General features: G+C 40.2%; 2 protein-coding genes across 4 annotated transcripts; both read right to left on the minus strand.

Moving 5' to 3' along the window:
- Positions 1 to 5,387: 5,387 nt before the first annotated feature.
- Positions 5,388 to 16,345, minus strand: SLC25A31 (solute carrier family 25 member 31). The gene is made up of 6 exons (XM_083755989.1): positions 16,002 to 16,345; positions 12,312 to 12,439; positions 8,823 to 8,940; positions 8,255 to 8,409; positions 7,076 to 7,201; positions 5,388 to 5,758 (listed from the first exon to the last, which is right to left on the minus strand). The coding sequence occupies exons 1-6, from the start codon at positions 16,216 to 16,218 to the stop codon at positions 5,558 to 5,560; spliced, it is 945 nt and encodes a 314-aa protein (XP_083612115.1). The 5' UTR covers positions 16,219 to 16,345; the 3' UTR covers positions 5,388 to 5,557.
- Positions 16,346 to 17,362: 1,017 nt separating this feature from the next.
- Positions 17,363 to 51,488, minus strand: INTU (inturned planar cell polarity protein). 3 transcript variants are annotated; one of them, XM_083755536.1, is made up of 16 exons: positions 51,052 to 51,488; positions 39,886 to 40,472; positions 34,689 to 34,774; positions 33,546 to 33,749; positions 31,659 to 31,777; positions 31,142 to 31,231; positions 30,773 to 30,850; positions 29,032 to 29,221; positions 26,950 to 27,003; positions 25,350 to 25,412; positions 24,708 to 24,926; positions 23,811 to 24,266; positions 22,722 to 22,819; positions 20,534 to 20,723; positions 18,673 to 18,827; positions 17,363 to 18,319 (listed from the first exon to the last, which is right to left on the minus strand). In XM_083755536.1, exons 1-16 carry the CDS (start codon positions 51,138 to 51,140, stop codon positions 18,208 to 18,210), a joined length of 2,790 nt encoding a protein of 929 aa, XP_083611662.1. In that variant the 5' UTR covers positions 51,141 to 51,488; the 3' UTR covers positions 17,363 to 18,207. The 3 variants fall into 3 exon arrangements, 2 of the variants coding, with proteins under 2 accessions (XP_083611662.1, XP_083611661.1); XM_083755535.1 differs by lacking the exon at positions 51,052 to 51,488 and adding an exon at positions 46,703 to 46,905; XR_014568057.1 differs by lacking the exons at positions 17,363 to 18,319; positions 51,052 to 51,488 and adding an exon at positions 46,703 to 46,907 and having other exon boundaries at positions 18,688 to 18,827; positions 20,534 to 20,676.
- Positions 51,489 to 57,245: the final 5,757 nt, after the last annotated feature.

The raw sequence follows: 57,245 nt of genomic DNA on the forward strand, positions 1-57,245 counted from the left end.
ACGGGCAGGGGTACCTTTACCTTTACCTATTGGGCAATCTAGCCCAGCTCTGCCAACTCTGACTAAAAATAACGGTGTTTTTTGGAGGTCTGAGCAAATGCACTCTCTTACGCTGGTGGGCCATCTCAAGCTCACTTGGGAATGGTCATAGGCGCCATCTATGTGGGGCTGTTGGGGCCCAGGCACCCACAAATTTTCAGTGAAGGGGCTGCCCCCCCAAGTTCTACTCAGCAGCATATGCATGCCTTGGGAGGGGTGTGTGTGATGTCAGCACACCCCAGGCACCCTTTGTCACGGGGGCAAGGTGGTGCACCTGGCAGTGGTGGTGCAGCAACACTCAAAGAGGGACCTGGAAGTGGAGCTGCCATTTTAATTTACTATTATGCTCAAAGAGTGCCTAGAGTAGTGACACTCTAGCACTTGAAGAGTCTTAAAGACCCAGAAATCCAATGTGGTCTCAGAACAATCTGCATTACTCAAATGTTTTTGTGTCATCCAGAGTATGTTTCAAGTAACTATGTCATAGAAATCTATTGTGAAGAAAGCAATTAAAAATGTAAATTAGGGAGAGAGAGAGAGAGAGAGAGAGAGAGAGAGAGAGAGAGAAAAGAAATTTCCACACCCAGTCATCTAGCAAAGCAGAGATTACTAGTCAGGGCATGTGTCAGAGGGATTTCTGTAAAACATGCCCTCTGCATCAAAGGAACAGGTTTTTAATTCCAGTACTATATTGTAGCAGTTACCTGCACTGCATTGCAAACCGAATACTGAATGATCAGGCCTGAAATCAAGAGGTGATTAAAGGAGTAGTCACTAGATTTTCATCATTAAATCATTATTTTCCCTTTTCTGATACATATGTCAATGAACTAAAGTGGCCTCTAAGTGTTGCTGCACTGAATAAAATTAAAATGCAGTGTTTACAGATTTATAGATGTGTATGAGAAGTGCCAGGAAGGGACTAAGGAGGCTAAATTCACCACAAAATGTCATGTTGGGAGGGGCAGCTACATGATGCTGATAGTTTTCCCCAAAAGTATTGCTTTAGGGACCATCATAGGTAGCTGGGTATCTTACTTGTATTTGTCATTTTCTAGATACATTTTTGGTGATAATATTTGTTGCACCAGGTTGCTCACAGACCAGAACTCTTTTTACAACAGTTGAGGCATTGCTTCTTCATAATCAGGTGGAAACTGAATGAAAATAGAGGTTCAATGCAGCACTTAATGCTCTTATCCATGACAAAGGTATTTTTGTCATGTTTATTCACAAGTCTTATTTTAGCAAATGTCCTTTCCAGTGCTAATTGGAAGTGTACTGGTAAGCGGGTCCTGTCTGCTTGAGAGTTTCTAGTTGACCTCAATGGGAAGAGTCATGAAGAATTATCCAAGTATCAGTTTTTCTTCCTATTGGTTTCCTTGATCCAACCCCCTCTTTTTATAGTCTATAGTGAAATACCACTGTTTCACTACAGACATAGTCGCCGCACCCTGAGAATGGCTTAGATTGGCTGGCTAATCTAAACCAAGGGAGGGTAGCCGATGGGTCTCAAACCCTGGATAAATTAGGAACTTCCCTCTGCATGCGGCAGATTGAGCAGATGAGACCAAAAGTGGGTCCAATGACAAAGACAGTATCTGCCTGTGCTGCAGAGAGAAGTGAGGGACGGATGGGGTTGATTAACCTGGGAGGGGAGCCCATCTAAGAGAAGGAAATCAATGATCCTAAACTTCCGCTGCCTTGCAGAATATCTCCAGGAGAAGAAAACGCTGAATTGGAGACAAATCCCTAAGACTGTTGGATGGCGCCTTCTATGTCATCTTCTGGCAACTCCTGCAGCCCAGCTGGTGCCAAATGTATTGCTCTGCTTTCCTTTAAACCACATCAGTGAGGCCAAGATGGGGGTCTTATTGTCTTGGCATCCCAGGGCCTCCATACACACTGCCCAGGCTTGCACCTCAAGGTCACTTTGGTACTGCTAACACAGAGGTTTGATTTCACGGCTGGAGGTGCACTCCATTGTCTCTTGAGACATACAGATGCCAACAAGACTGACACTTATACCTGCACTTTTTAAAAAGTTCCAGTATAATGTTATAAATGCACAAGCAAATGAAATTGCATTCTCCTCTTCTAAAGTAGGAAAATCTACAGTTAATGAGAAAGTGCCTTTAAAGGCTGCCCTAGAACTGCATAGAAAAACAAATGTTCTTATCTCTTGACAAATACAGCTTATTATGTGAGAAAAGCTGCCTTTCTGAGGGCTTCACTAGGGAAGACTATAGATATAACGTGCCTTGCAACCTCATCCCTGTGCAGCAGGCTGTAAATCATTTTACCAGCATATTCAGTTCCAAACATTATGCCTCCCTTAAGAGCCACAACTGAGTAGCAGTGCTTATGAAAAACAAACCACTGAACATAACACCTTGTAGGCTCATATACAATTCATTCCCAAGGAAAACAAGTAGGCTTTTGGTGTGTTGCCATGGTAACCATCCTGTTGAATTTCTGGACCTTTTGCCCTTAATGGTGGTCATGCTATTGCATCAACGTATTACTGCTGCTTTCATATTTTGTGGTTCCTTCTCTCCTCCAACGTCCTATAAAGGTTGCCACTGAACTGTAATGGTTTACATGAGATTTTTTAAAAAATAAGAAATACTTTCCAAGGTCCACAAAGGTGGGCGGGGGGCTTTTTCAGAGGTGATAGAGGGAAAGGGAATCTGGGCATCCAGATTCTTAAATGGTGGACCAGGGCCCACAACTGATCCTCATGCCATAGTCTACCTAGTTCCTCCTCACACACTCAACCAGCCCTCTGGCCATGCCATAGTTTTGGATTGAACTGAAGCCAGCACCAGCAACTCCCCACACACTGAACAAAGGTTGTTGGTGAATTTGGGAGGGGTGAAGGCAGGTGCTTCCTTCCTCTGAAGGGAAAGGGCCATAGGATGTGCTAAAGGAAATAGTGAGTGCGTACAATTGTTAATAGTGTAAAGCTGCTATTGGAGGAAGGACAGAGAGATTAAAGGAGTTGACAATCTGGGTATGGAGAAATAAGGTACAAATTGAGAGTGAAAAGAAAAAGGGGAAAGAAATTATAGATGAGTAAAAATACTTTTGAAAGCCATAGGGGACACAGAATAAAAAACTCTGTCCAGATAGAGACATTAGATGAGTAAGGTGTCCCTAAAATGAGCATGTCACACTATAATCAGGGCTAAGGCCCATTCTCGGCCTGAGGAAAAATTAGTTATGAAACTTTGCCAAAATTAGCAATTTACAAAGAGGGATTAATAATCAACAGAATTTGATGTTCATAACGGCTGCTTATGCCAAACTACTCCTCTACCCAACACGATTTGGTTCCACCCTTTTTCCTTGCCATTTCACGACTTAGTGGGTTCCAGCAATTTCCACGCCTCTCAAGTGTGTCCTGGAGGGTAGAAACCTTGAGAACCTCTGCTCTGCTAGATTCTTTTGCAGATCTACCACCTTTCATGTCAAAGAACCTTATGGCTTTCTAAACGATGGAACAGGAAATGACCCATTATTTCCAGGAGGAACAAGAGTGCCATCACCTAAACCCCATCTTCCAAGGCCTCTTTTGGGCTTCCTCTGAAAGTAGGCATATGGAAACGTGGCATACTGAAACGACTGTGGTTTTGTCCTCTCTGAAACACGCTTTCAGGGTGCTGCCAACTGAGCATCTGTTATCACCACAGGTTTATTCTGCAAGCGTGAAAGGAATACACAAGGGGAAAGGATTCTCCTGCAAGCTTGTTGGCTAGTAGTATAAGAATTAACACACTCCCACCATCTGTTGAATGAGAAGCAGATATTTTTTTCTTCCTTAATTTTCTATTTCAAGGTGGTGGAAGTCAGCCATTCAGCTGGCAACCCTGAGTGCTTTTTTACATTTGATTTGGTGAAGGAGTGGGAACCCAGCCAGCCTCGATTTCACATTGACTTAATGGTCAAATGTTGTTTTGTAGATTCCCAAGGTCTGTCAGGGTTACATATCAAGCTGGGCAAATCAATGTTGTTTTCTTGGGCGTGACTAAATGATAGTAGCTTTCAACTCTTTCTCAAATTCTTCAAGGCATGTTCTCTAAGGTATTCTCTGGCCTGTCCTTCTCAGACTGGTAACACCCAGGTTACAATACTGTAACGCACCACTTGTAAAGCTGCCTCTGAAAAGCACCATGGAAGCTTCAACTGGTGCAGAATGCCATCTCTAGACTATTTACTGAAGCTAACCGCTAAGGATACATCACTTCAGTATGAATAGATTTTTCACTGGCTCCCATTTTGCTTCTTTATGGGCTCAATTCAAAGTGCTGTTTTTGCTCTTTATACTCCGTGGCAGGGATATCTAAAGGACGGTCTTCTTCCATATGAACCAGACAGATCTTTTTCTCACGCCCTTCTTTTGGGGGCCCAACCACAGTAGGCATGTGGCTACTGGAGAGAAGGGCAACTCCCTTCTCAGGCATATCTTCCTGGCACCTTCTTTGTAATCTTTTAAGTGTCAGATGAAATTTGTCATGTTCTTTGTGCCTTTAATGACTCATAGTTTCTTCTCACTTCTGTTTATGTTGTCTTTATCTGAGTTTCTAATTACCCTCTCTATTGTTTTATCTGCTGTTTTAGTTAGCTATCTCTTGTTGTTATGTTTATTGCATTTTACTACTTCACATTGTTAGCCGCCTTAAGGCTATTTGGCAAAAGGCCGGATAGAAGTGCTATAAATACGTATGCAAGCAAGCTGTCTAGTAAGTACCATAAGCTACCTCTATTCATAGCCATTTGCTTTCCTCCACATATCTGTAATTTACACCAGAGCAATTCTATTAACTTGGAAGGGATTAGTGTGGAGTTAAAGATTTGAAAATTACAACTTTTGCAAGAGCTCTGCTACCTTGATGGCTGTGGATATTAAACTGCCTCATAAAAACAGACGGATGTGTGTCTTGTCAGGAAAAGCACCTCATTTCTGACTGCACTAATTTAAAAAAATCTAAAATCTGGTGCATGGATAGGGAATCTGTGGCCCTCCAGATGTTGTGGGACTACAACTCCTATTATCTCTGATCATTGGCCATGCTGGTTTGGGCTGAAGAAAATTTGGACATCTGGAGGGCTGCATGTTCCCCAATGCTCTCTAGTGACTGGTGCTGACCTTGCCTCATGGAAATCTAGGTTCCAACCTCAGCTCATTCATGAACTCAAAGGGTTTTATCACTATAAGTTGCCCAATTGTTAGATGAAAATAGCAGCAACCTTGGTTTTGACTTGGTAGTGAAAATGAGTGACACAACAATACAAGTGAAAAAACAAAAGCCAGGCATTTGAAAGGAATGCACACACAAAAAAACAAGTAAACGCAACTCTTTATGAAAGGAAACAAATCACGCTTTAGCTGCCTTCAAATCATTAGTGTAAATGATTAGCAGACCCATGCAAAACTTTTGATTGTTCTTACAGTACTCATCATATAATAATGAATGACATTTTTAACAGTAGGGACAGGTGACTATTATCAGTGACTTTAGTCAGATGATCGGCCTATTGATGGATCAATATTAAGAAACTCCTTAATTTTGTCATATAGGACCAACACCAAGGCACCGCCTGTCCCACGAAGTACATTTGAAAAGGCTCCCCGAAAAAAGGCATTTAATCCTTCCTGGTTGTATATCTTGAAAAAGCAGTCAATGGTTCCTTTGTACTGACGTTCAGCCTCGCCACTCTGTGTTAAAATAATTTTAAACAAAGACAGATGATTGGAAAATGTACATGCTTACTATGTGGCAAGGGACTAATCTGGCATTTGGTATTTTTATAATTTTCAGTCTAGGGTCTGATATATAGTATTAGGCATTTTTGTAATTATAAGTCTAGAAACACCTCTCACTAATTTTATCTCTTTTTCAATATAAGAACCTTAATGAGTAAATGCTTCCCTGATGTAGTTCTCTGCAGCTAAATTTAGCAAGTCTGTGATCTTCTTGTGATGTTTCTTTTAAGCTTCAGAGTTAAACAAGGTCATGTCATTCCTCAGGGTGTTTTGAAGCATGCTGATTCTTGGATAATGTCTGAAGCATATTTTTGGAACATTGTTCTTCACTGCCTTTTCGCTGAACTTCACATGGTTCTTCACCCCCATCACCAACATCGACAAGTACCAATCTAGAAGTGTTTAGATTTCCCCAAAGTTGGTAGTATGGTTTTTTTGATAGATATTTTAAAAAATGTGTTTGCATCAAAATATTTACACCGGAGAATTTTCTTAATCTATTTTTTAAGATAGATATTTATATTGAGATAGTCAAATAGTATTCCATATAAATCTGTAAGATATAAAAAATTAATTTCTCTTGCTTTCAAATTGGCATACTGTACTTCCTTTTCAAAAGTCTCTAATGTTGAAAAAAAAATCCAGAAGGAAGATTACATAAAATTACATAAGTTGTTTCTCTTTTTGTAAATAAAACAGCTGTCAGGCAGACAGACCCATTGCTGAAATAAACAGCAGACCTTAAAGAAAGCACACGACAGAGCTTGCGTTCTTTGCACCACAGGGCGACAACAGGATGGTTACTGCCCCCTTACCCCCAACAGGAAAAGAATAAAAATAAATGTATTTCTCTTAACACAGAGACACACACTGCTGCTTTGAAATTAAACATGAAACAGGAAAATCACCTGGTTTGCTCAGCACATCAACAGGCAAATACATGTTTCTGACTAGCCAGCTGGGCAACCACACAAATATGTGGTCAAAATGTAGGGTCCACATACCCAGGTAAATGCTTCCTCTCCACACCTGAGAGAGTCCTGGTGATAGCACTTGTTATATGTGATATGCTATGTTGTGCAATTAGCTGATTGATAAAAATGGCTGCAGGAGCCTCTGCAAATGCAAATTGAAGGATGTCAGTGGGGGACAGGAGAAGAGGGTAGCTTTGAAATTTGTTAATATTTCCCCTCCTAGAATTCCCCCCAGGACTCTACCCTTCTAGATAGGCCTCCTGTGCTTAGACACCAGCAAGTATATGTTGTTTACCTGCATCATCATGCGTCTTCTGACAGTGTCAAAGGGGTATGACAGTATGCCAGAAAATACAGTCACAGCTTGAGCTATTGCAAAAGATACGACAAATGGTGTTTCTTTTGGATTTGGCAACATTCCCTAAGAAGAGAAAAGAGAAATAAGAATTCACTGGGGTAACTTGAGAATCTAAATGGAAAAACAGATGCTGTCAAATCATTATATTGCTTCAGAATTTCCTAAGTGCATTGTATTTTGAATGGATTATTTTACATGGTCAGTGTAGTTGGAAACATATTCTTTTCTCCTTTTGTTTTACGCTTTACACATGGCAAACAAGCCAAATGATTTTTTGGGGGAGGGGGCAAATAACATATATTAAGATTGCAACTTAAGCACATTTAACTTGTGCGATTGCAGCTTTACACGCTTTGCAGCTGGCCAGCTGATATCACACAAATTAAAGACACACAAGACAGAGCTTTTAGGCTCTCAGGCTTGCTTACTGGCCTTTGGGAAAGTCTCAAGTGGGCTCTGGGAGGCTCCTGCAAGATCTTTCGCAGTCCGAACGAGACTGTCCAGGAGCCTGGTTAGCATCCCTTAGAGCTTAAAAGCCATTTCTGTAGCAGGAAATCACAAGAGATTTACTTCTAAATAGAAATGCACAGGATTCATCTGTGAGGCACATTAATTAACTAAATAGTATAAATGTTTTATCTATACATATGAGCATCCCCATGTCCAATGAATACACTGAGATCTTGATCGTAAGCGCTGCCCAATTTAACAGTCAACTTGCTTTCTCATTTTAAATCAACAGGGCAGCCATTGTGAGCAAAGGAGCATCATATTGCATCAGACCTTTGGGCTTCAGGAACCAATTAGCAAATTGGGATGAATAAATGTGTAGAAATAATTAGCTTTAAAACAAGTGTTATCATCAACCATAAGGAACAACAGAGCTCCTCCAGATCATGTAGTAGATTTATTAAATTTATAAAATAATAACAAACTAAAGGAATACAAACCAAATTGGGCATGTCTTTTTATTTTTAAGTCTTAGCTCTCTGTTTCTGCAGTAGGATTAATAATATCTTAGCTGATAGGATAAATACTGTAAAATGCATCCATAATAAAGGTGACAAATAATCCTTTTTTTTAATGGGAAAGGGTGAGTTTGATCAGAAAACTTACTTTTATGGTGTCATAACATCCAAAATAGGATGCCCGATAGACAATGATCCCCTGTACTGAAACACCAAATCCTTGATATAGGCCGGTAATGCCATCTTTTTTTGCAATTTTACCAATACAGTCAGCAAGGCCTTTGAACTGTCGCTCTTCCATACCTAAAATGAAAGAAGAAATAACAAAACTAGGGGAGCACTTTAGCTCTAAGTATTCCCCACAATGAACAGGGGAACTATTACTATTAATTCATTTTTTTATCCGGTCCTTCTTCCTAAAGGAGCCCAGGGAGCCATATAAGGAGCCATACAACAGGTAAAATATCATGAAAAACATTTTTCAAAATAAATACAACAATTTTCAGCTGCTGAAAACCTACTACCCATCACATACTAAACAGTTGGGTTGAAACCCCCCCTCCCCCCGGTTACATCAAAATGATGGTAATGGAGGGAACAAATGCATATTTCTAGGAAGGGAGCTCCATAAACTGCGGCACCACCACAAAGAAGGCAGAAACACAAACTGCCAGTCTCAGCGCACAACCCTTAAAATATGAAGATGAAGCTCTTACCTTTTCCAATGTCAGCACCTAACCGGGTCCGTGCAAAGTCTAATGGATATACCACACACAATGAAGTTGCTCCAGCTGCTCCACCAGAAGCCAGATTTGAAACAAACCACCTTCCGAACTGAAAATGAAAAACTGCTGAGTTCAAAAATAGGGTTTGTAACAATCCTCAATTTTTATTTTTTTTTACAAATACCTTAAGCAATGGTGTGATGACACAAGCCTGAAATTACTGTATTTTTTACATTCCCAAGGTGATGCTTGAATATAAGCAAATCAACAGTGTCCTATGGAACTTAGATTTGACGGCAATATTTTAGTTGAGAGAATTCAAGATGGAGTTTCCTCTTGCAAATTCCCATGAGAAAATCCACAACCTGCATTGCAAAGGGCGCACCAAACTCAAGACTTGGTGGCAAAACTTGGCTTGTGTGTAAAACAACCTGAGGCTCTTTCACAAAATCCATCCCAACACAAATTGTGCCATGAAAATTGAGTAACAAAGGAACTTCAAAGGGAGGCAGAAAGATGAAACCAGTGAATTATAATTCATCAAGAGTTTCAGTGTAGTCTCAAACCTGTAGTTTGAAGCAGGACAAAGTTGTTGTTGTTTAATTATTACACTTGTGATAATTGGTTTGCCAACGCCAGGATGTCTGAGTTACCCTCAACTGTTGTATGAATGACCAAATTAAATTATGCAATTATCACTGTCATTGTACTTACTGCATTTCATTTACCCGTGACCACATTGTTTACCTTCTCCCCTTCCCCATGTGTGTGTATCTATTTATACACACATACGTAACTCAGGATAACACTTCATTCATCTGATGAAGTAGACTGTGGTCCATAAAGGCTTCTGCCATAATTTATGTATTTAGTATTTATTTAGTATTTATGGTGCCACAAGTTATTTTCGAATAACTAGGTTGTGTTTTGAAGTAGAAGATTTTTTTGGTTTCTTCACATTTTGAGGGAAGGTTGAGTGGTAGTCAACTGAGTTTTATCAGAGTAGACCTATTAAAATGAATGGGCCTAATTTAAACGGGTCTACCCTTAACTTAGTTAAATATGACCCAGAATCTTTTGGTACTGGCATTTACAACTTTACAGTTTCAATGGGAGTTATTATACACAACTAACTTAAGCTAGATGGGAACTTCAATATTCAAGACACACATTGTTGAAACTATTTATTTGAAAATATAACAGTATGATAATATAAAAAATCAAAAAGACTTTTACCCTTTGGAGCATTTATATCACAAAGTATGTCAAGATGTATTTCATGTTCTTTCAGAGTAAGAGCTTTAAAACTGAAATGGCTTACATATGAATACTGACAGAAAATAAGTATGCAATGCAAGGTATTAAATCCAAATGCAGAGTATTTGTAAATGGTCATTAAGCATGAAAGAGTACCAGGTGCTTTAGAAAGTATGATTCTGGCAATGCAGAAGGCACTGGGAGGAAAGAAAAGGAACCAGCTTATTAGAAAAAAATCCCTTAAAAAATCCCATGACAGTATCAAACAAAGATTACATAGCAATAAAAGATGTCCCCAAAATACATATATAGTATATTATATGGCCTTCATGGATCACTGCCTTGCCGTGGCGAAGGGGCTTGAATAACTCAGAGAAGCTATGAGCTATGCCGAGCAGGGCACCCAAGATGGACAGGTAATAGTGGAGAGTTTTGACCAAACATGATCCACCTGGAGCAGGAACCGGCAAGCCACTCCAGTATCCCTGCCAAGAAAACTCCATGGACAAAGACAAAAGGCATATGAAGACAGAAGTGCCTGGTGTGCTCTGGTCCATGGGGTCACGAAGAGTCGGACATGACTAAACAACTAAACAACAACAACAACATATGGCCTATAACAGCCTTTTTGTGTTGCTGAGGTGATTGTATGTTGTTGATCCCCCTTCTCAAACTGTGGAACGTTAGGGCTGATTCACAATGACCGCTCTCCACATCAAATGGAGGGTGCCCTTAGCATGCCTGCATGAACCCCCCCTCGATCCTACGTGACTCCAGAGCACTCCTGGACCGCCTCTCCAAGTCGCAAACCTTGAGGTTCCTACCAAACCTCAGTTTAAAGTATCTATCGCAACTGGGGAGGCGTAGCCAGGGAAGCGGATCAAGTAGGGTGGGTCCCCTCTTTAAGCTGATTCACAAAATCCCCATCACTTGGGATCAATTCACACATTTATTTTGCTCCATAAGAAATACTCCCATGCACATGGGAACAATATGAATCAGAAACAGACAGCGGTAATTTCCACAGCTGCAACAGCGCCTAAAAATTCTGTGTAAAGTACAATGTCACCTCACACTTTACTTTGATGTTGAAATTACGGCCTCACACATTACTGTGCATGAGTGGGGTTTTTTTGGGGAGGGGGGGACAGCAGCCCAAACCTATATCTAAACTAGTCCTGTTGCTGAATGTGTGAACTGTCCCCACTGATTTTTCTTTTTTTAAAAAAAATATACTTATAGAGCTTGATTTGCAATGGCACTTTCACATGCACAAATTTTCATGTTATGCTGCAGTCACAGAGTGATGAACAACAGAGACGTGTAAACCTGCCCTTAAAGACTGCCTTTTCAGTATTCCTTTCGAAGGAGGCAGCTCTGCACTCTGATGGTGTCCTTTGAAAATACATGCATCTACCTTTACAGATCAAAAAAGCAGAGCTGGGGAACAGTCAGTACCATCAGTGCTATTAAGAGAAAACCATTTCCAAACTGCTGATTTACGCCTCTACATACCATGCGACTGGTCAAGTCGAACAGGTTTGGAGAGCTCCAGGCATCAGTGAGAGGATTGCTTGCTCCACTTACTAAGAGCAATTGCTTTTTTCATTTTGGCTTAAAGTACCAGCTGGACTTTTTTTTTTTAAAGGCCTAATTCAGATAAAGAATGTATTTGTAAATAGCATGATACTGAGCTTCAAGTAGAAACATCCTACACTAATAAGCTCATTCTTCAGAGTACAGACTTGCATTGCTCAAATAGCACCATTCACAAACAAGAGGAGGTATCAGCAGGCTTCAGTGAACTCCAAGGTTTGCAGAAGTACAAAAACAAAAACCACAGTAAAAACTCTAAGATGTAGCCCCAAAATATCCCAATGAGGACTGAGCATGCACAGTAACTTTGGAGCACTGGCCTACTTGTAGGGAGGAGAGAAGGAATGAAGTATCCTGGAAAAGGGTTGGCAGTAACCCTGAACATTTTATTGCAAGTTCCACTTGTCACATATGATGGGGATTAATATTGTTCACGCAATTACTGTACTCATATTCATTAGAATTTTTTCTTAAATACAAATCCCAATGCCTCTTTTATACACCACCTATTGAAATATACTGTATACTATTAATAATTCAAAAGGATATCCCAATTTCTTCATGTTTGGACCAAGCAAAATGGTTTTGGACACATCAGCAATAAACAAAATGTTACACCACATTTACCTGTTTATCTTTATCCACTCCAGCCATGAAAATCTGCTTGTATTTGTCCTTAAAAGCAAAGTTTAGGGCTTGAGTTGGGAAGTACCGGATAACATTGGCAAGATTGCCACGCCAGAAGCTGGCAAATCCTACAGAAGATTAAAAAATGTACAGTTGACATGATCTTAAATTGTTTCTGTTGCATAACTACATGTTTATGTCTACTGAACTTGGACCTATTCATATGCTTGAAATGGTACTTGTGGAATAAGTGAATCCATAAAGAGTTCAATGTTCACTGATCATCCAATTCTTTCACCTCAAATCTAGATCCCCTATAATTATGTACAACTGTCTCAGTACTGATTTTTTAAAAAGCAGAGAGAGATGCAAACCCTGGAAAAAACGGAAGCTCAGATCATCGATAGCAGTAAACTGGATGCTATTAATCTTTTAAAGAGCCAGAGTTAGCAAATAAACAGCAGGAAATAGAAAGCACACTGTGATGGTAAAGCATGCTAAATCTGTGTGTTTGATTGCCACCAAATATATAACCTAGTCTTAGTAAGATAGTACTGTACAGCTGTTTTTTAGGTTATGTTTTCACCACCAGAGGGGGTGCTAAACCCATTTTAATAAGGAGTGGTGGACTTGGTTTTGCAGTACATTGGAGGCATACATGCATAAATTTTAAATAACCAGAATTAGCCAAACAATAATTATTTTAGACATTCTGACCACTGTGCTGTTCAGGCTCAGGTGATCTTGCTAAGACTCAGGTGATGCAGTGTATTACTAAGCCTTACTAAGTGAAAACTAGATCAACAAAAGGAATTATTTTGGAGGAAGAGTTTTGCTGAGAGCTGGGGAAAGTGAAGGCAAAACTAGGCTTTGAGGAAGATCTGAAGAGGCAAAAGAAAGGGAGATAGGCAGACCTGGATTAAACTACATATGTATTTCAAGAGGAAATACCACATAAAAAGAGCAGCATTTGAGAACAGGAAAAGTCAAACAAAGGGACAAATGGAAGCCAAGGTCTCACTGCAGGAATGTAAAGAGAGCTGAAAAGGAGCATGAAGCCAAACAATACCAAAGCTTGTGGGCACCAGTTAACTGGAAGGGAGAAGGAGGGAGGAAGAATCATTGGAAAGATCTGAGAATCTTGGTTAGGTCAAAGAGGACAATTTTACAGGATGAGTTTAGATCAGTGGAAAATGAGTTTAACATGCAAGTAAGATCTGTTCAAGACAAAAAGTAGTCAAAGGATGGAAAAGTGTTGCATCTGCAGGCACCAAGGTAAATAATGGCAATCAGTAATGGGCACTATATATTCTGATGGAAAACAAGGCTTCTGCAAACATTAAGTACGATGAAAGATCTTTACTGTTGTGACCACTGCAGTTCAGTACAAGTTGTAAGGAGAGGGCTTACACTGCAGGACAAAATATTTAAATTTAAAGTGATAAGGAAAGTATTGCTTCAAATATCAGTGGCTGTCTAGACAGGAGTGCAAAAGATTGTTATGAAAAAAGTTAAAACTAATGTTTTTGCTAATAAGAGCAAGCAGGGCATGTTTCCTGTTTTATTCAGTAGCTTGGTAGACCATAAATGAAGGGGATACTTCCAACATTTGATGAAGAATAGTAGATAATTATGTTCATTTTTGTGTTCATATTTTATTAAAGTTATGTAACTGAATGACATGGAAAATAAAAGTCTGAGCAGTTGGTAATCCATATTTCATTCAACGTATAGAACAAATTTTAGCTTGCGCCCAACATTTAATATGACAGCCTTCAATCTGTAGTGTTTAAACGAAGACAATGAAGGCATTCATTCTCATAAGAACATGTAAAATAACTCTAAAACGGGAACCAAGTGTTTCAAGTTAAATGCACAAAGGTATCACAGTTTGAGAGTCATCAAGCCATGGTAAGAACTGCCAATTGTTTTGAAATATCTTCAAGATAATATTCCTTTACTAGGTCCAAAAGCTCAGTTCACATTTAGGGAGAACACATTTGTATTGTCCTATGCCTCAGCACCTAGGACTTGCCGATCGAAAGGTCGGCGGTTCGAATCCCTGCGGCGGGGTGCGCTCCCGCTGCTCGGTCCCAGTGCCTGCCAACCTAGCAGTTCGAAAGCACCTCCGGGTGCAAGTAGATAAATAGGGACCGCTTACCAGCGGGAAGGTAAACGGCGTTTCCGTGTGCGGCTCTGGCTCGCCAGAGCAGCGATGTCACGCTGGCCACGTGACCCGGAAGTGTCTCCGGACAGCGCTGGCCCCTGGCCTCTTAAGTGAGATGGGCGCACAACCCCAGAGTCTGGCAAGACTGGCCCGTACGGGCAGGGGTACCTCTACCTTTACCTTTATTTCACCTTACTACCCAAACACTAGCAGTCTAGTTCTACATAGGTTGGTCTGGTATGTCCTGCGGAGTTCAGTAAAACATTTCTTAATAAAAGTGGTTTAGAACTGCAGCTAAAATGTTCAGAATCTTTGTTTCATGATGTGGGCTCCAAATAAGCCAGGCTAAATATTTTGCTGGTAAAACAGACACTGAAGGCATGCTAAACTACAGATTTAGTGCACATTAACACTATATACACACAGCAAGGAAAGAGATCCCATGCCTATTGAATTAAAGGTATATGGAGGTACTTGGAACTAATTGTTTAGTGGATTTGTTGTTTTAGATTTGCTACTTTCCTAATCAAATAAGCACTGTAGTGGGGATCCATAAACACAAAGAACTGCTTACACAGACAATTATAATTTAAAAGTATGAACATTTGTACAAAACACCCTTAGAATTCACCATAAATAGAGTAACTGCACAAAAATACATGGCACAGGTCAGTGTACAATGTTATAATAATTATTTGGAGAAAGATAACCACCTATGAGATCTTCAGCTATTATTCCAGGAAGTCAAATTAAGTTTCTATCCTACGCAATGGCTTGGGAGTAAGTCCCACTGAACTGGGTGGGGCTTAGCTCCAAGCAGACATATCTAGGATCAGGCTGCACGTGTGGTGCAGTGGGAGTCTTGTATTTCTGTTGCTTAGAGAAGTAGGAGTATATATTACAGAAGAAATCCTTGCTTGCTGGGTGAATATATTCCGTTAGCTGAAATGTGAGCATGTTGTATTAATTTTGCATGTGTAGATAGGTCAGTATGAATTAGGGAAACCTGGTGTGGTGGAAGCAGCCAGGAAGGGGATGGGAGTTGTACAATGGGGGGGGGGGAGGACATAAAAAGGATATTATGCACTATGTACTCTGGAGTGTGCAACTGTTTGGTTGGAATGAAAACAATATAGGAATATGGAAGTGAGGCCTCATTGGAAGCACACAGCCATTAAGGAAAGATTGGAAAAATGTAAAAGCTGGAATATTGCCTTGGAGAAAACACACAAACACACACACACACACACACAAACTATTCAGAGTATTAGTAATAAGTATTTGTTTTGTGCTAGGTATTCAGAGAACTTAATAGCACATTTCCCCACTATCTTTTACAGCCACCTCAAAAAGGTAGGCCAGAATTATTAGCCTCTTATTGCAGCTGGTGGGGGGGTTGGCACAACAGAATTGCCACTTATTTTGTTCACAGTTGAGGCACGATTTAAACAAGGGGCAAACGTTTGTGGCTCTCACACCCCACCAACCCTTCGAGGAGGGCCTATTCTTTGGGGAAGACGTACCTTGCTCCCGAGGGATGCGCACAAAACAGTCCACCATGCCTTTGTACTGCTGGTCAGCCCGGATCTGCTTGGACGAGGCCTGGACCTGCAGCAGCAGTTTCACGCGCTCAATGGGCGCTACTGCCGTCTTGGAAATAGCTGCCGCCACCCCGCCTATCATGAGGTCTTTCCCGAAAGAGACAGGGTCGAAAAACTGCTGCCCCTCTGCGGCCAGCATGTTGTCGACTGGGTGGGCACAGGGGTTTGGGTGGAAATGGAAGCCCCAAGTGGCATCCCCCAGCACCAGGCAACACTTCTAACTGCCACTGCTCAGGAAGAGCCAATGGAGTTCCCCTCCCCCAACCGGATCAGAAGCATGCATTCTCAAGCCACATGACCCGGCAGCGCCCAATCACGAGAGCCTCTCTTCCTGGGCATCCCTTCTCCAAGAAGATTCTGGGCCTCCTGGAGATGGAGGTTAGCAAGGAACTAGCATTATGAGCAAGGAATAGGAACCTCTGCTAGCAAGGGCCTAGAAACCAGCAAAGCAAGCACCGGGAGAGGGACATTGCCCAAATCACAATGATGGGCTCCTCCGAACGCAGTTTCTCCAACCAAAGGTTAACAGGTGTTCAAGCTCTGGCTGCCGAGCAAAAAATAAAAGTTGGGCTGGCAAGATATCCCACAAGGCCTCGTGGAATGCATTTTAGGACTAAAATATTTCAGACTGGCTTTCAAAGGCAGCAGCACCGTTACTCTAGGGCCTAACTCAATCAATCCCCACTTAATTCAGCATTTCTTGTTGCATTTCTTAGAAGAGGCTTTCAGCAGTGTTGTGGGTTCTGGAGTTATGCAACAACAATTTAGCGTCCAAAATTTAGTGGTACAAAAGTTAAGAGGCCACAGTGTCCTTATTTTTATTATTTTGGAGAATTACGACCAAGCAAACCCACAAGGCTGTTAAGATTGCCTGAGGCAAAGATGGGGAACCTCAGACTAGAGTTCCCGCCATCCCCAATTGTTGGTTATGAGTGGGGCTAATGGGAATGATAATCCAGTATGTTTTAACACAGGTTCCCCATCAGCTGGCCTAGGAGATATTTCTACAGTAAGAGAAGTGATGTTTCCAGTGAAGCTATGCAATAATTAATAAACATTAAGAATGAATGCAGTAACTGGGAATCTTGTGAGAATGGTGCAAGATTCTTCTGCCAGCCCCGTAAGATCAGCCCACAGTTAAGTAGACGTCCTTAACCTTCTGCAGAGGCTTTTGTGCATATAGGGAGCTTATGGGGAAGTGGAAATGCTGGTTGTGTGACTTGCCTGCTGCTTGTGAAATGTATATAGACCCATGAGATAATATAAAAATACATGGGGGCACGTTCTGCAAATATGTCTTTATTGTAAAAAAAATAAAATAAAAAAGTTTATACAAAGTTTTTGAAAACAAAATGGTTATTTCCTTCTGATGTTTGCCGCAGAGCATCTACAATAAGGGCAATGTTACTTTATAACAAGTAATGTTTATTCATTCACATAATTATACATAACATCATTTACTGTATAAAATATTATAGCCCTTTAATGTAAGGTAGTCTTTTTCCTCTCAACCCTCCCCCCCACCCCCTGTGTAAGATAAAAATCAGAAAACGTTCAGGGGTTTCTTTCACCCCCACTAATCTTTAATACATTCCATAGCATGTTTAGAATTCTGTACCCTGTGTAATATATTAAACATTACACTCCCTTAGTTGAAGTCCAGAGGTGTGTGTGTGAAACTGAGTTCTTTACGGCTGTTCACATTTGCACAAAGTGCCCCACATCGCTGCCCCTGCGCAACTGCATTTTTAACCTGAGGAAAGTGTAACATGCTTTGAGCTTTTAAACCTTGCAAGAAAGAAACTCAGCTCTGAGAATACAGATCTACATATGGTTCACATGTACAGACCCTTCTTGATCACAGTGCTTATGTGCAAAATTTGTTGCAAGGCAGTAAAGAGAAAATCACCACTTGCTTAGTTTTTTTTTTAAACAAGTAATTTGAAAAGTCAGTCAACTCAGAATACTGTTGATGACATCCATGTATTATTATAAACATTTGAAAAGTTATTCATCGAGATTATTTTAGAGGAACACTTCAAAGAGCATCCAGGACAAAACCATAATTTAATTCTTATTTGTGTGACTTAAGTGTGTTGGAAGGTTTATGATGTATAGCTAAACAAATTTACAGAGCTAAGCCAAAAGATAGCTTAAAAGCCAGTTCAACAGCAACCTCTGTAACTGAGTCATGAAAACAGACATAAAATTCCCGAGGCTTGGGATCTATGAAGAGTCTCCTGTAAAAAAAAAAAAAAAAGAACTTTGTGTCAGAACAAGATCTTTAGGCTATTCTAAAAACAGTCCGTGCTTTTGTAAGGGTTTAATAAAGAACTAAAAATGGAATAACTATACAGCAGTACGTGCTGAGCTTTCAAAATGTTCTTTGCTAGGTATATTTATGCACACTGAATTGATCCTCTGCTACGTTTTCATCCTTTGTGGTACAAAAGTTAAAAATAGATAGCTGTATTAGGGAAGTGACTAAGACCACCCATGTAAAAGATGCTGAATTACAAACTTTGGAAAACAGAAGTTTTGAGGATTTGGGCAGTCCATAAAACAGAAAAAGGGTATATTATTGCTCACTTACCCCACAACCCAGTACATTATAGTTGGTGGAGGTTTCTTTTGGTCCGTCCAGTTGTCAGGAGAACATTCAAACAACACCCCATGTTCTTTCACTTGATGTAGGCCAGAATTTGCTTTTCTGCGGTCTGAATTTCTATTACCTGCAGTCTTTTTAGTCTGTAATGAAAAACAAGAAAGTAAATGGGCAATGAAATTTGAATTAGCATTATGAGCAAGGAATAGGAACCTTGCTTTCACTGTCTGTTATAAAACATAGATCAAATATTTTCTGAAATGTTATGACAGGACGTTTTTACACCTTTTGATAAATAGCTGTCCACACTGGCTGAAGTCACACATCAAATTCGACCATAGTTTGTTTTTAACTAAGGGTTAATGTGACCATACAGTGTACTTGGTGCACACTCCTGAAAAGTGCTAATGTTGCAATGTCACGAAACAAACCAGAGTCTGGCTTTTTGTGCTGTCTGAACGTGGACTCGTTGTTCGTTTCTCTCCAAACAAACTATAAGCAGTAAGACAACAACAAACCTTGGTTACTGTTCATGGATTGTTTGAAGAGAGCAACCATGCTCAGCACTATTTTTCTATAAAAAGAGGTGCCAGAACTCACCATTACCACTTCCCTTGTTCTCTTATAATGGCAATGGCACCTACTTGCGAAGTGCCGGAACTGAGTTCTGGCAAGTTCCGGCTGAAAAAAAGCCCAACCATGCTGGATTCAGACATTACAAAAATCCAGATTCCGGCTTGTTTCCTGGCAGTGCAGCACATAGCAGCAGCATGCATCAGCACAATGTGTCTTCACATTAAATAATAATTTGTTTTAAACTATGGTTTAATGTGATGTATGAACCAAGAAATACCTGTCTACTCAGCTACAGCTAGAATTGAAAAGAAATTTTCATACTCAGGAGATATAACATTACTCTGATTTCTCTTCGAAGTTGAATGTTTGCTTCTAAAGCGACTTTGCTGCAGACATAAAGAATAAAACTAGGCATGGTGCCACAGCTAAGGAGATATATATACTGAAGAAAATGATCATTAAATATATTTCTCAGCTGGATTTTCTTATTAAAGTTAGCAGTTGAAAGAATTCACTTAAATCACATTTTATCCACTTTGTTCGGCCCTCAGCTTATACCAAAAAATTATGTAAGCACATGTCTATTTTTGACATAATCACATGCATCAAATTTGAGATTAAAAACACATATAGTAAAACAGATTTAATTTTCATACATAGTACTGACCATTGTGCTAAAGAAAGTTGACAATGCAGCAGCCTGGTTCAGGTGTAAAATCAGACCACAATAACCAAATCCTCTCTTGATTTCATGAATGGTAGAATCAATCTTTCCAGGGAGCTTAAATTCTATGTCTCAACCTAACACAAATACCATAGTTTTTTGATACAAGGACATGCCATGGCACGCTCCAGACTTAGTGCTCCCCTCTCTTCCTTCCATCCTCTCCTTATACTTATGAACTGTAGAAAGGTGTGTGTAAGCCCAATACTTGCTACAGCTCATTATTGTAACAAGAAACCATGGTTTGTTGTCATACCTGAATGAGACAAAGTGAATTACTTGGAAGTACAGACTTTATAAACTCCACAAAGTCTGGCTCTACCATTATTTAAATTGAGATCATATTTCATTAATAAACAGTTAATTTTGTCATAGTAATGCAGTTAAGAAGTTAAATTTATTTTAAAAAGTGAATTTATCCCCATTTTAAGAGGAAAGAGTTATGCTGCAATCCTATACTCACTTATCTGGGAGAAAGTCCCATTGAATTTGGTAGGGCTTACTTGTGAGTAGCTAAGTATTCCCTTGTTAGGAACAAAAGATGCATACTTCACTTGTCATAGTTTGTTGAAAAATGGAACGGATGGAAAGGCAACAGCGATGGAAATTCTTGATGAGCTGGGGATGGATAGTTCCACTCAGTTGTGCGACTTCAGCATGTGTTGGAGTGATAAAAATTCCATGCATTGTTTCTAGAGAAATATAGTGGAAGAGAGTGTTTTCAGGACCAGATGTCAACCTTCAAAAGCAAAAGCAAATAGTTAATCAACCATCACCTTTTTACAATTAAGAACACAAAACCTACTGTGCAAAGCAAACCCATCAGCTACAACATAGTAAGAAATTTTCCTAGGGCGTGGCTGGTTTCTATACTAATTAATTGTGAACATAGATAGTGTTTTATTGAAATAGTCATGGGCAATAGTAAATTAGTTGAGAAACCAAATAGACAAAAATATTCAAGTGATATTTTCTAGATCGGATATTCTACATCTAAAAGCTAATCTGTTCAATTAGAAAGTGATAACTGATAGGATATTTCAGTGTGTATGCTTAGAAGTACTCTCCCAACAATCTCTGTACTTATCATCATGGGAGAGAGATGGGTACTGTCTTTGGTGGCTTATAAAGACAGAGGGGAGTGGAATCAGTCTTTATAATCATTTTAGCTTGACTTCCATGTACAGTCACACCTTGGTTCCCGAACAGCTTAGTTGCCAAACAAATCGGCTCCTGAACGCCACAAACCCGGAAGCAAGTGAACGTTTTTCAGAAGTGCAGGAAGCTCCTGCAGCCAATCAGAATCTGCACCTTGGTTTTCAAATGGTTTTAGGAGTTGAACGGACTCCCGGAACAGATTAAGTTTGAGAATCAAGGTACCAACGTACTAGTTAGGTCTGAGATAAAACTTTTGCTGCACTACTGAGAAATACAGGAAACATTTAGTGAGCTGATATGAAGTTGAGTTTTCATTAGCTGTTATATAATAATATGGGAATGTTCAACACTATGCACAGTGGAATATATTACAACATATTGCAATAAAGCAGTCTTGCAGAACTATGTAAAAGTTTGTTTCCTTAGTTTGCTGAAGCACTTGTTTTGTATGTTCTGTCCTAAGAAGCTGGTGACTTCTCTTAAGATTCCAAGCTATTCTGTTTGGCTGAAATTAAGTTAGATTTTTTTTGTAGGATTTGGCATTTGAACCAACTTATAGCAGGGTCACAACTATATTCCTTACAGTTTCAAGGAATTTGGTCAAATTAAGCAGGGACACTCCAATTTTGCTGGTAGTCTACCTGCTCACAGCAGAAACGACAAGCTTTTTGGTTGGATTGTCTGTGGTGGAAGAGTGGCTTAAGACAGCAGATGAAATCAGCTGTTTATTCTACCTGTCATTATTAATAGAGGAGTAAAGGATGCTCTGGTCCATGGGGTCACGAAGAGTCGGACACGACTAAACGACTAAGCAACAACAAAGGATGTCAGTCCATGTGTTGGACTGACCTTTGCGTCCAGACCCTCAAAGTCCATCTTACTTCTCAGCAAGGCCACTCCTAAGCATAGTCCATTATGGCCCATGCCCAAGCACGAGATGACAGTAAGTATGCCCAAGCATAAAAAGTTGCCCCAGCAAAAGTGCAGAGAACTGGGCTCAAAAGGATTAATCAAAAAGTCAAGTTATTTAAAGCAAGAGTTTATAAGAAATGTGCAACAACAGCAGGAAACCTGTACCAGTAACAATTAACAAAGATTTTGTGTGGGTTTTTTTTTTGGGGGGGGGTCAGATTCAATCCTAAACAAATGTAATGAAATACCGCAATAGTTTGCACACAAAAAATATGCATATTAGTGAAAAGCTTGTGTTTTCATACCAAATTCCCAAGGAAAGCCTAGCAAAGAGCGTTTCCTGCTGCCCCACATAGCTTAAGTGGGGAAGGTGAAGAAATCATGGGGAAGTTTCCTGTGTGGAGGTGCATGGTTAGTGGCAATTCATTCTAAGGAAAAGTGTGTACACTCGCATAGCACACTGGCTACCCAATGGCTGTACACCTTAATGTAGTTATAAAGATGGGCTACCAGCCACACAAGGACATTCACAGCTTCAGAAACTGACCACTTTCCAATAGGCAGTCTAATAACTGGCACACCAGCCTTATTTTTTTATTTGCATACATCCACACACAAAATCTTAATGTAGTCAGAAGCTAAAGAACAAAAGTTAGTAACACCTTACTTCATAACATTATACAGTTCAGCTTCCTTATCTGTAAGGTTCTTTTTGAGGGTTCCTAAATTAAAAGGATTTGGAAGAATATTTTTCTTTTTGGCGATCTGAAAAACAAGCAGAATTAAAAGCTCACAGTAGGTGTGTGATTCAGATTTTAACATACAAATACCAAGGCTGTTATTAAAAATATTAAGCTAGTTCAGCAATTCACATGCTTTCTGATCCTATGCTGAGCTATCAAGTGACATGCTACATTATTTTTGAAAGATTTATGGTTATTTTCAAAAATGTAATTGCTTTTCAAAACCAATTTGAACAAATCTTCTGTTACAAATTGTTTTGTGCTATTTATTGGAGAGATAAAACGTTATAGCCAACGAAGTCATACTTTGAGTAAACCCAAATAAATAATGGACAATACTAATGTGTGTTCACAGATTTCAAAGCATCTAAGTATAATTTAGTTGCATACAACCCATAGCTTTCAGCACAGAGACGTATTATGCAGTTTTAATAAATTATGCGGATCAGACTAAACTGATTTGATGCCAATCAGAATTAAAATTTCATGCTTGATTCTTGTTGTTTAGTTTGGAATTTAGAAGTACTGTACTACCTAATGTGTATTATTTTACACATACGTTTGGTTAAATAGTGTGAAAAAAACCTTTGTAGGATAGGTGCTGGGGGGAAGCCATGTGAAAGAAAAAGGAACTCAGCTGGGTATTTATTGAATACTGGCAAGAGAGAGGAACACTTTGGTAACTTCATCTCGCAATGACGGCATGCAAAGCACCCTTGAAACAGGGTTATACAACTATGACAAAAACCTTCCCATTAGAATACATGGCACACCCATATACATAACTCATTTTTGGCAACTCTCACTTCTCCAAGCTGTGCTTATGGATGGAAAATGATTTAGGAGTTAACCCAAAGGAAGTAAGACTGGGAAGCTACATCATGGATATGAACCACATCCTCCCCTTACACTCAGGAAGTACTGCTCCAGCTTGCTTTCGCTGTTTGTGCCAACACATTACTATGCGGGAAACATAATTTTAAGAAATTATTTAGGGAAAGAGTGAGCATTACCGTAAACAGACTATTACTTCCATCAAGTCGTCCAGGACCTTTCAGTTGCACAGGATTTGTATTAAGGTTCCCACTTCCTGCTTCAGGGCTGTTGCTATCATTGTCAGGCATCCCACTATTTCTTAAGGGACTAGGCTTACGTGTCCTTAAGGAAGAATCACTAAATGGCACTTTTTTACTTGCGGGAGTGCCTGCTGTGTACTGCAGTTTGTTGAGAAAAGACAAGCTGGTCAAGCTTTCCAGTTTGTCCCGCGATGCAGGGAGGAACCAATCTACACAGGATAGCAGCGGAGTGGAGGGTGATTCCAAACTCTCATCTATGCTGAGATCTATTCCATCCAACTGAAGGATAGTTGCTTTGACCTGATCCACATATATGCAATCTGGCCCCGGATTTCCAATGGCCTTGGAAGCACAACCTCCTGCTTCCAACAAGACACTCAACATAAAGTGCCTCTGAAAGAAAAAGGGAAAAATATGTTTGTTAGTAGGATTCCATTTTTCAATGTCTGTGACATTCAAAAGAATACAGAAAAGCCAGAACAAGCAAGAGTCAAAATCTCAGAACTCAAATTAGAGAGCAAAGCAACTACCAGACAAAAATAATGTGATTTATGATGACAGGGATGGTGGCAACCAAACTTTTCTAGTGGTATAGTACTGCAATTGAGAAGGTATTGTATCATGTCAATACCCCACTCAGTGGAGTATGTGTGCATGTGTTGTGGGTTATTTGCAGCAGGACAGCCTTTGTTGACCTGACACAAAATATTTTTCAAATAACTTGAGCAAAAAGGAAATGTTCATAAATGACATATATGGAACCTTATCACATGCTCATCACAGCATGCATTTTAACAGAAAAACAGCTGCAGATGTACCCCCCCGCAAACTTACCAGACCAACTATGAGTAAAAAGTATCTTGCTCTGGGTTCTTCATACCCTTCAGAAGATGCTTCACATGCCTGAATATGATGTTGTGGAAACACTTCTCGCCATATTACCAACTGACCAATGCGCTGTTCTGCTGCCAAGGGCAAGAGGCAATAATGCCTGCTATATAATGCAATATCAATTAAATCCTCCTTTGGCAAGTGATTACTAATTAAATATCCCTGAATTAAAAACAAAGAGACAGCATAGATTCAAGATATCATATATAACCAGTTTCTTTATTCAAAGAGTTTTCTGCCTGCAAGGGTTTGGTTTTATTTGCGAAAGAAATCATAGCAACCAGGGAATGTTGCCACATTGCCTGTAACCAAGCAATGAATCCACTGGATTCCCAAGAAATCCAGCTATCATTATATTTAAAGACAAAACCTCTAACCCCAAAGGCTGCAAAGGTGAACTTTGAAAAGATGAAGCTATTGCTTCATAAAAGCTCTGAGACTTGGAGGTATGAAGTTTTGCCATTTCATATCAAATTATTCCCACTTCCATGGACTTAGGCTGCATTGCATACCATACATTCAAAGCACATGATTTCTCCCAAAGAATCCCAGGGACTGTATGTTGGTAAGGGTTCAATGTCTTACCTTGTAGAAGAGACATGAGCCCAAAATTGTATACTGTCGTCTCATGTCATAGTAATCTTCTGACTGTAAAACAAAACAATTAAGACACCATTTCAGATTTCAGCTAAGCAATTTGAGCACTATACAACACAGTACTTTAATTCCTCAGGATACTTTCTTTAAATGGCCAGCAGATGTCTTCCAGTAGTGATACATAGACACTGAAGAAGTTTGAAACTTCTTTTTAGAAGTTCTAATTTGTCACAAAATTACCAGTTATTTTGTCAAGCTGATTATAACTAACATAATCAATCAATTTAGATTCATTTTCAAAAACTATGTTTGTCAGAACAGAGTTCTGTTGCTTTCAAAGTTGCAGCTCTTGCCACTAGAGGGACTTCTTCCAGCACAAACAGCAAAACATCATAGCCTTTCATATGTATAGTATTTCTTGAAAACTTGTGAAATCAGGTTTAGAATAAAAGCCAGAACGGGAGAAAGTGAGTGAAAGAGCTAGAATAATTGTTTTCTTTATGCCTCGGATGTACACATTTACAGTTTACTAAATCAGATCTACTTTAATTAAAATGAGTATTAAACGCATATTACATTTACTTCAGAATAACAAAATCACTTTTCGGCACCTTCAAGTTCCCTGAAGCAAGTTTTAAAGTTTCCTAGAGAAACTGCAATACTTTATTATTAGAGAGAAATAATAAAATATGTCTAGAGCTCAAAAGAACATATCACAATGATTACAGCATGTACACACAGCTTCTGTCAGTATATGTAGAACAGGCACATACTATTTACTAGTAATATATTCTGCAGCAACCATTGTACAACAGATAGTTGTAATAATCCTCAGTTTTTAAAATTATATTTTCTTTTTTCTGTACTGTTTATAATGGCTTACAGATAAGTAAACATAGATAGTTATATTTCACTGCATACCACTACAGAGCCTCCCTCCACCTTCCCTCAGTGGATTCAATATTGGCTAGCTGTCACCAAATCTCATTGGTGTCCAAAGGGAGAGAAAAGCAAGCACTGGCTCTGGCTGCCCTTGCATTTCACCCTCTCTCAAAGGCAATGACAGTGAGGAAAAGCAGAAGCCATTGCTTCCCTGCTTTTCTCTCTACCTTGAAGTCAGGTTGGGGCCCAGAGGAAAGGGAACAAATGGGAGGTGGCTGATCCTCCTGAGTCAGAGGAAGAAAGCCGCAAGAAGGAACAGCTAGGCCAGGGGTCAGCAAACGTTTTCAGCAGGGGGCCAGTCCACTGTCCCTTAGACCTTGTGGGGGGCCGGACTATATTGTGCGGGGGAGGGGGGAATGAACGAATACCTATGCCCCACAAATAACCCAGAGATGCATTTTAAATAAAAGGACACATTCTACACATGTAAAAACACGCTGATTCCTGGACTGTCCGCAGGCCGGATTTAGAAGGCGACTGGGCCAGATCCGGCTGTCGGGCCTTAGTTTGCCTACCCATGAGCTAAGCCATGGGGCTGCAGATCTCAGGCAGAGTCTTCCTGCTGTGACTGGGGTTTCAGTGGGCTTCCAGCAGTGCCCCTGACTGTGGCTAAAGAGTGTGTAAAAAGAAAATAAAGGTTCCTTACTAGTTCTGCAAAGTCTGCCGCCTCCAACTCACTCAGAGCTGTATCAATTTCTACCTGAAAAACATTAGCAAATGAAAACATTAAAGCATTAAATTTATTCCAAATAATGATGAAGCCTCCTTGGCATCTCTCAGTACTGAGACAATAGTACACAGTACACAGAGTCACCAACAGATGCAGATGGCATTTCAGAACCAGAGCAAAATCAGGTTCCAAACTCTTGTAGATTGCTATAATCAGGGTCGAAAGAAAAGCACCCAGTGGTTGCATACTTCCCCCTTCAGAAATGAAAGAAAAATATTCTCTCTCGGTCTCCTAAACCCACTGTTTAATATAATAGACATGCCAATCTCTCTATTTTCATGGATTAAAACAAGGCATGAAGTTCCCTTGAAATCTGGCAAAGCTTTAGTATCCAGCTGAGTTATTAGAAAAAATGTTTTTCACTCAGGATTTAGTTTTTGTCTCTATGGAAATTTTCCAAAACATTCTCACACATTACCATTGTTTCACCCAAGAAGTGTTAAACTTGCACACTTCAGGATCTAGTGTGTTACAGTAAGTTTCATTAAGAAAACCTTTTATTTATAGATCTTCATAATCATTCCATAAGGTACCAGCCAAAAATATGTTCCACAGTGAAAAGAGCTTAATTTGTAAGAAAGCACTTCCTGCAGAGTATGTGAACAAGATATCTCAGTGAGAAAAATTAGGTTTAAACCAGTGCTGCCAGAATTGCCAGCTACACAGTTGGTGTTCAAATAGTTAGTTTCTCTGTTTTTCCTAATCTCCAACTGAAAACACTTCCTGTCCCATGTAGGCAATCAATTTTTCCCAGTTTGTGGGGGGGGGGGGGTTGTTTTGAAACTGCTGCTAGCCTTCCACTTAATAATGGGATAAGTAACTTTTGCGGCAAAATTACTCTTTTAACTGAATTTATCAAAAATATAAAACTTCACACTACAATTGTATCACTCCAAAACCTAGAGAAGGGGTATGCTTTTAACAGACAATATTATGGGAACTGAGTTGCGCATAGCGACCTTTTAAATAATTATTAGTGCATTCACTTCACAGGGCTAAGTATTCAGAAATACAAGCCCAAATATCTTCTGAGCTACACATTTCTATAGAGCTGCCCTTTAAACCTCAGATTTACTACTGAAATTCATACATACACTACGCTAGGTTGTGAGAATGAAGTGTGCTTGATCTAAAATTTTTTCTGTAGTGGGCAAAAGTCTGCCCTGCCACTCCATCTTATGCAGCTTTGTTCCCCCCACCTGCCACTGAGAGATGCAAGGCTTCATGAACTTCCTTCTCTTGGTTGCTGGGGGGGGCACACAATGAGAGGGACAAAATATTTCTCCCCTGTGTGTCTTCTGTAGGGTTCCTTCTCTCAGTGGCAGCAGCAGGAGCCTTAGTCCCTCCCCTGCTGCTGCAAAAAGGAAGCCTTACGTTCATGTTCCGCATTCTTACCTTCCTCTTCCTGGGGCGGGTGAGGGGGCAGGCCTTTCTATGGCCACCCACATCTTCTAATAAGCAAAACTATTCAGCTTATTAGAAGAGGCGGGTGGGCTATAGTCAGGCACACCACATCAGGGCCTGACTTCTCCTTTACGTTCTTGCTGATCCAGCAGGAATGTAAAAGAGGAGGAGTTAGGCTGATGAGTTGTGCAAGAGAAAGGTGTACATGCTCAGCGAGTGATCCCTTACATTCTGGCTGGGTTGTGCTTAATAGAGAAGGTGGGTGGACAACCACCCACATCTTATAATAAGCAAAACCTGGCTGGACCATAAGGAATGAATGAGCTTGTGCTTCAGCTGCTGCTCCTCTCTCCTCTTATCTCTCATGCTGTGAGTTTGTCATGACAAGATGCTGTTTTGCCACTCCCCTAATCATCTGTCGAAGGCATGTGCCCCCTCTTACTCAATTTGGGTTTGAGAGTGAGAACACACCGTTTTAGGCAAGAGTTGTGCCTTATAATATGTGTAATATATGAAGATTTCTCTATGCACCTTGGGTTCTTCAACCTTGGGTTCTCATCTGTTAATTCTCTTAAAAGCTGTGGTCAGGGTTACCTTAATTTCTTGTGGAAGGCACAACCACCGCACTCCTGGAAAGTTGTGCAAAAGCAATGCACTGCAGTTATCATAGTGTTGAGAACTAGGACTGGTACAAGAGCTGAGTCTGGCAGGGTGAAGGGCTTGCTGGAAGAACAGGTTGAAAAAGTGATCCAACCGAGAAACATTTCCTACGTGACAAAAAGCACTGAACAAACATAAAGCAAAATTTAGAACAACAAGAAATGTCCTTCCATAACCTGTGTGCACGGCAGAAATTGTTTTATGGCAGGATACCACAGTTTGACTTAACTTTCTGGAAGGCAGAAGGAAGCACAAGACAGCAAACCATAATTTCCCCTTTCATGCTATTTGAACTTCAATAGCGTTGTTTGCATGTCATGATAATTCACAGTTAAAACTCTAACTTAGATATATAATATACAGCAAGGAGAAAAGTGGATGGGATTGGGGCATTCATGGCAAACCATTAACTATGCTCAAAACAAAAAAATTCCTTCCAGTAGCACCTTAAAGACCAACTAAGTTAGTTCTTGGTATGAGCTTTCGTGTGCATGCACACGAAAGCTCATACCAAGAACTAACTTAGTTGGTCTTTAAGGTGCTACTGGAAGGAATTTTTTTTTGTTTTGACTATGGCAGACCAACACGGCTACCTATCTGTAACATTAACTATGCTGTTTAGAGCATGAGATTCAAATGGTATAAAAAGGAAAGGAACTGGAGGAAATTTCAGTTACGCACATTTCAGCATTTCACACACATTATTTTAGCCTTCATGTAAAACGCTTAAATTACAACTAAAATTAAATCTTTAAAGACAATGACACACAATGTTTAATATGAAAAAATACTACTTAAGGAGGTTTGACAATTAAGAGGTATATTAATAGTTGAAATATAAGAAGTGAATAAAATGTTTTCTAAAATTTTACTGAGGAACATATTTTACAATGTTTTAGACATTGACTGTGATCCAAAGAACCATACAACAAGTTTTGCGCATCTATGATACCTGCCTAGGGTAGGAGGGAGTTAAGCTTGGAAGAGCACCTGGTTGAAAATATAATCCTCGAGCCCAGAAGCAGGTGATTTTTACTAGCTAATATATGAAAAATGTACACTCCTTTGGCCTCACCCCCTGCAGCAGCTTTTCTATGGTTACAGCATCCAAATGACTTTGGGACTTGTGTTTCTCCAAGAGCATCTCCCTAGGCCACATAGTGAAACATTCAAATGAAGTTTAAGCTATGGAATGGGGACGTACTGTTCAAACAAAGTTCAAACAATGTCACAGGGCATATGCAAGAATTTAAACAAGCATGGAATGTCTTTCATTCCAGTTTATTATTATTATTATTATTAAGTGGCATCTAGAAAGTAAAGTGAAATATGAGCAAGTTATGATGCTCAGCACACAAAATTCATTCTGTCACTGAGAAATGAAGTAGGATAACCTTTAGCAAATCATGTCAAAGAAACACATAAATTACACATAGCCTGAAACTGCCCAGCTAGTTCTGTACACAATAAAGCTTTGAAATTGAGTTTCTCACTATGCTGCTTCAAGGCAAATCACTTTTAGAACTGTAAGTTTGCAAATAAAGGGACAGGGATTTGTGATCCAAATGAAAATTCCCCAGAAATCAGGTTTCAAGCAACACAACATCATATCCAAATCCCAAATTTGCAAAAGGATTAGTAATTAGAAAACAGTGTATATTTAGGAGTATTTTACCTGTCCAGAGAGCCATACATAAATTTCAAAGTCCGGACAACATCTGCAATCATGTTCCTTAGCTGAGAGAGAGGGACACTGTAAAACCAAAACAACTCCTCTAAAAATTGTGCTAACATAATACAATGAATACAGATACAGCTGAATAACAAAATGAGCACAATCCAGGAAAAGTTAATTAGTTGAAACTAAATGTCACTGAAAGTAATTGAATGCTAGTTCTGAATTTAGGATTACCAGCTGTTACATAATGTCAGAAACTATCTACATTATCCAGCAACAATATAAGAGAGCTAGTGGCTTATTAGACATTACCACCACCACCACCATTTAAAAATGTCACTTAGGAAAAAAATCTCACAAATTTACCTTTCAGCCGGAAGGCCAATTACAAGGAGATTATCCGATTCCTTCCAGTAAGCGACATGGATCAGTTTTCCACATAAAAACATTGATGAACTACAAAACATCAGCACACAAGGGAACGATTTATCATGAAAGCAGCTTATAAAGAAATATATAGGCTAGAATACCTAGCCCCATAACTCTGATTAGCTGACCATAGTGGCTACATAGTAAAATGGTTAATTCTGTGATTTTGAGCTTATAATTAGGGGGAAGGTTGGATAGAGGGAGGTGAACTCTATCATCACCAATAACAATTCAAGTTTCTTTTTCCTGATTGGTAATGTGCATGTTTTTGGCTACAAAGTTATATAATTTATTTTTTTCAGTCAATGTTTTATTATTTCTTTATTTGCAAATTCCACAAGCAGCATAATTTATCTGAGACAGTAAAACACTATTGATGTGAAACTAGTATATCTATAAAATTTGTGCCCACAAGGCAAAGGAGGGAAAAAGGAAGGAAATAAAGGACTCTTACCTGATTATATGTGTTCCTGTCATGTTTTCCAGTATGTCACACAGCGTAAGAAATATTCCTCTTACGCTTTTCATTTTTTGGGAAGCTTCTGATATGGGATATTGGTAAAGAATTTCTTGCTGCCAAAAAATGCCAGTTTATGTATCAGTTAAGAAAGGATTATTGATGAATTATATTTTAGCAGGTTTTAGCAGCCCCCCCCATCTCCTACATGAAAAACTGCAGATAATGTTGCTTTATAAATATCTCTGTGAAAAGCATATACTATCAATAAATAGTTCTATTTTGTTTTCTTACAATTACAATTACTGTATGTATGAGTTGTAATGCTTAATTTTGTGGGTGATATTCAACACTAGTCTGAAATAAACTGAAATATGATGTCACCTGTTTCAGGATACCATTGCATAATTATCTAAACCTTTTAAAACAAGACTCAAGATTCAGATTTAAAAGTCAATTTTAGGCATATTTACTTGGAAGTTAGTCCCACTGTGTCCTAGTAAGCTCGTTTAGAATTGCAACCTTAATTATTATTCTTAACTAATTTAACTGTGTCCTGGAGGCTCGCTCTTTCCCTTTTTCTTTCTAGGCAGTACCAAAACCCTGTTGGGAATTTTTTCTTTTCAAACTATTAAAAAGGACCTTCAATCTCACAACTGAGAGAACTGGCAAGTCTGTGCCACTTTCATTGAGTTTAATTATCTGTCTTTAAAATGCCCAACTAACAAGGATATTATTATGCATCAATCTGTCTCAACAAGGGGGGGGGGGAGAAATGGGCTTGTCTTTTTATCGCAATGCACAAAACGGAGAAAAAAACCTTATTCCTTTTTAATGAAGAAAAATACTTTTACAAGGTTCATCTATGAAATATCTATACTCTATCCCAGGGAAAGAAAAGAAAATGCAAAACAAAGAACTTAGCAGCAGCTTCGCTTCTAAATATTAAGTGTTGGTAAGGTCTAACACGTATTGCTGCACCAGATTAGGCATCTTCAAAACAAACTGAAAGGAGTCTTGAGGTTTTAATGGGTACAAAAGCCAGGGATAATGGACTTAATAAAATAAAAGAAATTGTAGTTGTAAACGCAGTGGTTTTTTTTCTAAACAGAGCAGTGTTCTATTAACTAGTTTGACAGTAAATAAATTACGTTTTAATTTTGGTTGTTTATAATGTAATGTACTTTTCCTCCAATCAACAGAGCTTGGGCATTATGAGAGCACTGAATGGAATTCTTGACATAGAACTGTGCAGCTGAAAGGCTGCAAGAGCCTCCAAGAACTGGACTCTAAAAAAGCACCCTTTGTTGAAGAGTGTCTTTTCTCAGGGAAAGGAGATAATAGTCTGCTGCTCTGTGGTAAACAAAAAACCGTAGCCTCTATGAAACTCATTCAAATTCATGGTATTAAATCGGGAGCTATCTTATGAAAACTTCAGAATTTGCATACCAGAAAGAGCTTATGAAGCCCGAGTCCTTGGTTTAGATGAGCACTAAAATTCTAATGGTGTGGGCAGCTCTTGCTCTGTTAAGGCACACACATCATATAAAGATGAAGCAAGCTCAGGTACACCAAGCTGAAACAATGGCATTTAACATTCATATTAATAGTGCAGGACGAGATTAAAAATAGCTGCAACAGTGATTTCATTGCAGATTAATTTCCTTCAGCAGTTTCCCTGGGTACAAGGTATCAGTTGCCCCTGCTAAAACATTTTAAAACATTTTTTTCACAGCACTAAAAACTAGAAAGTTGCTATTTTTAAAAAAACACAGCAGAAATTCACACACGGTTCTGAGTATTATACTGTATTTCTTTATTGCTACTACTGTAGTTCAGTGTTAGTAATGGGTTTCAAAATTCTTTTATGTTAAGAATACATACCTCATCCTTAGATGTATCAGAATCCAGTTTGAGTGAGAGGTACATAATAATATGTGGTATACTTTGGATAGAGAACTGTGGGTCATTGTAATGGTCTCTCCACAACACTTTGAGCAGATTATTAATGGAGGATTGCGTCTGCTTACATCTTTGTTGGGATGCATCTTTTGACTCAAAGAATGTTGTTTCAAACGTAAGCTTCACCTATTGTAAGAGTTAAAATAATTTAACAGCTTGTACCTGCTAGGTGAAGACCAATTCTTTAAACTGCTTTTGAACTTAATCCCAAAGTGTGACAGTGAGCAGGTTTCACAATACAGTACAAGTGTTTGGCTTATTCAGAAGTTTTTAGCATTAGCCTGAAAAACAGTCAGTTTCTGCTACAGTATAAGAATTAATTTCAATTGCAAAGCATCCAAGTTAAAGCTCTCCAGAGGTTTGATTTCAGTGATCCTGCTTCTCTTTTGGCTCAGCTTGTTCAGTACATGAGGAACAAGCAAAATATAATACAGCATTTTGGGAAACCTATGTGAGAAGCAATAAAATATTTCTATTGAATACTATCCAATAGCTTTAGAAATGCAGGAAGCATTTAATTCATAGCAGCCATCTGCTATAAAAGGTTTTATCTGGAATGTTTGAGCAACATGCAAATCAATGCTCTACTAATAAATGGACAGGGAATCCACTAAACAAAATTGCCCGTTCCTGTTCAAATGCCAGCATACTGCAGTAACTACAGCAACTCTGAGTCTGGCTAAAAGCAGCCAGTGAACTAGATTCTCATTGGATACCATCCAATCTTTAACATTAGTTTTAACTAACAAGTTCAGGCATAATACCATCTCTTATCCAAGGTCAAAAGACAAGGGGTGAATGTTAGTTAGACAGATTGAAATCAATGGATTTATGTCTATTGATTTCAATGGTCTATTCCAAGTATGACTTTGCCCTTGGGGTGGAATTACATGCTTCTCTCCCCCCCCCCAACTCCCCCACACTCCGAAACAAGGGGATATATTTTGAGGGGAGGCTGCATTTTATAGAGAAATGTACTTGTATAAATTACATGTAAAAACACAGACTTCAAGTTTGTATGTTTTTCTTAGAACACTAATTTCAAAAAAACTGAGTATAGTATACCTGCATAGGACCAGGAATGCAAGACAAAACCCTTTCTATATTTTCAGAGTTTACCTCAACATCATTTACTGCGACAAGAACATCTCCTGAAAGTTGAAACAAAAAAATAAGATTAAAATAGCAGCAGGCAAGCAGAACAAGAAAAGAACATTTTTTTTATAAGAAAGTATGGCAAGAAGTTTTTCTGTTAAGAATTGGTTAAGCTACTACTGAACACTGAGGGTTAATTTGGCCCACAGGCCGAAGGTTTCCCACCCTGATGTAAAGTAATTCTTGGAAGGTCCAGTGTAAAAAACAAAAACTTCCGGTTCCCCTCAAATAACATTTTCTTATTCTGCCTGCTTAGCAGAAGTTCATATAGAAGTCTGACTGACTCTTGAATTCATCTGTCAATCACATTCCTAATCTAATTACATAGTCATCACTGGAAGCAACAGAGGAATTCTTCAGAATAGTATGTGTGCTAACACAACTGAGAAGGAAGAGCACTGCCATGTTTGAACGTACCAATTCTAGGTTTCTCAGCATCAAGCAAGTTGCCATATGGCGACAGCAAGTTTCTCATTGAGACAGCATCCAGCTCAACTTTTGCATTTCTCTATTTGCCCAGCAGGCACACATCTATTTCGACTAAATTCAAATCAGACAGCCTGGCCCCCCAAAACACACTGGAAGGGAGAGAGGGGATTGCAGAGTGTCTCCCTGGGTTTGCTGGAAGATTAGCTCTGTCAGGCTTCTCCCTCATCAGCAGCCATTCCATTAGATGATGATTATAAAATTTCTACACCACCATAAACAGAACACTACCCCACAGTTTAAAAGGCAATAGTTTATTTCATTGGCCAAAGGCTAATATAGGAGGGAAAAGGGGGGGACGGGACTGCAGAATCTCTTCACCTGCTCTGCAGAAAGACCAGCAACTTCTTGAGCCTTCTCTCCTTGAAATTTTTTCCATTTTAGTCAGCCATTACAACTGGAAAAAACTTTTAAGTTTGAGTTTGCTTCCCCCCACTCATCTCCTCCAAACATTTCCCTTTACTGCCATGTCTTTTTAGATTATAAATCTGAGTCTAATCAGCCCTGTTTAGGGAAGTTTTTACTGTCTGATGTTTTATCATTTTTTAAATTATTATTATCATTCTGTTGGAAGCCGCCCAGAGTGGCTGGGGAAACTCAGCCAGATGGGCGGGGTATAAATAAAATTATTATTATTAATGAATTTTGTAAGCCGCTCTAGGAATCATTTTTGGCTGATAAGCAGGATAAAAATGCTTTATATAAATCAATACTGAGTATCAGTGCCAAGTGGCCAATATGACATCATCTTGCTTTTCTAAACTTTCTTTTGGAAAAAGCCTTCTGACTGCTGTGGGCTCTCCTCTCTTACATCTCTGATTGGCTTCTATGCCAGACAAACCATGGTTCATCAGTTTGAACCATGTCAATTTTGTTACCACTAACCTAAATTGTTACCCCTGCCCACAGCACCTCCCGATCCAAAAAAGATTACCTGAAGAGAAATTACCACTAATCAATCAAACTAATATCTCAAAAACTAGAGAGGAAAAAATACGGAAATAAAGTTTCCTGTACTCAGCTATGGGATTCCATTTTTATTTATTTTGTTTCTGCAGCTGTAACATTAAAATTTTCCATTGTGGCTGGATAGAAACTGAATACCTAAAATCTAGCCACCAGAGTATCACTGTTATTACCTTTTCTTTAGGCAATTCCTTCATAATAATGCATTGCAGGAGTAAGCTGTTCAAAAATGTCATGATGACAGAAGTTGTAAGGGATGCCAATTTTCACTGAAAACTCACAAGAGCCTCTTGTTAAGGCTCTTGTAGCTCCAAGCCTCTTTACCCACCTGGTTAATATGCCAGGTGTCTTACTTGGAATACAGAAAAATTAATGGGGGCAAAATGTTGGATGGCAGGCAATAAACAAAAAGTGAAAAAATGAGTTTAGAATTCCTTGGTATGCTTTAGAAGTTAGCCAAAGTATAGGCCTGTACTAGCATAAGCTCTTTGAAAGAAAGCTGGGCAAGTAAGAATACTTATCCACTTCACACTGTATCGGCAATGATTTTAAACTGCTGTTTTTAGATCACAAATAAAGCCTGAATAAAGAACCTCAATAGTTTTCTTAAAAATGGGGGGCAGGGATGACACACTTGGTCAAAAATCAGAAAAAGGGAGAACGAAATATCAATTTTCAATACTTTAAAATCAGCTGCACCTGTGGCATTTTTAAAAAATCAGATCAGTTTGAAATTTGGCACTTTCATGGACCTCACCTCATCAGGTAGCCCATATATGCCAAGCACAATAATTTTAAGGCTTATAATTACAGGCCATTGTTTTTCTTACTTAAGTAAAAGGGCACTCCCATGTCCCTTTAATAAGGTACAGAAATAGATTCATATATAAGGTGCACAACAGAAATATGCCATGCAAATTTCAGACAGCTGTCTTGAATAGCGGTCTTCTCAAAATTTATTTATTTGTATTTATTCAACAAAACGCATACACTAACACACTAATACACTAATGCAGTAACAAAAGCTCTAAGTGGTTTATGATAAATATTAAAATTTATAAATAAAAACAAGTAATTGGAGACATTCAAAAACAATTAAAATCAACAGTAGAGAAACTGAAAACATTTCAGCATCAATGTGTTTGGATATGCTGGCCTAAACAAAAATGTTTTAGGCAAGTACCCAAAAGAATACGTCAAAGTGCCTGTCTGGTGTCAGCAGACAGAGGGTTCTTAAGTGTAGGTGCTGCTATACTAAAAGAATGATTTCTTAAGTGTGGAACTACTGTGTGGCAACCCACAGACTGAAGCAGCCAAGTGGGCACATTTGAGGTAAAGCGATTCTATAATAAAAAACCGTTTAGATGTTGGTAGACATGAATTCTACAGTGCTACCTTATATGCTAACAAATCTTACCAGTTATGATGATAGCTACCAAATATTCTTACTAAAGATGGCTAAACAAATACACGGATTTCCATGTATCAATGTTGTAATTAGTCAATGTCACATTGTGGTTAGGGAATGACTTCCACGAGGTTCGCTGGATAGTCTTGAGAAAGCCTTGCCTAGCCCATCTTAGAAAGCTGTATGGAGGCAATCAGTGAGAATGATATAGGTCCTGATCCAGCTAACGTTAGTTCTGAGTAAGTCCCGTTGCTTTCAGCGGAATATAACCACAACTAATTTTAGCTGAATTAAGGCCAGGAAATATAGTTTAACCTACCGTTCAGATAAGGGAAGAAAGAAACAAGAACAAAGAAAAGAAATAATTCAGGTTACAAATACACGAAAGGATTTATTGGCAGAACCCCAGCTAGCGAGATGGCAAATGCAATGAAGTGTTGCCATTTCCCAACAAACACTATGCTAGATTACTGCTCCAGGCTAACTCTTTACCCATAGAAGACAAAGATTCATTATGTTCATAGCTATTTTATTATGGACCCTGTATCATTACAAGGGTATCTGTCCTGCAGGATTGGTGTTCTTTTAAGAGTTTTAGCACAGAGGCATACAGCAGGCTTCCTCAACCTCAGCCTCCAGATGTTTTTGGCCTACAACTCCCATGATCCCTAGCTAGCAGGACCAGTGGTCAGGGATGATGGGAATTGTAGTCTCAAAACATCTGGAGGGCTGAGGTTGAGGAAGCCTGGGCAGAGAGCATAATATCACCATCATTTTAAGCTGTCCAGTTTAACAAACAGCTTGTTTCTTTGGTAGTGACAACTGCTGTGGAAACACACAAAACAAAACACCATCTGGTTGCATGATTTTCTCCTAAGTATCCATGCCTACTTCCATTTTTGGATTCCACTCAGGTCCTATTCCGACTTATTCCTGAAACAACATGGTAGAGAATTTAAAGTTTCAAAGTAAGTGGGGTTTTTGTATGTTTGCTTGTTTTTATAAAACTTTGCAATCACATCAGTTTCTTAAAATTAAAGCTAAGTGTTCATTTTAAAAGCAAGATGTACAGTTCGTTAAAAACTTTTCTAGTTCTAAATACACTACACTAACATATTTCTTTTGCCAAAAAAGCAAAATTTGATCAAGATATTTGACTAAAAAGCAATGCATTTGCGTTTAATTATAAGTTATTTCTGCCAACTATAACAAAATTTGTAACATACACATTTTGCTGTATGCCACATTTAGATCTAAAAGTACCCAGTGTTCACTGCACATCTATAATTTTAAAGTACTTTATAAGGAAATTATATATCTGGATATGAGTTGGCAGAAGATGCAGCTCACTTACCAGTTCAAAGCCAAAGGACTGAAGTATGATAGAAAGAAAAACAGAACATAATATAAAATAGCAGTTGGTAGCTTGGGATACTGCAAATATGCTTTTATTCAATGCTAATATGCTTTTGAACAAAAAATAGTTTTAATTCTTCATTGCCATTTCCCCAAGTTGCCATATGCCTAAATGAACCTTCCATAAATGTGAAGTTCATAATCACTCAGTAGCGTTCATCATGGATTTAATTTCTGCTAACATTAATGAGATTAGGTATTACATAATACCAGTATAACCAAAAACAGAAATGCCATTCAAGGAATTAAAAGGATACGTACACAAAAGGAAACCTTAACATTGTGCGTGTTTCCATGTAATTCTTTTTAAAGGAACAGTGTTTACTGGATGAGTATGTGTGCTTGAAAGCTACCACAACATGCTAGCTCAGGGAAGAAAAATAATATTGGAACCCAGAGAGATAATTCTATTCGAGATGTTTTACAATGAAATTAGGAAAAATATTCAAACTGTAACCGACTCCCTAATAGTTACTGCTATTACTATACAGGCAACAACCATTTTAGGTGTGTCCAGTTGACACGTGACTGCCGACACGCAGGTCCTTTTAGACCTGGAAGAGGGCAGTTCGGGGTGCGCTTATGCCTGCTCTGCCGTTGCGCATGGGGGCCAGTAACAGAACCCTTGCACAATATGGTTGCCGCCTGCACATGCCGCAGGGACAAGTCTATTGTCAAAAGAGAGCTGAGATTCTGAGATTCCTCGATCCATGGCAAGACTATGACCATGCCAACCAATTAAAAAATTGTCACTTGGACTGAAATAAGTAACCCTTTCACTTCCCACAATCTGGGTTGTATGGCCAGAATTGCATAAATGGTGACACTTACCAATCAAGATGTGACCAGACTTTATTGCTGAGCTGCCTGGTATCAAACCATGTACTACGAGTTTCTCTTCATTGGCACTTCTAGATTCAATACTGTGATTATGTTTTTCTGTTTTTCTCCATGGAGATTGATGGATAATCCCTATTAATGATTCCAGAAGCTTGAACTGCTCTCCTCTCTCAGCATTTGATAACCTCTTCGGATTTACATAAAGGCAGACATCTTTGTACCATTGCTGGGCGACATCCTCCACCCTCTGACCAGAATGGTGTTTCAGTATGGATGCTGGGCCAGAGGCACGGACATCGCATTTGTCACTTGGCATCTTCTTACTAGAATGTTTTGATAAAAACCTTTTATATTTTAATATTTTAGTGAACTTTTCCAGTCTGTGTTCACTCTTTCTATCTTTTTGAGATCGCTCACGAATAACCTCAGCTTCATTTTCACAAAACCTGACACGGTTCACCACAGGCATATCCAGAGAGGTGTCCGGAAGGAGAGTTTCTTCCTCATCTTCACTCAGCTCTAGATAGAATAATTCTCCATTTTTCTGTACACTATCTAACCATTCAGGTTCAAGGTCACTGTGAAAGACAAGGGCAGTATTAGCATGACAGCGAAGACAGAATGACTTACAATGTGCTTAATTTTGCAGCCCTCTGGAGCTAGTAACATAAAAGCACTTACAAGGAGGGGGATGGGATGAACCACAGACCTCGGTCTAAAGCAGCTGCATTCAACAGAGACCTACTATTCAGACCTGGCGAAAGCATCTATCATAGAAACCAACATTATTGAAGCATTCTTTTCACATCCATGCCTCAATAAGCAACCATACATTTACAAGTGAGAGGTCTCATTTTGATTAAAAGGACAAGGCAACCTGCCCCATCTCCAGTTCAGTCTAAGCACATGGAAAGAAAAGTATTTGCTGTGGCATTATGAGCAGCATGCAAATTAAAGCTATATTGCTGGCCTGCATTAGAGAAATTTTCTGTTGTTACATCTAAAAATGTTCCCCATTTGACACTTCAGACTGATAAAGGCAAACCAAGAAAGCTACTTTTGCATTTTTAAACTTGTCTTTTATTAGTTAAGCAATTTAGAAATACTAATGAAGATTCCCTGCAATTGAATTACAGTGGCACAGTTTGCATGTAATGCTAAATAATGGATTAGTACAATAAATCCCTAGTACAATGGATAATGGATTAGTACAATGAATCCCTAGCCGGAATTAAGATTGCTGGAAGAAATATCAACAACCTCAGATATGCAGATGACACAACCTTGATGGCAGAAAGTGAGGAGGAATTAAAGAACCTTTTAATGAGGGTGAAAGAGGAGAGCGCAAAATATGGCCTGAAGCTCAACATCAAAAAAACGAAGATCATGGCCACTGGTCCCATCACCTCCTGGCAAATAGAAGGGGAAGAAATGGAGGTAGTGAGAGATTTTACTTTCTTGGGCTCAATGATCACTGCAGATGGTGACAGCAGCCACGAAATTAAAAGACGCCTGCTTCTTGGGAGAAGGGCAATGACAGGCCTAGACAGCATCTTGAGAAGTAGAGACATCACCTTGCCAACAAAGGTTCGTATAGTTAAAGCTATGGTTTTCCCAGTAGTGATGTATGGAAGTGAGAGCTGGACCATAAAGAAGGCTGATCGCCGAAGAATTGATGCTTTTGAATTATGGTGCTGGAGGAGACTCTTGAGAGTCCCATGGACTGCAAGAAGATCAAACCTCTCCATACTGAAGGAAATCAATCCTGAGTGCTCACTGGAAGGACAGATTGTGAAGCTGAGGCTCCAGTACTTTGGCCACCTCATGAGAAGAGAAGACTCCCTGGAGAAGACCCTGATGTTGGGAAAGATGGAGGGCACAAGGAGAAGGGGACGGCAGAGGACGAGATGGTTGGATAGTGTTTTCGAGGTTACCAGCATGAGTTTGAGCAAACTGCGGGAGGCAGTGGAGGACAGAGGTGCCTGGCGTTCTCTGGTCCATGGGGTCACGAAGAGTCGGACACGACTAAACGACTAAACAACAACAACACAATATTTATGAACTGCAGGAAGCCTTGGGCTTGTTCATTGCCTCTTATATCCTGTGTGGCTAGAACAAAGACTTTGGAAATTTTTACTTTTGACTTCCTTTAAATACATACAACTGGGGATCGTGGTTTATCCAATGCTTATTTTCAACAAGCCAGCTTCAGAAACGATGGTCTGACATTGGCTTGTTTTAAAACTGACTATGTTAGTATTAAAATTATCACCCTCAGTTCAGACTCAACAAGCAGCCATGTTTAAAGGAAACCAGTCATTTTCCCAGCAAGTGGAGAAGGGAGTGGACGAGCCCATGGTTTAGCAGGATGTGGCCAGATAGGTGGGTGTGAGATGGAGTATACAACTCCATCACTCTTAACCCCATTATTTCAGAATGTTACTGACACTCTGACCTTCAGTTGTCTCCCTATGTCTACAGTCCACTATAAAATAGGTTTGAAACAAAACACTAACCTGCCCAGCTATTTGCTAACGCTGCATCACAACAACACAGGGTCTTTCTGCTTGTGCTCCTTCATGGACTGATCTTTTTCTCCCTAATGTATTGGTCACCATTCCCACTTTCTTCAACCAGTACTACAGAAATGTCTCTCTTACAATGTGCTTGCTTCATGGGACACAGCAGGGTTACCAGACAGTTCTTAAAATGTTGCTACTCATAGCATACCCAATTAAGTTGAATGGGTGACTATCTAAAGTACCAAAACTGATCACTTGTCAAAATGGAAAGTGATCAAGATGGAGCAGGGTACAATACAGCCATCTGGCAAGTACGGTACATTTTGTTGTCAGACAGACACTACTCAGACAGGTCTAACAATAGCATACTATGACCAGGGAGTCTGTTTGATCCCAACAGAAGATTTATACTAGAATTTCAAGAAAATGGTAGAGGCAGCCTTTATGGTCAAATTTGAATTAACTTCTCAAAAGAGCTTCTAGTTCATATTAGGTCCTGCATTTTTTTTTTTTGTGCAGACTTGCAAATTAAGGGTTATAGCCAAATAACTCATACGTCGCACAGATCCATTGAAATCATGACTGAGTATGGGTTAGTTGAATACAACTCTATGATTTGTACATAATTAGGAAATTGTGGCTGCAATCCCAACCCCACTTAACTGGGAGTAAATCCCAGGAAATTCAATAAGCCAATTTTCAGCAGACATGGTTAGGACCATACTGTAATCCAAGGCCTATTCTACCAGCTCCCTTCCAAGTCTTACATTTCTGATTTTGACGTAGTTAGTGGGATATGGTACTGATCTGAGCACAAAATCAAATATCATATTTCCTTGCAACCTACAACTTATTGCATTATCCTACGACTCGTTTGATTTTATTCAGAGTCAGCAACTAAAACATCTGTACAAATTATGTGGTTTAAAATGTTACCAATAAAGAGGTACTGGAATTTAAGAGCTTATAATCTGTGTTCTGTCACTAAAACCAGATAGAAAATTTCAGATGCATTAGGATGCTTTTCTATTTTTAAGAGCAAGAGCATGTCAGATTACCAGGAAAGGATGGGAGGGACCTGATAGCAATTAAAATCCTACTCTGAATGGAAAAAAATCGCAAGACAAAGAAAGGGTTTTTCTACGTGATTGAGAGAAGGAACAGGTTGGAAGGTAATAGCACTATTTAAATGTGCACATGGCTTCTGAGAAAGCCAGGCTTCTGTTATACACTCTATATGCTAAAAACCCTGGGGTCTAGTACCACTGCTGGAAGAGCTGTATGCATTAAGACTTGACATGGGAAGGCAAATAAAGGGAGATTGAATTTATATGAATTGTGATAGGAAAAATGGTTTGTGGGTCAAAGGTGCAGAAAGAAAGAAGAGCACAATGGCTAAAAAAATTTCCTGTTGCACTTTTCTACTCTTCCCCTGTCTCAGACACAAATAAATCACCATTCTCTAACCCAGGAGAGGCTGCTAACATTGCAAGCATTACTAGTACTAGTACTTGTCTGAATGAGGTGCAAAAACTGCTTTGCAGCATCAGGGTAGATGTGTGTATAGAAATACTGTGTGTATGTCTGGTAGTCTGTGTTTTGTGCTTTAATATTTCTTTGACCTCTGTTGATGCCAGAGTTCAAGGCCTTGTGCTGCTATGTTGGCAAACCTGTTCAGTGGTAGCTGCTTAGTAACAGGTTCTGAAAGTGGAGAGAAGGTATTTATAGACAGGGTCTGGATGAGGTAAATTCATTGTGATTGGTCTTGGAAAAATTGACTCCAGTAGGCTAGAGGTTCTTGACAATGAAACTGTTTGTGATGGGAGTCAGATGAGGAGGGAGGTTTAGGTAAAAAACAGAGAATGTTAAAGGGGACAGCAGAGAGCTGTATATTAACACTATTCATCTCTGGTTTCGATCAAAAGTTCTATCCAAATATTTTTACCAAAATAAGGTTGCACAAGTGGGTTTTTAAAACCAGCTAAACGGTCCAAGCAATTAGAAGTACAACTGGAGAAGCTTTGGAGTAAGAGGCAGATTGTACCTAGTATCGGGACCCAACTGAGTGAATTTGGCTGAGGTGAAGGTTGAGGGAATTTAGCTTACGGTAAAACCACTTAGAAGCTGGTGTCAGCAATAGTGGCTCTTGAGTCCTTAGAAATTGTCCAATACAAGTATGACCCCAATGTAAATATCAGTATTCCCTTACATACAAAATATTCATTTGATGAATAATCTTAGTTAACAGTTCATCCTGTTTCCAGTGTTGGTATCAATCTCACGCTTAAGCCTATGATACCAAGCTATTAGATGGATTTAAAAGCATTCTGAAGTAATTGATAGCAGCAAAAAAGGGATACACTGAAGAATTCTAAAGTGGCAAGGAGTTCCATAGATCTTGAGATATAAAATATAAAGTAAAGGTAAAGGTACCTCTGCCCGTACGGGCCAGTCTTGACAGACTCTAGGGTTGTACGCTCATCTCACTCTATAGGCCAGCGCTGTCCGCAGACACTTCTGGGTCACGTGGCCAGCGTGACAAGCTGCATCTGGCGAGCCAGCGCAGCACACGGAACGCTGTTTACCTTCCCGCTGGTAAGCGGTCCCTATTTATCTACTTGCACCCAGGGGTGCTTTCGAACTGCTAGGTTGGCAGGCACTGGGACCGAACGACGGGAGCGCACCCCGCCGCGGGGATTCGAACTGCCGACCAAGCGATCAGCAAGTCCTAGGCGCTGAGGTTTTACCCACAGCGCCACCCGCGTCCCGAAATATAAAATATAAAGAGTCACAAATATATAAACTTCTATGAAATAACAGCACCCTGATTACCTAGCTCCTGAAGGGCTTGAGGCTGAAGATGAACAGAGAGAGGGCATGTAAACCACAGATGCTACAACTGGGGTAGAACAAATGCAAAAACAGGGCTAGTGAGTGAAGGCTTACATTTTATACTTACACCCCAAAGGGAGGAATATCTGAATTTCTTGCCCAGGGCAATTGAACAGTTAGCAGCCCTCTTTTCAGTAAGCCTAGCCAAGAATCAACAAAGGTGAGAAATTCCCATCTTTCCCATTCCAATATAGTTCATATATACACCATATTTTTATTTTTTCCAAAAATCATTTTCTTCAAAGAATTGTGAGAACTGCAGTTTGTTAAGGGTGCTGGGAATTGTGGCTTTGTGGTGGGTAAACCACAGTTCCCAGTTGCTCCTTTACGTTCCCTCCCTTATAGTCACTTTTAACCGTTTGTCCTTGTTTTAATCTTTTTAAGTTATGTATGGCATAATCACATTTTAATTATTCGTTTTTATCCCTTATCTGTTTTAAGTCATATGTGTTCAGTTTATCTGTATGTTTTATCTTACGCTGGCCTGTGACCAAAATAAAGATTGATATAGAGACTGAAATAGAGTCAGTTCCCAGGATTCTTTGGGGGAAGTAAAGTGCTTTAAATGTACAGTATGTACATAGCACTAAGAGGGATGAAGAGTGTCCAGGTGAAGAGACAGGAAGGTTACTGCTGTTTAGAGAGGAGGGACTCTGTGATTGTAAGCAGGTACATCCATCCATCATCAAAGGCCCTAGTTCTGCAGTTTGAAAAAGCTCAGTCAGCAGAGCATGAGGATCTTAATCTTAGGGTTGTGGGTTCAAGTCCCAAGCTGGGCCAAAGATTCCTGAACTGCATGGGGTTGGACAACAAGACCCTTGCAGCCTGACTCCCTCCTTTGGCAATCTTCACAGAACTTTAGCTTAATGGTTGCCATCAATTTGATTTTAATTAATTTTTATAATGGAATGCATTTAAAATGTTGCACTATTTTATTGTTGTTAGCCGCCCTGAGCCCGGCTTCGGCTGGGGAGGGCGGGATATAAATAAAATTTATTATTTATTATTATTATTGTGAGTCCTTCCAACTCCACAATTCTATTATCTGATGCGATGATTGAGGGGAGGTTGGGGTGGGAGGTTGGGGTGGAAGGAATCTCGATATTTTCGGAGTAGCAAATAACATATGGACAGATTTTTTAAAATAAAAACCAGCCCAAATCCCAACATTTGGAAGAAACAGAAAACGCTGGAATAGCAGCAGCAGGAGGCCCCAATTACACAGCGCCCCCCTCCAGCGGTTCTCAACCTGGGGGTCCCCAGATGTTGTTGGACTACAACTCCCATCATCCCTGAGCTCTGGCCTTGCTAGCTCGGGGTGAAGGAAGTTGTAGTTCAACATCTGGGGAGTCACAGGTTGAGAAAGGCTGCGTCCACCCCCTTCTCTTCCTTACTCGGAGCCGCTGGACAGAGACGCAGAGCAGGAGCTTCCGCTGCCAGGCGAGAGGCGACCTTCGCATTCCTCAGGCTGCTGCGGTTCTCGAGGAACCTCAAAGGGCAACGGCGACGCTTTGTCCATGGCGTCCGGACGAAGCTTCCCCTCAGGAAGATCCGCAGCAGGCCGCCGCCATGACAGCGAACTCCGGAAGCCCGAGCCGCAGCACGTGACCCATAAGCGGCTCGCCGATTGGCGCAGGCTGCGGAAACCATGGCAACCTAGGAAGCTCCCTGAGCCCAAACTCTCCTCGTTGCAAAGATTTGCTCCGCTCTGGATGCTCACAGGAAACGTTCTCTTTTATATACCCTTTTCGTTCGTCGCCCTGCCTAATGATCTAGGGCCCACTCGGTTCAGTGGGTCAGGTACAGCCCACTTTACCTGCTCCCACGACATTTGTCAGTAGATTGCGTCTCAATACTACAGTCCTCGCACTTTACCTGCTCCCAGGTAAGGTGCGAGGACTGTAGCCTTGCAACGCAATCTACTGACAAATGAATTCAACTGGGTTCAACGGGTTTCCACCCTCTTAGATAAAGTGGGTTTGGGCGCCTTGCGGCGCAATCTTGCGGACGTGGAAATCCTTGCTCACGTGTAAATTCAGTGGGACTTATTCCTAAGTAGAATGTGCTATGGATCATTGCCTTACAATCCTACGCACGTTTATTCAAATGCAAATTCCAATGCGTTCAGTGGATTTACTCCCTAGTAAGTGAGTTCACGGTTGTGCTTACAAGAATGTAAGTGCCATTTAACTCTCTGGGCAAACATGCCTAGAACTGAGCTCTTAAGGCTGCAAGTCTTGGAAACCTTTCAGTTGCATTCGTATCTGAGGCACTTCATAGGTCTGGATGAGGAGTAGTAAACGGTTCTTCTCCAGCTTGAAATCAGAGGAAGAGCAGAGCATAACTTCAGTGAAGAGAGGTGTATGTAATATGCAGTCAGATGCTATTTGTCAGCAATTTATAGAGGAATTGCCTGTCATGCAGGTAGTTCCTCCAAAAACTGCTAGCACGTTGCAGTCACTGGGTGCCATTTCAGTTTTTCATTTTAGGTGCCATTCTCATTTTTTTGTACTAGAGATGCACAGCCAATGTTTTGACTAGTAAATATTTATCCCGTTCCTCTCCTGTATGCTACAGTTGGGGCTTACAGCCTACACCTATACTTACTTACTTAGAAATAAGTCCCTCTTTTGAACTAAGCACATTTCTAAGAAGAAAGCACACTTTATTTTCTAAACATTAAAAAGAGTGTTCCAATCGTCAGTTTCTTGGATAAATCTCAAAAGGAGTAAATGTAGATTGTGACTCATCAGTGAAGAAATGGAGAAACAACGTGCAATTTGAACAACTGCCATTCTTGGCTTTAATTTCTTGTGGTTATGTTAAGCAATAGCAGTAGCCATGCTGAACTGCTACTTGTATAAGCAACATTAAGTCTCCTGTTACACAGAGGCTACAGTCTGCTCCTCAGCAGTATGTCCAGCACAAGGGGCTATAAATTAAGCTATATAAAAACAGCAAGAGATGATTTCTTTATTGCACAGTCTGTAAGTAAAGCTCACTGGAGATGTCCTGCAGTATTTTAAAGTCTTTTTTGTTGTTATTTTCTGTTCCGTCTAGACTAGGAATTAAAGGCAGGTTATTACAACACTACCATTTGCCATCTCAGTCAGAGAGACAAAGTGATGTGCATACCTTAATCAACAGAGTGAATACTACTCCCACTTATCTTTTGTTTCTGCATTTGATATAGTGTACTACAGAAATACTAAACTGTGGGAAAGAAGCAATTATCCTTGACACAGAAATTATATTTACTGAGGCTACAGAAGAGGTAGACAACATGGTGCCCTCCAGATGTTACAGTCACTCTTGACCATTGAACAGACTGGCCAAAGCTGGTGGGCGATGCAATCTAGTAATATGGGACCATGTTGACTACCTATGACCTACAGCAACATTACACCAGTAAAGTGTGAAGGATGGATCGCTATTTTTTACAATGTTTAATTTTGTATATGAAGGAGATGGAGGAAAAGAAAAGAGTTCCTCTCTCTCCAAAAATAGTCAACTATGTTTACATTCAGAAGAATTAATGGTATAGTCTGTTAAATGATGCTTTCTCAGTAAGGAATATATATATATATATATATATATATATATATATATATATATATATATTTGCTTTCGTAGATTTTCACGGGTACAGGAATGCAGGTTTTGGTGTCCTCGGGTGTCTTCCCGTGTAAAAGTTGGGGTGTCTAGGCGACGTTTCGACGAGGTCTCACTCGTCATCTTCAGGCTGGTGCTTTCGGCTTCTTGTTACTGGAACAGAGCGGGATCTCAATGTTTGAGTTCCTATAAATACTGTAGAGGGGGTGTGGTGTCTAGCCTCCAATGTTCTGGGCAGAGAGGAAGTTCCCAGGCTAGTGTGCCTTTTCTTCTTTTGTTCCTTAATTACTTGAGAGATACCTTGAGTGATTTCTTGAGTGATATCCTGAGTACCCACCACGGAACATCACCACAAGAGAATAATCATGGAAGCCATCGAGATAGAGAAACACCCTCACAACATGAACAAGCGTGACGACACATCCCGCTTGCCAGACATCTGGAAATTAGCCCTCCCCACAAAAACTGACACCAGATCCAGAGGCACACAGAACGCCAACACCAATCAACCACACCAGACCCAAACCCAGACCCTCTCCACAGATGAATTACTGACACCATCCAGTAGCCAATCCATGGTGGCACCTCCGGATGCTGCACCCCCCTGCAATCCCTACACAGATCTGGCTGACACAAGCCACAAAACCACAGCTCGCCCCTATACACGAAGCCAAGCCAAAGCACAACTAAGTGCAATACAGCCATCTTCTCAGGAAAACTCTTCACAAAGTTCAAGAGGTCAAGACACAAAGACTTTAGCAACTAATCCACACCTAATGACCCACCTAAGTGGTACTCAGGATATCACTCAAGAAATCACTCAAGGTATCTCTCAAGTAATTAAGGAACAAAAGAAGAAAAGGCACACTAGCCTGGGAACTTCCTCTCTGCCCAGAACATTGGAGGCTAGACACCACACCCCCTCTACAGTATTTATAGGAACTCAAACATTGAGATCCCGCTCTGTTCCAGTAACAAGAAGCCGAAAGCACCAGCCTGAAGATGACGAGTGAGACCTCGTCGAAACGTCGCCTAGACACCCCAACTTTTACACGGGAAGACACCCGAGGACACCAAAACCTGCATATATATATATATATATATATGATCATTCAGTCTTACAGATGTCTAGCTGCTGAAAAATGGGTTGATATAGACACAGAACATTTAAACTCAAAGGATATAAAAACTAAATCCATGCATTAAAATAGTTACATTCACTTGCAATTAAGCACCCCATGATTTTGATTTACAGAAATCACCACACTTTCCCCAACTTTCTCAGAAAGGGTGTGTGGGGGTGGGATTTCATCTAAGCCGACAATTTCAAGTATATATGTATCTTAATAAAGAACATTACCATAGTCACAAGTATTTGTGTGTCTCACATTATAATGTGCAATGTGTTGGCAGGCATAAGGGCAACGGTAATGTCTATCAGACCTGGCCAGTGCCCTATGAGAGCTGAGGGTGCCCTTATAATATATTACAGACTCCTCTGCTATATTCAGAATTACGACACTGAGCATTTTCCACATGGAAACGACGGGAGAAAATAAAATAATTAGAAGGGTGTGTGTGTGTGATGCATGAGTGTGTGATGCATGTAACCCCAGCTGTGTGTAGGAAAGAAAGTGAAGGCAACCCTATTTAGGGAAGTTTTTAATGTTTGATTGTGTTTTTAATATTCTGTTGGGAGCCGCACAGAGTGGCTAGGGAAACCCAGCCAGATGGGCAGGGTATAAATTATTATCATCATCATCAGAGAGGAGAGAAAAAATTGTAACACATATCACATTCCAAGGGGAAGCATTAACTAAGGATGGGGAATCAGTGTGCACTCCAGATGCTGTTGAACTCTAAGCGCTCATCACCCTTGAGGCAGGCATGGCCAAACTTGGCCCTCCAGATGTTTTTGGACTACAACTCCCATCATCCCTAGCTAACAGGACCGGTGGTCAGGGATATGGGGATGGTAGTCCCAAAACATCTGGAGGGCCAAGTTTGGCCATGCCTGCAACCATTGGCCATGCTGGCTTGGGCAGATGGGAGCTTGAGTTCAGCAACATCTGTTGGGCTCCCGGCTCCCCATACCGGCACTTTTCCTTAGTCCACGATGGTTCGCACTTACCTGTGCAGCAGGATGCTCTGAACGGAATCCAGATCCTCCAGGTTCCTGGTGACAGGTCTGGGGATTCTGCGCTTACTAACGCGGAACATGCTGCGGAAAGAGACGGCGCCTTTTCCTCCTCATTGCCGGGGTGCAAAGCCACGTTTGCAGAGTCCATCGGGATTCATGCACAATCTTGCAAAACCGCTCCTCGACTCCAGACAAGGTAAACAGCGCAGAGGAGGAGAGATGGGTCGTCGAAACCTACCAAGCTGCTAGCAACTCTTTGCGTCCGGGAGTTGGAAGGAAGTAACTTACTTCTCAATCTCTGGCGTCTGTAGCACCCGGCGATCTCCACCTCCTCCGAAGATCTCACTTCCCCACCTTCTTCCCATGGCCAGCTGCAACCGGGAGAGAGCCCTAACCTGCCGTTGCAACAGCAAACTACTTCTGCAGATGAAACTTCGCGGTTTGCTGCTCTAGTTTAGCAGAGCAGGTGGGACGCCTGTCCGCCCTCCCTCCTCCTCCTCTCTTATTCTCCTGGGTCTTAGAGTCCCCTCAAACTCTGAAAATTAGGCAGGGCTCGTGACATTTTAAAATCGAGACACGAAAAAGCTTAGCCGGGCGTCAGTTCCATAGAGCTCAGTGACACACACTTGGTTCTGAATAAACGTGCTTAATCTCAGGATGCCAAAAATATGAGCTCTCGTGATATTTGTGTGCTTTGTTTCTGAAGGGTGTTCATGCATCACAGAAAACAGCATTACAAGTGGTTTAAGCAAAATTGATTTACAGTGGTACCTCAGGTTAAGTACTTACCGGTAATTTGTTCCAGAGGTCCGTTCTTAATCTGAAACTGTTCTTAACCTGAAGCACCACTTTAGTTAATGGGGCCTCCTGCTGCTGCCGCGCCGCCAGAGCACGATTTCTGTTCTCATCCTGAAGCAAAGTTCTTAACCCAAGGTAATATTTCTGGGTTAGTGGAGTCTGTAACCTGAAGCGTATGTAACCTGAAGCATATGTGACCCGAGGTACCACTGTAGTTTGTTAAAGGTGCTCAGAGTTGATAGGAGGAGACCCCCTATTCCTCTTCCAGAGCTAAAATTCCCAGAGTTCCCTGGGAAGAGGGATTGATTGTTAAACCACCCTGGGAAATTATACAAACGATAGCTTAGCAAACTATATTTCCCAGAGTTTTTTTTTGGGGGGGGGTAGCCTTCACTCTTTACTGTATTTTTATTCAGTACCAAATGTACTTTTGCTGAGATGGGTATCTGATTTTTGAGAGGAAAAGGGTAAGAAATATCATATAATGTTAACATTACCCTGTCCTTTGCACCTGATTGTGAAACAGCTGACAACTGGACTTTTCTTGATACACACAGGGTTGGGGGAATACAAGTGTTGAGAATTTGTTCACTTAAAACCCCCCGGTACACAGCCTTAGGTGTTTTTGTAGGCACCAAAATAAAATAATAAAAAATCAACAATTATTAAACACACTCCAGTTAACCTCAGATTCAGGAAACAGCTGCAAATGCCACTGGAGAAAAATGACTGCAGGTCATTTCAGGAAGCAACATGGAAATACATTTGGCCAAAAGGTCCTGTAAAGAAAATCACCATAAAATTTTGTACAGCCAGTAAAAAGGTAAAGGTAAAGGACCCCTGGCAGTTAAGTCCAGTCACGGACAACACTGGGGTTGCGGTGCTCATCTTGCTTTACTGGCCGAGGGAGCTGACGTTTGTCCACAGACAGTTTTTTCGGGTCATGTGACCAGCATGACTAAGCCACTTCTGGCAAAACCAGAGCAGCGCACGGAAATGCCATTCACCTTCCCGCCGGAGCAGTACCTGTTTATCTACTTGCACTTTGATGTGCTTTCGAACTGCTAGGTTGGCAGGAGCTGGAATCAAGCAACGGGAGCTTACCTCGTCATGGGGAATCAAACCGCTGACCTTCCGATCAGCAAGCCCTAGGCTCAGTAGTTTAGACCACAGCGCCACCCACGTCCAGTACTCCACCTCATATAGGTGAAATAAGAGGAGTTTGCCTAAGTATACGAGGGTGTGTTTTTATATACTAGATTAGTATATGAGATTAGCAGAAAGTTTCCACAAGCTAGGGTATTTCTTTTTGAGGGTATGGTGTAGTGTGAATTAACTCAAGGGGTAAAGTACTTGCATTGTACTTGCATACAATGACAGTGGATTCTAGGTTGACCTTATCTAATTCCATTTTTCTACATGCTGTGGATCTGCCCCCTACCCTGTCCCCATCCATTCACTCAGACCAACTGAGGTAAATAATAATAATAATAATAATAATAATAATAATAATAATAATAATAATAATTTATTTCTACCCCACCCATCTGGTAGACATTCCTTCTGCAAATATTTCATCATTGCATTTGCGTTGCAAATATTTCATCATTGCATACTTTTACAACAGAAAGAGTGGGGCATATTTGTGATCAGATCAGTAAAGGACAGACAGGTGGTGCAGCCCATGGACCAAGCATATCAGCTGGCTGGCACTGCCATGTTAATGATACTAGGCAGGACTTGCACACCATGTGGACCTAGAGCTCCCATCAGCACCAGCATGACCCAACAAAGCCTCATGAGCTGTAGTAATGCCATTCACAGCCCAATGGCAACAGCCGTGGGCCCTGAAATTTGTCCCACCATTTGCCTGTGTGTGTGATTCAATGTTCCCTGAGCAGTGGAGTCTCTATTGTTCAAAAGGTTCAGATACTAACTTTTAAAGTCTTGAATGGGTTGGAATAAAGTCACTAGAAAATATCTTGCTTCCACATCAACATATCTGTATATTCATACTGTCTCCTCTAGGTGACCCCACCATTTGAGGAGAGGCAGGTAGGAAGAACAGCCAGGGCCTTCTTAGCGGTAGAATACTCTTTCCAGAAAATATCACCTAGTACCTACTTAGTTTTCAGTGTCATAATAAACCTTTTTATTGCCCCAGGCCTTTTAATAACTTCTTAATCTGGATGGAATTAGATTTATTCAGCTTTATCTGCTGTTTTGACTGTTGCTGTTCTTTTGTAAAATTACAACCCTTCCTTTCTATTGAATGTAATTTGCTTGTGTGTGTGTGTGTGTGTGTGTGTAAAGTTGCTCTGTTAACCTTAATAAATCCCCTAATAAATTTATTAGACAAAGCCCTCAAAGATATGTTTTATGTTTGAACGTATAGCTTACAATCATCAATCTAGTTTGAATACTGATTAGTGTTTTTATTGTTAATGTTAACTGACAATGTTTCTTTTTGTGTTTTAGTTATAGAAATAAAATTAATTTAACCCCTCAACACATATTTCTTAGAAAAGAGTATTGACTTTGCAATGCTTGCAACTGCAGTACTCAAACATGTGAAATTGGCTCAAGTTGCAATTAGAGCACTCAGCCGGTAAGAAACAGCAGGACCTCTGCTTAATTTCTCCCAGAGAGTCTACAACCTGAAACATTTTTATTTAGAGAATCACTCATAAAACAGTCACACAATATTGGCTGTTTAAGCAGGTGAAATACTTTTAACTCAGTAAGACTTACTTTGGAATAGATGTGACTAGAATTCAGCCAACACATCTGATCATGCTAACTTTGTATCTCTATTATTATTGGTTAAAAAGCAAGCCAGAAATATATTCCATTTACAAATGCTTAAAAACCCAACCAACCACTTGAAAATGGAATAATTTTGTAGATTCTTGCTTGGTAGATTTACCTTGCAGAAGGCTATCATTTTGCTATCAAAACACCAAAGCATATTTGAGAAGAAATGGTTCATAACATTTTCTTTGACATGGCCTCATCATCTTCTCCAGAACATCTATGATGATATAAAGTCTAAGACAGGAGTAGTCAGTGTGCTGTCCTCCAGATGTTGTGGGACAACATTTCCCACCAGCCACCATCAGAATGGCTGATGGTCATCACATTTGCTGCTAAGAGGTTTTCACACATGACATTTAAAACCTTTGTTGTCTCTGTTTGTAGTGTGAATGTGAAACTTATTCTGTTCTGGTAAATTTCACTGTAAAAGGGTCTCGTCTGTTTTCTATCTGAAGCTGACTTTTATTTGCAGATGCAGATGTGTGATATGAGAAAGGTTTGAAGATACTTTCAGGGTCAAGTGAAGGTACCCAAAGATATTCAAGGCTGGCTCAAGATAGTTTGCTACCTGAGTTGGAATAGCAAATGGTACTTCCCCTCCAAAACAAAACAAAACAAAACAAAACAAAACAAAACAAAACAAAACAAAACAAAACAAATTTGGGTGCATAGGACCAAGGATTGATCAAATTATTTTGCCACCTAGGGCAGAAAACCCCACAAGCACCTCTTGCCCTCTATTACAGTAAAAATACAACATAATTAAATATCTAACAATTTGCTGCCCTTCCATGAAACCCAAAATCAGCTGTTTGGGGCAGCGACCTCCCTGTGCCTAATGGCAGAGCCACATATACCAACCCTCAACTGCTAAAACTCATCTGACTCCCACTCCAATCATCACAAAATAGGCACTTAATTGAGAGCAAGGTGAGATCTTTACTGAGGCAATATAGAGGTATAGCTCAGCAACAGGTAGTGGGGTCACAGCAGCCTTTAGGCTCAGGCTAGATTACAGGAAAGTCAAGACTAACTGGGCTAGAACCAGCAGTTCAAGTTTATGAAGACTGGGGCAAGGAGTTCAGAACTGTGCTGAAGCAACAGAGTTGTCCTAACGGGTTGGCCCACCTGCCCACCAAGCTTTTAAATACAGGCAAGGCAAGCTTACTTGCAAGACTCTTGTGCCTTGCAAGATTGCTGAGCATGTAGATGCTCACTACATCAGGGAGGATGAATCTGTCCCCAGCAATGGGAGTGTTGCTGGGTCCTGGGTGACCAGGCTGTGCCTCCTGTTCTGATTCTGCTTCCTTCACCCCTAGCGGTTGAATGATCCCCTATCCTGGATTCTATTGCTTCCCTCTCTGGGAAGGAAGAGGGGAAATTGGAGTCCTGCTTTCCCATCCAGAGCAGCCATATCCTGGGAGAAGGGAGTACCTGCCTCCTCCAGCCTTTATTTCGCTGCCTCAGCTCACCACAATGTCATCCCCTTGTTCCCCCAGCTCATGTGTCTCAGCCTGCCACTCCACTTGGCAACGTCTCAGGGCTCACGACAAAAAACACACTTAAGGGATTTGCTATGGTTGAGAAGGATTAGAAGAAGTTTGCCAGTACCTTTCCCCACAGATCTGTATCACAGATGTTTCCTGTAGACACCAAATTGAGTACTCTCTTACAAAAGACCAAGAGCAGTTTCATTAAAAACCAGAAATAGCTTCACCAAAAGCTGTTTATGTTAAAAGAATGGAGACAGCATAAAAGAGAGGAGGAAATTGACTGCTCGGGATCCTAGTACAATTACTGAATGCTGCTGATTTCATAGTATGCAATCATTTTTAGCTCAAATTTTGATGGAGGTTTTATTTAAATCATGTTTTATTGGAGGCATCTTGCAATTGTCATGTTTTAAACAGCATTTTGTTAACTAGCCTGGGATCCTGCTTGGATAATTGGTGGTTTAAAAAGTGAAATAAATAAATAAATAAATAAATAAATAAATAAATAAATAAATAAATGGGTCTGTGCCTGTACAATTTCCCCAGAGTTATATGAATCCAATCTCTTTTGTTGCCCATTAGGCCTGGAACACTGTCCAAGAGCAAATATGATGGTATGTCTCTGTCTTCCTTTAAATCCCTCCTCACACTGTATCTTTTCAGCGAAACCCTATTTTTACAGTGGCCAAGGCATGTAAGCTTGGAGCTAAGCATTCTACCCTCATGGCCTGTGATTTTCTGACTTCTTCTGCTCTGTATTATTTGTTGCTCCTGTGTCTCCTTCCCTTCTATCTCATCTTCTCCCACTGTCCAGGTTGTCAGCTCCATGGGGCAGGGAGCTGTCTCTTTTGTTTATAGCTTTTTACATGCATGTATGTAAACGCGGGTGGTGCTGTGGTCTAAACCACAGAGCCTAAGGCTTGCCGATTGGAAGGTCGGCAGTTCGAATCCCCGTGATGGGGTGAGCTCCTGTTGTTTGGTCCCGGCTCCTGCCCACTTAGCAGTTCGAAAGCATGTCAAAGTGCAAGTAGATAAATAGGCACCATTTCGGTGGGAAGGTAAACAGCGTTTCTATGCGCT

This window comes from Podarcis gaigeae, assembly GCF_964106915.1.
Source record: "Podarcis gaigeae genome assembly, chromosome: 9".
In the NCBI taxonomy this organism is placed as follows: Eukaryota; Metazoa; Chordata; class Lepidosauria; order Squamata; family Lacertidae; genus Podarcis; species Podarcis gaigeae.

What these genes read in the sequence shown, in the direction of transcription:
- INTU (XM_083755535.1), bottom strand. Translation starts at nt 46,827, where the DNA reads ATGGACAAAGCGTCGCCGTTGCCCTTTGAGGTTCCTCGAGAACCGCAG. An exon ending in ATGTATGGCTCTCTGGACAG is followed by an intron (nt 29,222 to 30,772) that starts GTAAAATACTCC and finishes ATGTTTGTTCAG; the next exon opens with TGCTTTTTGTCACGTAGGAA. An exon ending in ATAATGTACTGGGTTGTGGG is followed by an intron (nt 18,320 to 18,672) that starts GTAAGTGAGCAA and finishes TTTTTTTTACAG; the next exon opens with GAGACTCTTCATAGATCCCA.
- SLC25A31 (XM_083755989.1), bottom strand. Translation starts at nt 16,218, where the DNA reads ATGCTGGCCGCAGAGGGGCAGCAGTTTTTCGACCCTGTCTCTTTCGGG. An exon ending in AGGTGCTGACATTGGAAAAG is followed by an intron (nt 8,410 to 8,822) that starts GTAAGAGCTTCA and finishes CTTTCATTTTAG; the next exon opens with GTATGGAAGAGCGACAGTTC. An exon ending in GATGTTATGACACCATAAAA is followed by an intron (nt 7,202 to 8,254) that starts GTAAGTTTTCTG and finishes TTCTCTTCTTAG; the next exon opens with GGAATGTTGCCAAATCCAAA.